Source organism: Pseudorasbora parva, chromosome 11, assembly GCF_024679245.1.
Source record: "Pseudorasbora parva isolate DD20220531a chromosome 11, ASM2467924v1, whole genome shotgun sequence".
Lineage (NCBI taxonomy): Eukaryota > Metazoa > Chordata > Actinopteri > Cypriniformes > Gobionidae > Pseudorasbora > Pseudorasbora parva.
Window position 1 is genome coordinate 39,752,354 of NC_090182.1, and position 72,089 is coordinate 39,824,442.

General features: G+C 40.0%; 1 long non-coding RNA gene across 2 annotated transcripts; it reads left to right on the forward strand.

The window, feature by feature from the left end:
- The first annotated feature begins 18,900 nt into the window (after nucleotides 1-18,900).
- LOC137093178 (uncharacterized) lies at nucleotides 18,901-48,774 on the forward strand. Of its 2 annotated transcripts, none has more exons than XR_010908407.1 (3): nucleotides 18,901-19,137; nucleotides 46,869-47,114; nucleotides 48,375-48,774. It is a non-coding gene; the product is annotated as an uncharacterized lncRNA (long non-coding RNA). The 2 variants fall into 2 exon arrangements; XR_010908408.1 differs by lacking the exon at nucleotides 18,901-19,137 and adding an exon at nucleotides 20,599-20,660.
- Nucleotides 48,775-72,089: the final 23,315 nt, after the last annotated feature.

A 72,089-nucleotide genomic window follows, 5' to 3' on the forward strand; every position in this document is an offset into this window, starting at 1 on the left:
GAAAACACTTGAGTTGAGGGAGATACATAGCTTAGCTAACATTAGCTAGCTACGATTTCAGTTCAGTACTATCAAAGATCCTTGCTCCTTCTCAATTATCTGGATTTAAGGACAAAATACAACCAATAGTACGATGGCAAAGTTAAATCTTACTTGTGAAAAGTAATCCCGCGAGCCCTACCTGCGATGGTTCGCCGATTAGAACAGGAAAATGCTGCACAGTGCTCTGGCATCTTAACTGCTGCTATGCAGCGAAACTAGGAGTACGGCCGATTCAAAATGGCCGCCGCAAATCTCGGCGCCCAGCAGCCAATAGGGCGTCTACCTATATGATGTCTATGGTCCTTTACGAACAGGTCATTGAATCTTTGATTCAACCGATTCATTCAAACCCTGAATCATTCATTACCACACTATTGCTGTGAGATGCGTTGTGGTTCTGATGTGGAAATATGATCTGATCTTGGAAATATTTTCGCTGCTGTAATAGAACAAAAGCAGTTTATATTGCACCTAAAATGTAAGTGACTAATTTTAATTAATTGTTTATGGAACTGTCATGAAATCAGTGTCACATTTTCAGTCGTGATGGTATTCAGGAAAACAGCACTCTTGGTCGTGTCATGTGATGTTTTTTAACTGTATTATATATTATAAAATATAAAAACCTTCACATTTTGAATATTTACTGCAGTATGTTACTGAGTTTCTCTGTACGAGCGGCTTTGGTTTGTTTCCATTTCTCCTCGAGAGCAGTGCCGGCCCTAGCCTCTTTGGCGCCCTAGGCAAGATTTTTTTTGGCGCCCCCTTATATTGCGATTTATATCACCAAATATTTAGACAAAATAATTTAAAACCAATAACACTTGTATAGCACTTTTCTAGATACCCAAAGTCGCTTTATGAGAAAACATGAGCCTAAATTATTTTGCCATTGACGTTTTCATTTATTTTGTAAAAGGGTTTCAAAGTCACATGTTTAAATAGTGTATATAAAAGTGCAACACTTTTGGTTAAAAACAACAACAACAACAACAACACTTTTATAAAAAAAAAAAGATAAAAAAACATTTCAGTTTAAATATTCAAAATGCAGTATTTTTTGGTAAAAATTCAAACACTGAACCAAACGCAAATCTAAATCACTAAATAACAAAATTATAATTTACCTTAAACAAAATAAAAATAAAATAACAATTAAATTATTAGGCCTTTGCTAACTGCGTTTAATGTGCCTCTGAATAATTACAGAGACATTTCAAACCAATTGGCATAGCATAAAAAACGACAATCTTGTTGGCCTTAAAAAATGCTGCTTTTCAAGCCATGTTAATGCATGTTTTTCAACACTGCAAAAAATGCATTTCTTACTTAGTATTTTTGTCTTGTTTCTAGTCTAAATATCTAAAAATTCTTACATTAAGAAACATTTACTAGACAAGTAAAAAATATTTTCTTGTTTTGCGAAAAAATAACTCTGCCAGTGGGGTAAGTAAACAAATGTTGTTTTAAGATTATTTTACGTACCCCACTGGCAGATTATTTTGTTTATTTTGAGCAAAAACTCTCTTAATTTGGAGTTATTTTTTATGTAGGCTAGATATTCATCTGTAAAGTTATGTTTAACGTGTGTTAGCTTAGTGCACACGTCACGCACAATTAATTAATTCAATTAACACAATTAAGTTTTCTTCACACAGTCTTACCTCTGGCTTGGTCGCGTTTTTCCTCATCAATTGGGGGCGGGTGTAGTAATGCCCTTATTTTGGATTTTTATATAAGACAAATTATTAATACTATTTCGAAGTTTAGTTTGCTAAAGATATTAGCAGTTTGGTAATGTTTGTAATTTTTTTACATTTAAAAAAAAAATATATATATATCCCTTGGCCTCTTTGGCGCCCCCTAGCGAGATTGCGCCCTCAGCATTTGCCTATACTGCCTATATAACGGGCCGGCTCTGCTCGAGAGGCTGCGCGATTATCAACAGCGCAACCGTCAGTTCATACATTAGCCATTATTATCCATTAATTATCCGAACAAACCTTAATCTCGAGCCCTGAAACTGATCAGAAAATGTAATTAAACGTTGTAGAAATGTAGTGGAGTAGAAAGTAAAATATTTGCTGCAAAATGTAACGAAGTAAAAGTAAAAAGTATGCACTATTGATTCTACTTAAGTAAAGTACAGATATGTGAAAAATGTACTTAAGTAAAGTAACGAAGTATTTGTACTTTGTTACATTCCACCACTGGTTTAAACCACACATAACACCTGCCTTTACATGGTAAAATGTAACTATATAGTTAATGGGAGATGGAAACACATTGTTTCCCCTGCATAATGGGGATATTCTACAACGCTTAATGTATAAAGAAAGTGACATTTTACAGCATGAGCTGAGATAGTTTTATTTTTTATCCTTAAGAATTTTTTTATATGATTGAATTTATTTAAAGGTGCACTATGCAACTTTCCGTCCACTGGAGGGCGATTATTCTAAACAAAGGCATGACGCCAAGTGCGAGCGCAGTATCCTGGGACATGTGGTCTTCACCTCACAGCCGGTGGAAAATAGGACACGGGGAGAAATCACGGTCATGGATGCGGTTATTAACGTTACTGTAGTGTGAAGCAGAGCAGGACCGAGTGTTGTGGAGCTGAGCACGGCTGCTGGAGCGATTGTTATACAAACACACTGCTCGCGAGTACCGGGACTTTTATTATGACGGGACGGGACACAGTCGCCGGGCGCGTGCACTTCCGCTTTTTCCGGTCATGATTATAAGGTAAAGCAGCTCTGTTTATCATATAAGACACATTTAAGTGTGTTTAAAATGATGTTATGACGTTACTCTGTGCGTTCGCTCAGCGGCTGCTGTGACGTTCACACTGCTAAGAGAAAAGCGCTTCTGCAGAATAAAACCGAGGGTAACGCAGATATGAAGCGATTGACATGCGACTTCCTCAGACGCTATGCTGAAACCTCCCGGTGCTTAGTTAAAATAGCAATTTTCTCACAATTTACAAATAGTTGGAAACATTTGGAATATTGTAAGTACTCAACTGAACAAAATATATAACACTGGCCTGGTGGTTTTTGGACATTTTACTGCAAAAATACTACATAGTGCACCTTTAATGACAGAGAATCTATCTAGCAAACTCTAACGTTTTTTCATGAAGAATTTCACGAAAAAAATTGTTTGGTAAGCTATTGCATTTATGTATTTATACTAAAAAGGCTACTGTTTTTTTATACAAATACCATAGAAACTGAGTGAGCATAACAGCTCATTTGTTGCACAATTTTGCATTGTCACCTCTCGTTTCTAATGCAATACTTCAAAATGCTTATAAAAACAGGCTGATAGAAAAGGTTATCTGTCACGCCACATCAAGGAGATTCAAAATGGCATTGATTTTTTTTTATTTTGTGATTAAATAGAAAGAATTTGAGAGATTTTGTAACACCCCTATTATATATGTCTGATTACAATCGCTGTGACATTTAAGGTATAGACCAAGAGCTGTCGATGACATCCAACCTCACATTCTCACCACCTCCATTGACTTGCAATGGTTTAATTAGCAGAGAGTAGTACTAGTATCTCGCTTAGTGCTGGGCCAGCGACTGGGGTTAATGTTTATCTTAGCTCACAGCTCCTCTTCTTCTCAGGCACGTTAATGATGCTCGGCACTGATCTGACCCAAAGGATAACCCAATTAATATCCATGGAGCTCAGGGGCAATGGCCTCTCCAGAAAAAAAACACCACGACTTGATCACTAGGAACACAGAAAACGTGCCTTTGTGCAAATTAATTATGTTGTTTGTTAAAAAGTTGCAGTCAAGCCTTTATTCTTTGACAGCTCTGTGTTTTCTGGCCAGACGTAGTACGTTGAGCCTTTTATCATTAGTGACTTGATTTGACTTCAGTAGCGCTAACATTAACCTCTGCAAGACGGCGATCAAGAAAGCGGTCTATGTTTGGCGGAATTACATTCTCGCTGCTCTTGCCGTTCCTTGACTGACTGAATGGAAATCAGTCAGGGTGGAATGAAGACATTTCTTGTGTGAACCTTTTGTCCTGAGGGACTGACTTCACTAAAGCCCATCTCATCTCCCTGTCCTTTGCGCTTAGTTGCCGTGGAAACCCAGAGGTAACTACTCCATGGCTCGGAAACGGGAGCGCGATATTGACTTGGTGTTGGAATGTTCTATCATCAGTCACATCACATTCCTCCAAACAAACTCAACGGGCACCATCATTCTTTCGCTCGTCAAAGCACACGGCTTTGCCTGAAAAAAGTCTCCCGCCACCATTTTTCACGTATAAAGCTCAGAGTTCTGGCACCATAATGTTTAACGTGACTGAACGAAATGGAAACCCTGAACGTTCATCCTTTCCAGGGGTTATTCTGTAGAGCTTGGTACATGTTTTATTGATTTAACACAAAAGCACACATACTTGAGTTTCATTGTAACTTGTCCTCCACCATGCCATCACAAAAAGCCTGGTGTTTATGAGCCGTCCTGAATCTTTCCCCCAGTCTCTACTGTCGGTTCCACTTCAGCGGTGCAGGCGAGGGCAGCTGAACTACCGTAATCGCTGCATCAATTACATGCATCTGCGGAGAGCGCTTGTTACTCAATATGTATGAGATTAGAGGCCTGAGTTCAATTGCCTTATTCATGTTTGTGAGGGAACAATGTCAGGAGAAATTACAGAGTGCACTACTTTTTTCTATACTTTTGTTCTCCCGCTCATGTCTGGTTTCACAATTAGACTTTCTTTTCACCTGCTGGAGAAGCTGTTGGGTCTTACTGATATGGACTGTTATGATCTTAAACGTTGCTTCATTATGTTGCATGCGGTCATTTGTCATGCAGGGGTATTATGCTGATGCCGGCTTTAAGGTTTAAAATATGCATGCATCTTTGACGTGTATTAATTATGGCATCTTACATCATGCACTCTTGTTCTGCATTTGTTATCTACATTCTTTGAACTTAATCCATGAAAAAGTAATAGGACCCACCCCCATCTTTCTTGTTGAGAAAATGCTAAAATATATGTGTTTAATGCTTAAAAAAACAAGGGACCCACTTTATAGTAGGTGGCCTTAACTACTATGTAGTAACATTTTAATTAATCATTTGATACAATGCACTTATTGTGTACATACATATTTTTACATTGTACTTACATTTTATAAAATGCCTGCATGTAATTACGTCTGTAATTAATTTCTGTGGTTACATTTGTAATCACAGTACCCTTAAACTGACCCACACCACCACACCTGTCCCTTAAGGCCCTTTCACACTGGACGCGATTTTGACGTGCGAATAATTCGCACGATGGTTTTATTTTTTGATCAGCTGTTTGTGTAATGAGCGCTTCCACACCGAACACGAATGTGCTGAGGCGAAAAAACAACATTTATTTTTTTCGTTTCGATGTCGTTTTTTTTTTTTTTTACTCTAGCGGCGACAAAAACGGCTTCAACCAATCACATACAAGGAAACAAAGGTGACAAAATGTCCAGTTGATGTCACGAGCTATTCACTCAACTTTAACCTTTGCCAATTGTGGGATTTCTCATGAGAATACAGCTGCAGCTGTGTTTGCCCACTGTGTGCTACAGCAATAACTTAACCTTTTATAAATTGTTGATTTTTTTCTAAACATTGTGTCCACGATTATGGAAAGTGAATGTGTTGCCATCAGTTCGTCTGTGGCACTGAAATGTTTCCATTGTGACTCGACTGGAAACAGCTGCTCCGGATCGATCGGTTCCTCCGTGTGTGTGGTTTGTCTCATCAGATGCGCTGCTGTCTCTGGAGGAACTCCTCAAATTCAGACTTTAGAAAGTACGTGCAGAACTGGCCATGATAAAGTTTTAGCTCCTGTGTGAGATTAGCATCCTCCCCTTCAGACTCTGTTCTTTAAAGCTACACTGTGCGATATTTTCCCCCATCTAGCGGTGAAAAGGTATATGACCATCCAGTGAATAATAGTTTCTGTTCCTCTCAATTCCGATTTCGTTTTAACTCCTATGGTGGCCGATTTAGTCCAAGATTAACACGGCAATCCCCCACTTTATATTCGACACTGTGCCATCGAGTGTTAAAACGTGAAAGGCGAAGCTTGAATTTATAGGTATGTCTCTCTTTGGCTAATGTACTTTCAAGATGGAGGGGCAACATGACGACCGGCATTCGAACCCCTCACCCATATGTATTTTCAATGGCATATTATAAACTTACGAGACTACTTTATTACTTTAAAGAAGTAAATATACATTAATGAGCATGTATATTTTTGAAAGAACTAAGTGTTTTTAACTAAGAATAAACTAAAAAAGTTACACAGTGTAGCTTTAAAGGACAACTCCGGTGAGAAATGAACCTAGGGGTAATTAACAGATGGTTACCGAGTAATCGTTCTCTGGGATGCGTTTTCATGGAAATCTATTGTAAAGAGTTTTATCTTTAAAAACAGATTAGCTTATAACACTAGTCTATGGGGCACAGGGTAGTGAAATTAAATCGCTAGTTAATACCACTAACAAGGCTAAAAATAGCCTCACACTAACACAGCAGCATAATGAGGGTCCCAACATGCAAACCGAAGCATTGAGAACTTTGTAAGAGTACAAACAGTTTAATAAGAAGATACTTTATAAACACAGTACATTACGCGTTCACGGACAGGCGCCATCTTGAAAAAACAGTCTCAACTCATCGAGCGACGAGAGCTCTGCTAAGTGATGAACTGTGACTTGGAATCTCATATGGTCCGTTGTTTCCGGAAGAAAATACTGAACACAACAGAGAAAATAAATAAATAAAAATAAAAATGTCCATGTTATTACATTTCACAAACTTAATTCCTATCGACCAGCTCACTTAGAACAGCGCTCGTAGATCGATTCATCGAGACTGTTTTTCGAGATGGTGCCTGTCCGTGAACGCGTAAGGCACTATGTTTACAACGTATCTTCTTATTAAACTGTTTGTACTCTTACAAAGTTCTCAATGCTTCGGTTTGCATGTAGGGGCCCTCATTATGCTACCGTGTTAGTGTGAGGCTATTTTGAGCCTTGCTAGTGGTATTAACTAGCGATTTAATTTTACCACCCTGTGTCTACCCTGTGCCCCATAGACAAGCGCTATAAGCTAATCTGTTTTTAGAGATAAAACTCTTTACATTCGATTTTCAAGAAAACGCATCCCAGAGAACGATCTACTCGGTAACCATCTGTTCATTACCCCTAGGTTCATTTCTCACCGGAGTTGTCCTTTAAGACTGGCTGCACCCAAAACCTTCTTCTCGGTCCTTTAAATAAAATGAAAAGCTCGTCTTCACTGGATGATGAAGTGCCTGTTTTCTCAGCTGTCGCCACAAATGTTTTGGAATGTTGGAGCTCTGAAACGTTGCAAATTCGTGTCACGGCTGATGTGAATGGTTTTTACGCTAAATATTCGCATGCGAAATATTTGTGTATTCGTTTCGTCTTTTCGTTACACGTCCAGTGTGAAAGGGCCTTAACTCTACCCGTATCCCACCTCAATATCAGCAAAAGTGCTTTGCAATACAATTTGAACACAGTAAGTACATTGTACTTATTTTTATTTTTTGATGTAAGTACATAGTACTTAAGGCCACCTAATATAAAGTGGGGCCAAAGCAAGGGTGGAAATGATTTGCAAAAAAATATCTCATGCCAATTTTCATATTTAACATCCATCCTCCATACTGCTTATGCTCTTTAAAATATGTGGCCTGTGCTGGCAAAGGCAGTTGGAATATGCACAGGATCTATTCGAGCTACAAGTGAAAAATTACGATTTTAGTCAATTTTGAGGTTTTCACACAAATTTGTTGATTAAGCGCTCGTCTAGTGATCCTAATGCTCCAAATAGCAATTAAACATCTAAAAGTAGCCTATCTTTATTTGTACGGTTTTTGGGAGGAGTACCTATCCTTCATCCATAAAAACGATTTTACTTACACTGACTGACAGATCTGACGCATGCACACAGCTTTGAACGACTCGTTTGCTTCCTACTTCTATAAAGCCCATCCCTAAAAAAAACGCAATGGTCTTAGATTGGTTAGATGGCCAAATGTAGTTTCATGTATTTTTATTGGCTGAAGTGCCATGCAAAGATTGTCCGGAAACGCCACACCCCTTACCATCATGGGCAGAAGTCACATCCGCGGTGTAAATAATGGCGTCAATATTGCCAAAACAAATTGATCCCGAATCAGACCCAGATAGCGGGGATGCAGTTCAAGCAGAACCTCTGCACGCAAGGCTTTTGATGGACGTTAGTAAATGGTAAGTATTTTCGTATTTCAAGTATTTTTGTAGTGTCACTACTGCTGTTAGTTAACTTTTCATTTTCTGGTTAAAGTTTTTCTGTACCCGAATACACGACTGAGTAGTAGCTTGTTTGTAAAGTTATTGTTTTATCTGTAGCGTGAACAACTTGTTTATATATTTTATATAAATAAACAATGTTTACGGGTGTGATTACATATAAGTTTGTTGGTGTTTGTTGGAGAAGTATCAAACAATTTAGTTAACTGCCTAGCGTAGCCATACCATGTTGGTCTTGATGCAACCAAATCCCACACATAAACTACACATTTAAAAGACATGTACTTATAGGTTTAGTCCCATAAACAGCAACGTCTGCTTTAAATGTGGGAACTGCTTCATCTTTTAGTATGTCAGTCTGTGAGTAAATCCAGCATTGAACTCGTAAAGATTCTTGAAGCTGTCTTCTGTGAAATTTACAGCACAGATGGCTAAATTTGCATTGTAATCAGCAGGACCTGAATTAAACACAAATTGTAACCATTGCTCCCAAAGTCCAGCATCCCAAGGAAGGCCGAAGACAGAAGTCGTGCACTTGGGCTGAAAATAATTGGCGCTAATTCTAAACTGAAAGTAAAATGCGCACGGATTCACTGTCATTTATTAACACTGGCACACATTTACAGCCACACTGTCATTCACGGTGTCAAGTCAAGTTAACTTTTTTATATAGCGTTTTTACAATGACGACTGTTTCAAAGTAGCTTCACATGGTTAAAGGGGTCATATAATGGTACATGAACTTTTACAAGTTGATTGTATGGAAATGTGTGTTGACAGTGCCTGTACACAACCATCCTATAATGATAAAAATCCATCCAGTGTTTTTTTTAATCTCCTTATATGTTTTCCCTTGTCTCACATCAACCCATTCGACTGTGACGTCACACGGTCGGACGCCCCTTGTCAATTGTTGATTGACAGCAGCGTTTCACCTCAGACCCGCCCTGAGCGAGCTCATCATAGTCCGCCGTTCTTGATACGCTGGAGCAGAATGGAGTCTAAGCGATTGCAGTGTTCTGTTCTTGGGTGTAATAACGAACACAGTAGTCATTTTGATGTTCCTAAATCCGAACCGCTGAAGACGCAGTGGCTCAGTTTTTTATTGCAGGGGATATTCCCCCGATCAATGTCAATGTTGTTATATCTGTGCCAATCAAATAATTTCTCACCAGTCTGCTTTATAAACGATGGTCAGTATAAAGCAGGTTTTGCTAAGCTGCTGCTCCTGAATAAAGGATCTGTACCAACTATTCGTGTTCCTGCTGCACCTCCAGAAGAAGTGAGTGTAACGTTTGAAACGCTTGTATGCGGCACGAATGCGGCTAAAGTTTACAGGGTAAGTTAAATTATGGCATGCTTTCTATGTATGACGTTCTCAATATAAATCATAATCCAACGTTTATAATGTTATAATGTTCTGCGTTCAAATTGATACGATGTGCCCTCAGAGACTCCCGTTGCCATTCTTTCTCCAAAGTATGCGCAACTGTTGTCAAGGACAACACTCAAACCGGCCCACAGAACAGAAGGGCGGGGTGAGCAAAGCTCATTATTATTTAAAGCCGACTGCAATGGCTTGGTGAAAACAGAGCTGTTTTTGTCCAGGTAAAATTAGTGTTTTCTTACAATACTGAGGAGAATTTTTAATTAAAGTATATTACAAACTTTTCATTTAGACACTAAAGAATCATATTAACGTGTACAAAAATGGCATTATATGACCCCTTTAAACAGGAAAATATCACAAACAAATTTGATTTATCTGCATGCTCTGGAAAAAATGGGGGTATGCAAGACAGAGGTATTTCATACCTAATGCAAATTAAACATGTCCAGTTGACATTCATTTGTCTTAAATAAGAGTCGATCTGGCACTGGAATGTGTTGTTTTTGAAATCATGCTGTGCTCGTTGCTGCTGTTATCAGTGGCGGACCGTTCTCTTTTGGCTTCACACAGACAAGTGCATCAATCTATCGCATCTAATGCCATTGCGGAGACTCTCTGTTGTTTCCGGTGATATCACAAAACAAAATGTACACAATCGTGTCCCTGCTCTTAATATACAGGTCCTTCTCAAAAAAATTAGCATATTGTGATAAAGTTAATTATTTTCCATAATGTAATGATAAAAATTAAACTTTCATATATTTTAGATTCATTGCACACCAACTGAAAAATTTCAGGCCTTTTATTGTTTTAATACTGATGATTTTGGCATACAGCTCATGAAAACCCAAAAATCTCGGTTTTTTTGTTTTTGTGGAAAATTCCAAAAATCTCATAAAATTAGCATATTTCATCTGACCAATAAAAGAAAAGTGATTTTAATACCAAAAAAAGTCAACCTTCAAATAATTATGTTTAGTTATGCACTCAATACTTGGTCGGGAATCCTTTTGCAGAAATGACTGCTTCAATGCGGCGTGGCATGGAGGCGATCAGCCTGTGGCACTGCTGAGGTGTTATGGAGGCCCAGGATGCTTCGATAGCGGCCTTAAGCTCATCCAGAGTGTTGGGTCTTGCGTCTCTCAACTTTCTCTTCACAATATCCCACAGATTCTCTATGGGGTTCAGGTCAGGAGAGTTGGCAGGCCAATTGAGCAAAGGAATAACATTGTCAGTAAACCATTTACCAGTGGTTTTGGCACTGTGAGCAGGTGCCAGATCGTGCTGAAAAACCAAATCTTCATCTCCATAAAGCTTTTCAGCAGATGGAAGCATGAAGTGCTCCAAAATCTCCTGATAGCTAGCTGCATTGACCCTGCCCTTGATAAAACACAGTGGACCAACACCAGCAGCTGACATGGCACCCCAGACCATCACTGACTGTGGGTACTGCATTTTGGCATTTCCTTCTCCCCAGTCTTCCTCCAGACTCTGGCACCTTGATTTCCGAATGACATGCAAAATTTGCTTTCATCTGAAAAAAGTACTTTGGACCACTGAGCAACAGTCCAGTGCTGCTTCTCTGTAGCCCAAAAGTGGCTTGACCTGGGGAATGCGGCAGCTGTAGCCCATTTCCTGAACACGCCTGTGCACGATGGCTCTGGATGTTTCTACTCCAAACTCAGTCCACTGCTTCCGCAGGCCCCCCAAGGTCTGGAATCGGTCCTTCTCCACAATCTTCCTCAGGGTCCGGTCACCTCTTCTCGCTGTGCAGCGTTTTTTGCCACACTTTTTCCTTCCCACAGACTTCCCACTGAGGTGCCTTCATACAGCACTCTGGGAACAGCCTATTCGTTCAGAAATTTCTTTCTGTGTCTTACCCTCTCGCTTGAGGGTGTCAATGATGGCCTTCTGGACAGCAGTCAGGTCGGCAGTCTTGCCCGTGATTGCGGTTTTGAGTAATGAACCAGGCTGAGAGTTTTTAAAAGCCTCAGGAATCTTTTGCAGGTGTTTAGAGTTAATTAGTTGATTCAGATGATTAGGTTAATAGCTCGTTTAGAGAACCTTTTCATGATATGCTAATATTTTGAGATTAAAACAATAAAAGACCTGAAATATTTCAGTTGAAGTGCAATGAATCTAAAATATATGAAAGTTTAATTTTTATCATTACATTATGGAAAATAATGAACTTTATCACAATATGCACATTTTTTGAGAAGGACCTGTACAATCATTGATGAACATATTTAATTTTAATGAAGGATATATACACTCACCTAAAGGATTATTAGGAACACCTGTTCAATTTCTCATTAATGCAATTATCTAATCAATCAATCACATGGCAGTTGCTTCAATGCATTTAGTGGTGTGGTCCTGGTCAAGACAATCTCCTGAACTCCAAACTGAATGTCAGAATGGGAAAGAAAGGTGATTTAAGCAATTTTGAGCATGGCAATTTTGTTGTTGGTGCCAGATGGGCCGGTCTGAGTATTTCACAATCTGCTCAGTTGCTGGGTTTTTCACGCACAATCATTTCTAGGGTTTACAAAGAATGGTGTGAAAAGGGAAAAACATCCAGTATGCAGCAGTCCTGTGGGCGAAAATGCCTTGTTGATGCTAGAGGTCAGAGGAGAATGGGCCGACTGATTCAAGCTGATAGAATAGCGACTTTGACTGAAATAACCACTCGTTACAACCGAGGTATGCAGCAAAGCATTTGTAAAGTCACAACACACACAACCTTGAGGCGGATGGGCTACAACAGCAGAAGACCCCACCGGGTACCACTCATCTCCACTACAAATAGGAAAAATAGGCTACAATTTGCACAAGCTCACCAAAATTGGACAGTTGAAGACTGGAAAAATGTTGCCTGGTCTGATGAGTCTTGATTTCTGTTAAAACATTCAGATGGTAGAGTCAGAATTTGGTGTAAACAGAATGAGAACATCGATCCATCATGCCTTGTTACCACTGTGTAGGCTGGTGGTGGTGGTGTAATGGTGTGGGGATGTTTTCTTGGCACACTTTAGGCCCCTTAGTGCCAACTGGGCATCGTTTAAATGCCACGGCCTACCTGAGCATTGTTTCTGACCATGTCCATCCCTTTATGACCACCATGTACCCATCCTCTGATGACTTCTAGCAGGATAATGCAGCATGTCACAAAGCTCTCATATATATATATATGAGAGCAGATTAGAACCTTTGACATGAATAACAAAAATTCTACCACCAGGCCATTATGGAATCCAGAATCTGAATCTGGATTATCTGACGTGAAGATTTTCAAGACTAACAAAATATTATAGTAGATGTAAGAATGCAATCACATTAAACATGAGCTCTAGGTCAATATAGTAAACTCAATGAATGTACTATTGAAATTGATTTCTAGACATTGTAATATTATTTTTGTCTACAATTGTTATTGTATTTGATATAGCATTGTATTAGCAAATAAGAAAAAGGAAATTTCAAACCCATCAAAGCCGCTGAACACCGCAACAAGCTTAAAAACAAATGGAATAGAGGAATATGCCGTCCTGCTTTTTTCTCATTGACAGTTGGTATAGCTTGTATACTAGCGCCATAAAATGCTTTTTGGTCCTAACCGGAAGCATTAAGTTTAAATAGTTTTTTTTTTTTTTGTTCATGTTAGTCCATGCAAGGTAACATAGAAAGAGGTTTTCCAGGATCAGGCTGTAAAAATAATGAAGACAATTATTCAATCAATACCCCATCCCCTAATTCCTGATGTCAAGAAGGAACAATTTCCAGAGCCTGTGTTTCACCTCTTTTACCCGATTTCCCTCATCTTCTTCAGACTTGTTTCTGTTTCAGCAAGCTTTACCTCCTGAGCTGCACATTTTGCGCTTGTTGTCAGGTTGCTGGTTGCACATGGACTCACGGGAGACGCCAGTGAGTGATCTGAGGTGACAGCCCAGCACGGCGGCAAGTGAGCGAGAATTTATGCCCCGCTCCACATATACACTTTTCTGCGACATGGCCCTGCCAGTGTCCCATAGGCTCCAGTCACTGGAGTCATGGGAGATGGTGAGACCCCAGGGTTCATAATTTAATTATATGAAAGAGAGAGAGAGAGAGAGAGAGAGAGAGAGAGAGAGAGAGAGAGAGAGAGAGAGAGAGAGAGAGAGAGAGAGAGAGAGAGAGAGAGAGAGCAGGGTCTGATAGCACAAGTCACATTACTTAAAAACAAACAGTCTTGCCCTCACCCCATCACTCACACATATAAACACACATACACACACATGGATAAACACACAGAGCTGTCCGTGGAGAGGATTGGTGGAAGGAATTACATTAACATGGCTGTGAGCTGAGAGGGGTTTGATACTCATGCAACCTGATTGCGGCAGGAGGAGCGTGAGGGATGGGATGTGCGTCGACGCTGTTGTCCTCTACCCTGCGGAGATGTTTATCCAAATGAGAGTGGAGAGAGCAGCAGCGCACTCATACTGAGGCCAAGATGCCTTCCTCAGCCACTGCATTGGCTTAGCCTTCTGGGCGAATTGTTCTCTGTCTTTCTGCTTCTGAACAATTCTTTTTCATAAGTTTCTACATGAATTGAGCTTTTCTCACTGTCTGCCATGATGAAGCTTGTGATGGTAAGAATGAAGCTGGGGATAGCAGTGGGGAAAATAGATGATGATTATGGTTATATTATGACCTGATGGAGTTTTGGTTCCTTGCCACTGTCGCCTTTGGCTTGGCTTGCTCAGTTGGGTTTTCAACTAAATATCCAAATAAAAATAATTACGAAATTAACTGTATCAACTATAATACTGATCTGCCCACACTGTTGCTATATGATAAATTGAAATAAGCTGATAACATCACCGTTTTCTCCAGACCGACTGTACAGCCGAATCAAATATTGTTGCAATATTGTCCTGTTTGACACTGTGAAGCTGCTTTGAAACAATCGTCATTGTAAAAGCGCTAGATAAATAAAGTTAACTTGATATTGGTTGTGGAATTGGAATACGGTTGTGATGGTGATGATAATTGGTGATGATGAAGCTGCTCCAAGCAGTGGGGGTTTCATGATAGTGATGAACATGATGGTGATAATAGTGGTGGTGAATATGTAAGGAATAATTGACAAAGGGCCTTTTAATTATTAGAAAAATAATGCACACCTGAGGTGGTAATATGGCCATGATGCAAATAATTCAACGGTGCGGAGTCAATTATTCCACTTATACTATGGTTACTAATTTCTTATGCATCTAATCTTAAGCCTCTTTTGATAATTCCAAAATGTAATTTTAGAGCTATAACAGAGGCTTGAGCCACTGAGAGCTGACTAATGCAGTGAGTTATTAGAAAGAGAGAGTGTATTACCTGAGTCTGTGAGTCTCTAAACAGTGTTCGGCAGCAGCGTCTCTACTAATAGCGGAAACTGTATGTTTATCCGCTCTAAAAACAGCGCTGTTATTACCTCGCTACTGAGAAATGTCATGTAGCTTTTAAGTTGTTAAACTATTTTACTGATAAAATCATCAGAGCAGCGCTGACAACACATTTCTGGGTGCATAGCCCCTTTCACACAGAGATTCCTGAAAATACACATTTACAACATGTTTCGGGATCATTCGATTTTAGTCCATTCACACTGCCAGTGATTTTCTGGAATATGTGCGCAATGTTAACACACATCCTGTAAAGATTCCCGATGAACAGCATGATGAACAGCAGTGGTGATCATAGTGACAATGTGAAAATGTTTGTGATTACAGGGGTATTGATTATGGATGCAATAACTATGGTAATTTTGATTATGACTGATAATGATCTGACAAGAGGTGGTGATGTGATGATGATGATGTGATGATGTTAATGATAACTGGTGGTGATGACTGATACGATAACACTGATGCTGATGTGACAACAGCAGTGGTGATGATGATTCTATATTAATGCTAATGTGATGATGTTGTGATAACATTAGTGGATATTATGATGTTGATAACAGTGGAAGAGATAATGATTGTGTTGATGGCGATCACAGTAGCAATGGTGATGGCAGTGAAAAAGATAACAGAAGTGGTGACAGCAGTGATGAAAAGAATAACACTTCTCAGTTCTGAAAAAGCTCCAAGATATGTTATCATGAATTGTCTTCACATTCATTTACACCACTACACACACTATAAAGTAGCTCTGGCGCTCTTTGAAGAGGAGACCTGAGAAAAAAATCCATCAAACTCCACAAATAAAACCTAGATGTCATTGGCCGTAAGGTATGAATCGACTATCCTACTACAGCTGACCCAAGGCGGTTCCACACCACTGAAAGACACATTACCACATCAGTCGCTACAGCTACAGCTGTAGTACATTATTCATTACAACGCTGTATTATACATTCTACACGACATGGACTGAGCTGTCCATATTAAACAACACCAGATCTTTAACAAGGCTTTAATACAACAGAGATGGTATAATTACCCAGTGCTTATCCAGACACAAAATACTTTTCAATAGCCCCATCCATATCCTGTCATCTGAAGCCTTGAAAAACCAGACAGCCAAAACTCACTGACACATTGCACACTGTCTATTTCTCGGGGACAGCTTGCTGCCTTCAGTCTGTGAAAGTGGTGGACAGCCACAGACAGCAGACAGAACTGGATCAAGGGAGGGCCAATATTGCAGCAGCTAATTTTAGGCCTCTCATCTATAACATCACCCCGCTTTGTTGGCATCAGAAGTATTGTATCAAAGCCTAGTCAGCTTCCAATCTTGATCGGTGCTCTATCCATCCATCCATCCATCCATCCATCCATCCATCCATCCATCCATCCATCCATCCATCCATCCTTCCATCCATCCATCCATCCATCCATCCATCCACCCATCTATCCATCTCATTCCATTTAAAAATCTGTTACAATAAAAAAACGACTTCATCTAGTATCATCTTGGAGCAGGAATCTCAGTGAGCAAAGAATAGCATTATAGTAAATCACAGATGGAACGCAGGGATTATACAAAAGGGAAGGCAGTGGAAAAAGAGAGAAAGACATAGACTAGATGTGAATCTCACATCAAAGAGAGGATACTTTCACTTTCCCAAGGCAAGCCTCCAGCTTAACCTGCTGCTTTTCTTCACTGGGAGAGTTCATTCCTCGTGCAGTGAGAAGAGGGAGAGGGAGGGAAGGTGGGAGAGAAAGAAGCAACATCACCACACTTCACTGAGTGAAAGCTTTCGTTGGTACTACAGAGTTCTTTGTTTTTCAGTGTGTTAGTGGGGAAGAAAAGAAATGTAAAGCTCACTTTTCAAATCAGAGTTACAGGAAAATTGCCTTGATGTTAAAGGGATAGTTCACTTTAAAATGAAAATGCTGTCATCCTTTACTCACCCTCAAGGTGTTTCAAACCTGTATGAATTTCTTTCTTCAGCTGAACACAAGGGAAGATATTTTGAAGAATGTCAGTAACCAAACAGTTAACGAAGCCATTGACTTCCATAGTATTTTTTTTTTCTACTATGGAAGTTAATGGCTCCAGTTAACTGTTTGGTTACTGACATTCTTCAAAATATCTTCCCTTGTGTTCAGCTGAAGAAAGAAATGCATACAGGTTTGAAACACCTTGAGGGTGAGTAAAGGATGACAGCATTTTCATTTTAAAGTGAACTATCCCTTTAATCTATAGGACTGAGTTCAAATTTGGTTGAGCAGCAGTTCTGCTATTGTTCATCTTTCTCTGGTGATGCTCATGATGTGATGGTATTGATAACAGTAATGTTGATGATGATTATGATGATGATATAAAGTGATGGTGATAATGTTCAAAGCCCTCTGCTTCCGCCACAGAATTCATTTTTTTAACTTCTGACTTTCACACAATTTTGTAAAAGTCTTTGCACAATTTTGACCTTTTAACTTGCAATTGCAACTTTATATCACACAATTTTGAGATTAAAAAAACATCAGAATTGCAAGATATAAACTCACAATTACCTTTTTATTTTATTCTGTGGCGGAAACAAGCTCCCATAACATGGTGGTGATTATGACGGTTATAAAAGTGAATATTATGATGATGATAACGATACAGGGTGATAATTGTGATAATACTGGTGATACCACAGTGGTGGTGATACTGATGATGATGATCCCCACGGAGAGAGTTCATAGCCTAGTGATTAGTCAAACATTGAGCTGTGGTGCTCATCTGATGATGTGAGTTAAAATTTAAATTCATCATTTCTGATTTCATTCCTCTTTCTATGCTCTACAGAAATAATGAATAACACTACATATATATATATATATATATATATATATATATATATATATATATATATATATATATATATATATATATATATATATATAGTGTTATTTTATATATATATATATATATATATATATATATATATATATATATATATATATATATATATATATATATATATATATTGTGTCATTATTTCTGTAGAGAGAATTGGAGAATTGGATATATAGTTGGAATCGAATACATATTGAGAATTGTATATATAGAGAATAGGATATATATATATATATATATTTATTTATTTATTCATTTATTTATTTTTTGTAGCGCAAAATTAAAGTATGAATGAATGCACATTAATAATAAAATAAAATGAAAAAACATGAAATCTAAAAGTGTTATGCTTACTTTCACATTTTTACGCTTTGAAGGCGTTATGTTTGGTGCTCAAAAGATAACAAAATAAACTTCTAATAAATATAATTACATTTGAAGGTACATTCCACCGTAAGTGAACAGTAAAGTGGCCTTCACAGGACATTCCGCCATCCTCATCGTCTGAACAGCCATGGAAGAGTTTATGAATGCATTTGAGTATTCATATTTGTCTTTATACAAACCACTAGCGTAGCTACGGATAGGCCTTGGCAGCTTGCCCATCATGTCAGATCCAGGGGATTTTTTTTATAATTAATAATACTATTTTCTAATGTTTAACAATTCTCCAATAGTTATTTTAAATGTGATTTATTTTGTCATGCATTAGAACTCTATTCTAATATTAATTTTTTTTAAATATGCTAATTCGTCTCTTCGGTTACGTCACTCCAGTAGTAATGTTGTTCTTCTTCGCGGCAATATCCGGATTCTAGCAGCGCCTTTTTTGTTATTAAAAAAATGGCTAAACTGTCATTTATGACACATTTAAAAAAGAAACACGTCTTGACAGAGATGACAGGATGCCATAACACTTTTGTCGTTTGAAAGTGAACTGACAGAAAATGATGCTTTTATCAACATCTTCAATTCAAAACCCATCCAACTCCGATTTGTTTAGAACAGACATCATCCACAAGGTAAGCTATGGGAGGTTTTTAGTCTGGCCCGCCGTGGCATGGCATGTACATGTAATATTTGTGAGCAAAGTGGTTTTCTTAAAAAAATAACCCACATGTGCTGAATAAGCAATGGCAGGTTGTCGACACAGGACTCAGACATTGTGATTTGTCTTCGTGATAAGTTTTCAGGACTCGGGTTGTATCTCCTGCTTTGCTTTTATTTTCGGTATAATTTTTTTCCACGTTGCAGCCGCACACGGAGCTTAGTTCTTGCAGTATTTAGTTTTTCTGCTAGTAGCACATAGCGTAATTTCAAAAATAAAGCAACCTTGCAAACGGTCCTTCCACACATTTCGCTCAAACATCACAAACACAGCTCGTACACGCGGGGGCTTGAGCTTGGAGAAGGCATCAAGATGTGGAAGTCTTAGTGAGTCCTCGACTACTCCTAGCATTTCATGGATTTAGGAATTAGGAGCTAGTTTTAGTGCTAAAATGTTTTGTGAAATACTTAGAGCAAAAATTTAGGAGTCCTAAAATTAGGACTGACACGCCCATTATTTTTGACACAGCCATTATTTTGAGTTTCTCCTAAATCAGCAAGTTAGGAGATACTTTCAGCCTTGTTTTGTTAATACTGCCCCTGTTGTCCCCAGACTGTGTATGTGGAGTTTTAGCTCAAAATACCCTACAGATAATTTTTTATATCATGTTAAAATTGTCACTTTTTCTGTGTCCCTTTAAATGCAAATTAACTGCTGGTTTTAGGAAGAGGGCGGAGCTTCAAGCGCTCATATTAGGGTCCTGCAACCAAGGGGGTAATCTAGCGCTCGGAAAGCGTTCCACCCCTAGGGGCGGCCATTGCTAACCAAGCCATCACCTGCTGTTAGCATCCCATTGACTCCCATTCATTTTTGAGTCACTTTGACAGTGAATAACTTTACATCTGAGACGTTTAAAGACTCCATTTGTCCATTGTTTATTTCTAAAGAAACACGACAATGTATAAAAGGCTCCATTACCGTGTATCTTACACTATCGCCCCGCAGAAGCTGTTTTTGTAAAAATAGGCTAATGATTGCGTCATAACCAACGCGACCCTGTCGTACAGTTGAGAAATTACCGTATAGACCTGAGGAGACGCTCGCAGGTAATCTTTTACTGTCTATGAGGCAGTCGGGGGGACGTGGAGACATAAAGTCTGATAAAGTCCAGGGGGAAGAATGGGGAGAAGCCCATAGTGAGCCAAAAACAACGGGAGAAAATATTTAAACAACGTGATTCAGCTTTCACTTTCCACATCTACTAGAAGACCTACAGCTGTCAGACAGGAGGCTCACGTCACATCTACGTCGTCAAGCTCAGTCTGAGCCTGCGCAGTTCGCTCAGCCATCAGGAAGTGAGTGCCCCTAGGTTGACTTCATTATTTCGCCGTAGAAGGCAATGGGGTCGCTGTGTCCATTTCTTTTACTGTCTATGCCTGCAACAGGTCGTGTACCAGCTGGTATCCGAGGGTACCCGCATAAAAGTGGCTAAAACAGGTAGATTGTGACATTTATAATTTATAATTAACTCTGTGCGGGCGGGTAAAAATATGTGCAAAATTTCTGTGGCAAGGTGGACGAGCGAGCGAGAGAGAGCGAGCGAGACCGGGGTTTGATTGTGAATGAGCGTCACCTGTGAGCCACACTGCTGAGTCCTCTGAGGGAGCTCGGAGGCATATAAGGATGAGCGACACCAAATAAAGGACGAGAGATCACAGACCTGGATTTGACGTTGAGGTGTTTCCGTTTTATTATGTGTGTGCGTGTCCGTGAGGGGCTGCCCACGTTACTTTTGTTTTGTTTAGTTAAAGTCTTTTAAATGTTCGCTGGTTCCCGCTTCCTTCTTCCCCCCTCGAACATACTGTATTACAATTTCTATGTCCAAATTACCATTACACATACACACAACACCGATATGCTATTTGACCCATCACGTCACCACCACTGCGACATTGCAACTTTTTTTGATGCCTGTCATAGCCCAGATGGAGCGAGCGTTGCAGGAGTAGCAATGGATGAAGTAAAAGTAAAGTTGGTGAGTGGAGTATATGAAATTGTTGACAACGAGTCTTTATTTTCATTTATTTTTAGTTTCATTAGCCCATTCATGACGCTGTTGATGTTGAGAGAGGTGCAAGATAAAAAAAATAAAGCAGTTTAATTTGAATGATTTTAGCGTGTGATTTATCGCAGGCACGGGTCGGGTAACGGGGCAAATATTAACGGGTGTGGGTGCGGATTTAATTTTGATATTTTCATGGGTCGGATCTGGTGCTAAACCTTTCGAGTACAGGTGGGAGCGGGTCTCCAAAAATGGATCCGTGCAGGACTCTGGCTCATATTAACAGCTCTGATCACCTCATTGATCAGCATATTCTGTCATGATAATCTATAAACTGCTCATGTGGGAACTGTTGTAAGATCCTGATTGTAAGAGAGGATATCTGCTGTATGAAAATAAAACAGGTATAGTTTAGTTTAACTTTAGCTGCGTTTCCACCGCAGGAGCTTTACCCAGGAACCAGGAACTTTGGGTGGTACTCTGTGTGTTTTGACAGCAGGAACCAGGGTCTAAATGAAGTTCTGGGTAAATATTTCCCCCTCCAAAAACGGCCCTGCTCGCGAGGTAGTACTTTTTCAAAGTTCAGGAACTTTCTAGGGCGGGACTTGGGCGCTGAACATGCTGATTGGTTGAGCTCACGCAGCATTTTATTTCAACCGGCATTTTTAAAAGTCTTTTGCGAGGTTCGGTCTGCGTTCAGTAAATATCAGTCTTGCTTTCTGTCTGATGGCGCACGTTCGTCTTAGCCATCTCACGTGCAATGTCCGTAATAGCTGATAATAATATACATTGTCATTTTAAATCTAGCTTTACAAGCTTTCTGAATATGCTGCATGCTGCTGAATCTGCATATTAGTGCTCTTTTCTGTCGTTGTTTATTACCTCTTTAGTAAACCTATACATAACCAGCAAAAGCAGCCCAGCTTGAATCTCTTCAATACTCGTTATTAATTTTTTTACGGTTTATTTTTCACCATGTAAACGACCTGACTGATTACTATAAGTGTGCGTCCTTACATGACGTGACAGCGCGCGCCGCGGTCATGTTGACAAGAGAGGAAAGTTCATTTTTCTGAAGGGTAAACTTTTTATTTCATAAGTTATGAAGATAATGTTGGAATAATGACACAGCGTATATTGTATTTTACTGTGCCTGACAGAAGATTTTTTTTTCTTTTCTGAGATGATTATTACACTTTACAACAAATAAATATCTTATATAATACTGTATTAGTCCTGGTGGCCGTTAAGAGTTGCTATGGCTACAGTTAACACATTCCAGCTGTTGGAGAGAACAGCGTTGACATTTTTAATGCGGCAGACAAACTGCATGTGACAAAATGATTGCGATTGAAAGTCATCCCATGTAAACACCAGATCGGTTTAGATAACGTCTCGTGTAAACAGTCCACTAAATCTTTCAATCGTCAACATTTTTTGTTCATTTTTGCAGTCGCGCAAAAATGATTACTGTCCGCCACTGACATGGAGGAGCAGTCACACGCAGAGGTGGTAAAAGTACTCAAAAGTTATACTCGAGTGAAAGTATATATACCTAAATAAAAAAATACTCCAGTAAAAGTAGAAAGTCCTCCATTCAAACATCACTTGAGTAAAAGTACAAAAGTATCAGATTTAAAAGGTACTCAAGTACCGAAAGTAAAAAGTAAATATTCAAATTAACTGTAAATATCAATAAGCAGATAAAATCTTTTGGGACTGATATGCAATGCTTTAATTGAACAAATGTTAAGATTAGATACTGCAAATACGAATTTGTTAGATTTGCAATTAATAGGAGACAATGAAGCACCTTAACGCAGTATAGGGGTTAAAATTAAAATAGACATGCTCCATAACATTAGCTCCATCAAACAGATGAGGAGCAAGATACTATTAACTAATTCAAAATTAATTCAAAAGCCATAACCACAATGACATATTACGTAACAATTAGTTAATAGTCATGTGCCTCAACAAAAAAGTTATGATATAATTTTGCCAATTGTTATGATTAATGATTAATTAAACAGACAACTGAGAGTTGGAATGCATGGCTTTGAATACATGAATTTACATTATTAGTTCATGTAATATGTTATTAGGGAATTAATGATGTCATATTTAATTAATAGCAATTCATATATTACTTAATCTATTAATCATAGAGAATGTTCAATAGTTGCTGATGCAGTAATCATTAATAAATGGTTTAGTTCTTCATTAGTAATACATTAACTCATGATTATCTGTGCATTAGTTAGGCATGAATTATAATAGTGCACCTGTATTGTAAAATGTTACCGATGTTTTCATAGTAAATTGTGTGCCGCAAAATAAAAAAGTTGGGGAAACACTGAGCTAAAGTTAGTGTGGCAAACCTGACTTGTCAGCTTTTCCAAGTCTATACCCGACTGGATCATCAATGACCGACCTGACCGGTTTGGAAATCAAGTGTAATAAATACTTAATACTTGGAGCGGGCATGGGGAAATGTATTGGAGTAAAAAGTACACTTTGCCTTTAATATTGTAGTGGAGTAAGAGTAAAAGTAGATGCAAATAAAATATACTCAAGTAAAGTACAGATCCCCGAAAAAAATACTTAAGTAAAGTATCAAAGTATTTTTACTTGAGTACTTACCACCCCTGGTCACACGCAGTCCTAAATCACCGGACTAATTTGCCTAATCTTCACAGAACTTTAGATCGCGGTGGAAATGCAGATAGTTGCAGGTTTGGGTGGGAGAAAAGTTCCTGTAAAAAAGTTCCTGGTACAAATTGTTCCGGGTAATTTTGGTGGAAACGGGGCTTATGGTTATAACCTATGTTGTCATGATTTTATGACAGAATGCGACAGCTTGAGCAGACTGCTAAATGTGCTCAACTACAACATTGCTTTGTCTTCTCATCATAGCCTTTATTGTGTGTTACCGGGGGCGGGTTTATGTAAATTTTAGGGATAGTGATGCCACTAACCCATGAATAAGCTCGTCGTTCCTACCAGTCGTTTACTGTAGTCCTTAAAAAGCTATTTCTTTAAAATAAAATATTTCACTTTGCTTTGAACTTTGAGCGTCGTAGATTTGCAGATGTTGTTTATGCTCAAACAGCAAAATGTATTTTCATATTGAATGAAAAGTACAGCTTCAAATGTTAATAGTCAATTAATAGCTTCAATAGTCAATTAAATGTACAAGTAGTCTGTGAAATAAACATGTTTTAATTATATTTGTAAATTATATTTTTTCAAATTTGAAAGTAAAGTAAATTACAATATTTATGTTCTATCATGTAGGTTGATGAGTGATTACTGTCAGCAAAGTCCACTTCAGCAGATATCCCGTGCTCAGGGAGTAGGGAGCAGTGAACGATGCGTAGGGACCCTGTCATTGAAACAGCCTACAGTCTTTCTCTTCCTCTTCGCTCTATCAGCCATTTCCTCTGCACTGCAGTCTGAGCTAGTATACCTGATCCACACCATTACTGACACTCAAAGGCAATTACTGTGTGTCCAGCCTGCCTGTGCTATGGGATCTCTCTTCCCCTTTCTCTATCGCGCTTTCTCCAACTAAACCTGTTGTTTCTTTTATTGGACCTTGTCAAACAGTTTCCACTCTTCCTGTTGACAGGTCGGAAGCATGGGAGTTTGCAGGGCATTGCATGTATAGATGTTGGCGTTTGCATATGTGTGGGTTTGTGTGTGGACAGGGAATGTGGTCTACTGACTATTTAGGCAGCTACTTTCCAAGAAGGCATCCAAACTGTCAAGTGACTGATTTGGAGTGCTGTACATAAGCAACAACTCCATCCTTCTCACAAACAGATTCAATTCACAACGGATTATGTTTCTATATTCATTAGTTTTATAATGTGCCGTATTCCTGAAGCTTGATGAATCCAGGACTATGATCCAACTTTACTGACCTTAAACCTTTATTTCAATACTATTCTCCACGTGGCCTTGTCCTCTATTAAAGCTTTAAGAATCTGAGCATGCTAAGCAGACACCTCTCTAAAGAGTGAACATCAGCGCTTTAAATGTGCACACTATCTATAAATTCATCCCTTGCCAATTAGCCTCACTATATAATTTTAATTACAAATTTGAATAAGCACAAACAGTAAGAGCCAGTGAGTAAGAACTAGCATCGCTTGTAAGATCTTAATTAAGAGAGGGTTTTGATTAATCTATTTTCAGCTAAAGCATTGATCAGACACTCAGAATGAAAGACTTGCATGATTTTCTAACATGAAGGATGACTTTCTGTCATTATTTATGCTCCACAGGCTTTGAATATAGTTGTTTTATTTTATTTTTTTGCAACAATAATATTATTGCTCATACTTAAATCCTAAAGTAGTACTATTAAAGGGTTAGTTCACCCAAAAATGTAATTGATGTCATTAACTCCTCACCCTAATGTCGTTCCTCACCCGTAAGACCTCCGTTCATTTTCAGAACACAGTTTAAGATATTTTATATTTAGTCAGAGAGCGTATCTAAGTGTATGCACACTATACTGTTAGTGGTGGAGGAAGTACTGAATCGCAGTACTGCAGTAAAAGTACAAGTAACCAGAAATATATTTACTTTTGTAAAAGTAGAAGTACTACAACGACAACCCTACTTAAGTAAAAAGTAAAAAGTACCTGATTTTAAATGTACTTTAAGTATTAAAAGTAAAAGTACTTGCATAAAAATGTATTCTCTTGATGTCTATATTCTAATAATTAAAAAGAAGAAAACAGTATGAGCGGTGGTATTTTAATTGAGTTAGTTTTGGGTTAATGTAATTGTTTTTACCATCTGTTGCCTAGTTTACATTCTGACTTACAATTATGGTTATCTGCAAAGTTAAATGTCATTTTTCTGAAGCAACATTCTCATCAGCTTTGATGTATTTAAATCTTCATATTTATGATATTTTTACCTTTTATAAAGGACATTTTCCCCTAATCTTATTAAATAGGCTTTGCTTCAGCTTTCCCTTTATATTCTTACATTTTTATTAATAAATTAAATTAGAATAAGATACAATAGGGTTGTTACCAATCAAATTAAATAATTAACACTGAAAAATTACAACTGCACTAAATAATGCTATGAGATTGTTTTAACTAAAAAAAGTGAACTAAACCACCAGTAGATGGCGGCAGGTGAATCCTTATGAGAGAGTCATTGAGTCGATTCGTTCAAACGGCTGATTCGTTCATAAATGAGGCAGTCGTTTATGAATAGGGCATTGAATCTTTGATTCAGTAACGCGCTGTTGCTGTGCAATACGTTATGGTTCGGATGTGGAAATCTGATCTTGGAAATATTTTCGCTGCTGAAATAGAACAAAAGCAATAAAGCAATTAATAAAATGTAAGTGACTTGATGTTAATTAATTGTTTATGGAACGTGATGGTATTCAGGAAAACTACACTCGTTGGTAGTGTCATGTGATGTTTTTTTAACTGTTATAAAATATAAAAACTAAACATTTTGAATTTTTAATGCAGTATGTTACTGAGTTTCTTTGTGTGAGCGGGGCTGATTTGTTTCCATTTCTCCTCGAGAGGCTGCGTGAGCCTCAACAGAGCAACCATTAATTCATTAGCCTGTAACGTACTTTATATATTATTATCCGGGCAAGCCTTAATCTCGAGCCCTGAAACTGATCAGAAAATGTAACGAAACGTTGTAGAAGTGTAGTGGAGTAGAAAGTATAATAATTGCTGCAAAATGTAACGAAGTAAAAGTAAAAAGTATGCACTATTGATTCTACTTAAGTAAAGTACAGATATGTGAAAAATGTACTTAAGTAAAGTAACGAAGTATTTGTACTTCGTTACATTCCACCACTGTATACTGTCCATGTCCAGAAAGGGAATAAAAACATCATCAAAGTAGTCCATATGTGACATCAGTTAGTTAGTTAGTTAGAATCTCTTGAAGCATCAAACATTTTGGTCCAAAAATATCAAAAACTACAAATTATTTATTCAGCATTGTCTTTTCTTCCGCGTTTGTTTTCAAACCTCAAATAGAGATTTGTTTTTTCCACCGTATTGATTCGTGATTCGGATCGCTTGTCAAACTGCCAAACTGCTGAAATTGCGTGACATTGGTGATCCGAATCATGAATCAATACGCTGATTCATAACCGTTTGAATCTTTATTTGAGGTTTGAAAACAAACGCGGAAGAGAAGACAACGCTGAATAAAGTCATAGTTTTTGCTATTTTTGGACCAAAATGTATTTTCGATGCTTCATACATATATATATATATATATATATATATATATATATATATATATATATATATATATATATATATATATATATATATATATATATATATATATATATATATATATATTAGGCTGTCAATAGATTACATTTTTTACATCTATTTACATTACATCTATGGAGAGTCCCCACAAAGATAGTGTGTGTGTGTGTGTGTGTGTGTGTGTGCGTGCGTGCATGCATGTGTGCAAGAGAGTGAGAGAGAAATGCATTAAAATCAGACTTTTCATATTCCACGTCAATTTTATGAGACATCTGTATTGTTTTCTAAATTACAATGAGTCATCTTTAATTTAGGCTGTTATGGACGGGACAGCAAGATGTGTAGTTTATTTATTTATTTATTTATTAATTGTGAACATTAAGAATCAAACTACTGGCAAAATCATTTATTAAAATGTCATTTTCAGGTTCATAAAAGTAGTGGCAATAAGATTATGAAATCAGTTAAAAATGGTTTAAAATTAGGATAGTAATATAGTAATATTACTGCTATAATATTATCAGTAAATCATTACCCGAGTCATTCCAACATACAGTCGAATGAATATAAACCAGAATGTGTATAATATCACAACAATAGATGAGAGATTTGCAATCAGCCACAGGATTTAATCAGGCGAGATAATGGAGCGATCTATTTTTGATTGCTATAGTTATCCCTTCACAGCAAGAGGTTAGCATTACGAGAAAATTCCCCTACGTCACAGTATTCCCTAGTCATCCACAGAGAACCAGAAATAGAGCGGGGGTTAAGCGTACCATCTGGGAGTAATTAATACTTAATTAGTGTGTGAGGTGTTGAATACTCGTTAGGGGGGACATTTGGGAGCACCTACCCTCTCCTAAAATATCCTGCTTTCTGCCAAAATGGACTACGCGCAAACAGCCTCGGAGCCTCTCACTGACATTTAAACGTGAAGAGTCCACAAGAAAATTGATTCATACTTTTCAGCACCTCAGATGTGATTCAACTTCATCAAACAAACTTTATTACAAAGCTTTCATAATCACAACTGAAGCATCTCCTTATTGCCCAATTTTACATGTGCAAAGCACCCGATGAGTCAAATAAAATTTCACACGTTCAGAATCGACAGAGGCATCACAGATGAGTCACGGCACATTTGAAAATGTTAAGGAATTGGAATGACACATTTGTGAAGATTTTTATTTTGATGGGATATCCAGAAATAACATTACTTCTGCTTCTATAGAGAATTCTCCATATTAAAGTGTCTTTAAAAACTTTAAAAGCTCTTTCGCAATCACGTCCCCGGTCTCACTCGCTCCTCCCATGTCTCTCGCTCGTTTACCTCGCCACATTACCATTGGTGACCATTCTGTGATGAGTAGCTTATCACATTTTTTGTTGTGTGTTGATGTAATAAAATTCTCACATGGTGAGAAACAGATGTCATGACAATATCAGACTTTTTCAAAGCCCTCATCTCTATCGAGCAACAGTGCTGATGGCTGTGCCAGCATGAGAAATCGAAAGCGACGGAGACGTGCCAAAGAATGAACATCCAAGTAGGCTACTGTAAAAGTGCATGATGACGTGTCAGGTAAATAAATGTGAATAAACCACAACAGACAAACATGTCAGCTGTGTAGATGCCGTTTTTAATTGATACTGATGAGGATTCTTATTCTCAATATATTGACTTTGCTGTTTTCTGTTACTGCCTGAACTCAGCTAGGACTTGCAAAATCGCTAGCCCAATGTCCCAGGGCTATATGGCTTCTTCCAGCTGGCCAACCATAACGTATCACCGCCCTGCCCGACGGAATATATTAAATAGTCAATACAATTCCTTTGGCCATGAAATGAGGGTGTGCATGTGACGTCCGGAGTGACAATGGTTATGATCGAAATACTAAAAAAGTGGCAAAAAGACGTGATTCGGTGTGAATGCTGTGAAAAACACTCAAAACACACCTAAAAACGGTATGCTTTGAGATTGACTCTACAAATAGATTTGAAAGTAAATCAGGTATATTTTTACAGACTGACGAAAGATACATAAAGGAGAAGCAAATTATTTTGACCAACCTATATTGTATTCAAGGCTTTACATGAACTTTTTTTGTTTACCAGCCACTGTGGTTTTTCGAAGTTACTAGTAGCCACTTAGCATTTTCACTGGCCACAAATTTAACCGATACCATGGGAAAAAATTGTCATAGTTATTTTTAATATCTCATAATTTGGCAGCAGATATATTAGGCGGCTGTTACTTTAAGACCTGACACATGGATCACTTACACTGTTAGTACTGAGGCGGCTTTATGTGCACGCACTTTGAGTGTGAGTACAAAATCTGAGGGAATGAGTAAAATTACAGACAATCTAGCCAGAGGCATTTCTAAGATTATAATATTAGGGAGCTCAGCCCCCAGTGAGGGTATGATAAAAATAAAAAACATGGTTTAGATTATGCCAGGATTAGGCCTTAGTCAAATTAGGACACTTTTAAAAATGTGCCTTAGGAAAAAACATTACTTGTGTGTATCTTGAGACAAAACAATGGCACAGGGATATATAAAGATATGTCAGAGCAAGTTGCATTCAGTTCAAACAGCTCAAGCATGCATTTTAGTCTGGGACTAGCTTAAGCCTTGTCTGTGAAACTGAGCATTAATATATATTGTTGAATACTAAAATAAGTAATAACATATAAAGTATAGATTCTACACAATCAAGTCAATCCCTGAATAAAGATTTCATTTTAAATCATTTTAACTAACCAGATCATATAAATTCATATTTGTTTAGAATATAGACAAGACAAGAATCATTTGTCTAGCCTGACAAGCCAGAGCCACATCAAGATGTTTGGTCTGGAAACTCACCATAGACAGCTCAATCCGAGGGGCGGGATAAACGGTTGTCTTTCAAACTCCCTCTGCACGCGATAGGATAGCGCTACACCAACCAGAGCAACGAAGGTGAAACAGAGCTTGTTGATAGATTAAACTTTGTCCGTTTCCGGTCGGAAAAACTCAGAACACATCTTCCCTTTTTAAGAATGACTTCAGTGCCGTTCTTTGTTCTTTTCTCAGAGAAAAGCTTAACTCCAAGTCTTCCAGAGTCGCGGTCAGAGCTGATTCGAAAGACCGCCGTTCGCCAGCTTCTGTGTTTACTAGAAGCACGCAAACGCAACTCAGCCGTCGTCATTATGGCCCCGCCCACTGACTCTATACACGATGTGATTGGCCCGGCAAGAGTTAGGGGAATACAGCTCAGAAGGGTATTGAGAGTTGCTAGATGACACCAAGCCTGCAGTCTCCCTCTCATTTACTGAAGCTTTCGCGCCTCGATCGCCCCCCGGTGACCGGTCCCAGTATAGCCGCCCCTCTGTGTTTTCTAATGGACGCGAGGCAAACTAAACAATAAAATTACACTTCAAATATTTTTTCCCCAAAGTTAGTTTATGTCATTGAAGGCAGTTATCATCACGATGATTTCATTTCAAGTGTTCGTTTTTAAAATAAGTTAAGTTTGAGTTAGTTATTTGATGCTTTAAAAACGGGGGGTGTGACGTCATGATTGACAGCTGAGATCAGTGTCTTCTCTGAGTGAAGTTGTCACTGAGGCACTAACAGACTTTTTTTTCGGGATTTTTGGGATCAGATTGGAGCTTTAGCTTTCATTTCTACATTTCCATAACTGTTTTTTTCACACCAACATAATTAATTGTTCTGCATCTGCGAGAGTGTGGGCGGCCTTTTGATATCGCAGCTGTACTTCCTGCTCTACTGCGCAACTCCGGTCCCGAAATCGCTACTGCGCAGACTCTGTCCCAAGATGTCAGCGCCATGCAGGCCGCCTGAAAGCTTCAAATATGGCAAGCGGAAACGGATGATGTCGAGTCGTCCATATTTTTTTACGGTCTATGGATGACACTCGTGGACAGATTAAATTTGCTGCCGCTAGGGTGCGTCTAGATTTCTAGGCGATCATTTGTGTGCAAAAAAAAATAAAAAATGTAGGTGGCCTAGGGAGAAATTTAGGGTGCCTGAACACTTATGACAAAAATATATTTATTATATGTAAATTTCATGACGCCAAGATGGCTAGTTGGAGTGACTGCATTACATGCCACTGCTGAAATCTACCCGCATAAGGCTGGTTGGCGGGTGTTAATGTTAAGTCTTGATTGTATTCATATAAAACATTCACAGGCAAATTTGCATTGTATTGACATCGAAATCAGGCTCATATAAATGACAGGAAACACAATTCAATATCCATGAATCACTGAATCTTTGGTAAGTTGTAAAAAACACTATATACTAGGGATGCCACAATACTCTATAATATTGAACTGGTTTTGCATTTAATTCATTATTTCTTTTTCTCTTCGTTTTAAATATTTCTCAAAGTTTATTTTGGCTCTGTTTGAGTGTGCCTGTGTGTCTATGCGCTGATATGAGCAAATATCCACTCATATCAAGTTAGGGTTTTAGCTGTGTTTTAAAGCCTTGCCGGTTAAACATTTAATTCGTGTTTGACATGCGCTGAGCTCGCGCGCCTGTCAGACACGTGATTACTGGACTAAGTAGTCTTACTGCGCTAATACTATCACACACAACTTATATGAACACAGTCGGTTATGTCTAAAGGGAAAGTAAAATCATGTGTGTCTGAGATGCGAGCAGGTCTTAGCAGCGCAGACTAGTGATTGTGAACGCTTGTCCTTAAAGGGACAGTTCACCTCTAAAATTATAGGTATTAAAATAGACAAAGAAAAAAATGAAGTAATAATTGCTTTTGAATAAAGTAATAATACAGTAGCTTTCAATCAATATATATTGTATATTGAAGATGTAGTTTTAATTTAGCCTACATTCATTCAACTTCATACTTAAATGCTACTGTACATCTCTGAGCTGCCACTGTAAATCTTTATATATATTTATTTTATATAATACAATACACTGGGAATGTGTACAAGGTTTTTTTAAAGTAAAGTTTTAAGTTTAAATAAAGAAGTCTTTTAAGTAAAATAAAGAAAAGAGTATTACAATAAAAACATTTTCTTCTTAAGGGGGGGGGGGGGGGGGTGAAACACTCAGTTTCAGTCAGTGTCATGTCAATCTTGAGTACCTACAGAGTAGCATTGCATCCTGCATATCTCCGAAAAGTCTTTATTTTTTTTATAATTATATAAGAAAGATGCGCTGTTCCGAGTCTTTCCGAAAAAAGCCGAGCGGGTGGGGGCGTATCGTGTGAGCGGAGCTAAATAATGACATGTGCGCGCCGCTGCTATTGTGTTGAGTCGAGTGCGTCGTAAAGCTGTGTCATCCCTAACAGCGGGAAAAAAACTTTATTCAAAATAAATAAAAATATGGCTTTTAATCAGATACAGCCATACATCTATGATCCGGAATCAGACCCAGAGGCTGAAGTTGAACAGGAGCAGCAGCAAAAACGACTAGAGCAGGACGTCTCTATGTGGTACAAGTTATACACTAACTATATAATATGCTTAGCGGCTTGTGTTATTTACATATTTATACTTGAATTATATCGTCGTATTTTGTCTTTGAAGGTGTACATGTGGGAAGTGCAGTTGTGCACGTGTGTGTTTACGCGTGGTTTGTGTAGACAATTGTAACGTTAGTAAGCGGACTGGTTTTGCACGGCAGGCTAAGTTAGTGTTTACATAGAAAGACACGGAATAGTAGCGCATTTGAATGAAGAAGCACGCTTATTTAGTTCAACATATTTCCCCACTCTTTGTGTATTGTTGTTTGGAGTGCTTTTACAATACACAAACATAAAGTTACACATATAGTGGCCAGCTAAACAAATGTACACGCACTACACATCGCATGCTCCATTGATCAATTTCTATATATAGTAATATATATAGTAACTATACGTGATCATGTTTGGGCTACTTGATGAACATAGGCAAAAACACAGACATTTGAAGCAGTCTTACTCACAGCCTGCGGTTCTAACGTTGGGACCTTTATCGTTGGGACTGCTCCATCCTTCAGCATTAGGCGATCGGAAAATCCGGCGTCGAGCTGGGCCTTGTTTATGAAACAGTCGGCACTTAAATGCAGCGAACAGATATAAACATTCGCGCAACTCAGTTGCTGATCCGGAAAAGCAAATTCCATCCACTGTTGCCTTACCGCAGGGTTTTTGGGGAATCTGTGCAGGACTGTCTTGGTCTGGCAACCAAAAACGCACTTTTTGGTGACATTGTTATGTGCACATCACCTGTGCAGCGCATCCTACAAGCCAGCGCTTTGATGGGCGTAGCCTGTTGCTTTCGCTCTCTCTCTCACGCTCTTCCGGTAGAATTGTCCGTAAGGCCCATACAAGGAAATCCCGCCCCCATTAACGTCAAGGGGACGCATGATCGCAAAAAACTTGCCGAAACTTATGACTAACTGGAAGTAGTATTTTTGACAAAGAAATACTCCCATCAAACGTCCACCTTAACTTTTGAAACTTTGTCCATGTTTAGTAGGGGATTACATGTCTTTAACAGTGTAAAAAGATCAGTATGCATGAAATAGCATTTCACCCCCCCTTTTAACCTCTTTCTGTTCCTGTCGCCTAAGAATAGAATAGGAAAAAACGAACCGAACCGAACCGAAAACCGTGGTTAAAAACCGAGGTATGTATTGAACCGTGGACTAACTGTATTGTTGCATCTCTACTATATAAAGTCCAAACTTTACGAACCTGATTCCAAAAAAGTTGGGACACTATACAAATTGTTAATAAAAAAGGAACACAAAAATGTACAAATCTCATAAATATATTTTATTCACAATAAAATATAGATAACATATCAAATGTTGAAAGTGAGACATTTTGAAATGTCTTGCCAAATATTGGCTCATTTTGGATTTCATGAGAGCTACACATTCCAAAAAAGTTTTTAAAAAGTTAAATGTATATAATAGGAACAGCTGGAGGACCAATTTGCTACTTATTAGCTCAAATGGCGACATGATTGTGTACAAAAAGAGCCTTTCAGAGTGGCAGTGTCTCTCAGAAGTCAAGATGGGAAGAGGATCACCAATTCCACCAATGCTGCGGCGAAAAATAGGGGAGCAATATCAGAAAGGAGTTTCTGTAGAAGTTATCATCATCTACAGTGCATAATATCCAAAGATCCTGAGAGTCTGGAACAATCTCTGTGCGTAAGGGTCAAGACCGGAACACCATATTGGGTGCCCGTGAACTTCGTGATTCAGGTACATTTTGAACGCGTAACTCAAACTCTTCCCTAAACCTACCCATTTGTGTATTATAAAAAAACAGGATATAACAGGCAGATATGACTGCAGGCACAATTCATTTAGAAAGTACAAATATTCTCCATCTGCCAAAGATTAATAATACATTTCAAATATTGCTGCCGGAAGAAACGTCAGGTCAGCTTTGACAGCATTGGCTGTCGTATACCTCGTGACCAATTGCGTCATTACGTCAGCTTTGATTGTAAAATGCCATTGGTTCTCGTGTGTCTCGTGACCGATTGCGTCATTCTGAAGAGTCGTGTGTATCATTTGAATGAGAAATGAGTTCTGTTCACAAAGGGGTGCGATTATCATTTCAATGACTAAAACATTAAGATCAACCCAGTTCTTCATATGAAGATATCGTATGACTTCAGAAGACTTGGATTGCAACATGAGTTAATACTTTTATACTGTTTTTTTGGTCAGTTTTTGCAATAAATACATGTGACTGTCCATTTATTTGCCTGTTACGTGTTTTATATTGTTGAGAGTGGGTAGGTTTAGGTATAGGGTGGGCGATATCTCGATATTTAAAATATATCGAGATATTTTTTAAACTCAATATGGATTTTGACATATCGTATATATCGATATATTGTTTATATTGCATTCTGATTCCGCCACTTTGCTTGTTTTGCCTTCTCTGTGCTGTGCTCGACCCCGCTCGCGCGCCTTTCGCCTCTTGCTTTTGTTCCCCCGCCCCTCGTTTCACCCATAGTCAGGTGATTGACACTATTGGTGCGAAACGCTCTCGCAGTCACAATCATGTCAGTTTATGATTTGTTTCTAACTGATCGCATAGTTTTTGGTTAAAATGTCAAAATCATCGCATATTATTTGAAAACATTTACAAATGATTGCAATATCGTTATTTTTATTTTGTCAGCTTTATCACAGGATTATGATGAATAGGTCTATTCATGTTTTAACCAAGAGGGAAATATGAGACATCCCGGGTGTCCTATGAGACACAGTGCTCTTCTGTAAGTTGTACTGTAGCCATCATATTATAGCCTTCTGACATTCATATTTCGTTCTGTAACTGGAAAAGAATATCGGCCGTGAATATCGGCTCATGTGTACATGATCCGCATGAGGAGGCGCTCAGTCACGCTTTAGTAAAGAGCGACATGATCTAGCCTACTGTTTGAATTTTGGTACAAATTTAACAGGAAGTGGTGTTATGACAAAATGAGTTTATTAATATTAACTGTCATTCCCACATCTTTCTGCAAAATGCTTACTGTTTAAGTGTAAAAAAGGTTTTTGATTCGTCTTTTGAAAGCATGAAATGAATGAAAAGATGGCTATATGTAGGCCTATTATTTCTTTTATTTTACATTTAAATTATTATTATTTATGTTATCAGGGAGTTTTTTTTTATGTCACAAAAGCACCTTGTTCCTTCATGACTACCTCTTTGCACTTCAATAAAAAAAAAAAAGAAAATTGTGGTATTTGGCATATTTGTTTTTGCTGTAGTTTTTAGGGGGTTATTTTTCCTGTAAAGATTTTGAGATATACATCGTATATCGAAATAAAGCAAGCTATATCGAGATATATTTATTGCTTCATATCGTCCAGCCCTAGGTTTAGGGTAGGAGTGGAGTTAGTTGCTCCAAAATATAAAATTAGGCTATAAATATTCATTCTGTGAGATTAGGTTGGCGGAATCACTTGGCGTAGACATACACGCAGAGATGTTGGTTCGTTTCGGCGTAGACATACACGCGGAATCACACGGCGTAGACATACACGTGGATAGCTCAAAATGCGTACAGATAACACGGCACTTTGCTTTGGAAAGTGCCGTGTATTTACACAAAGTCATGATGTCTTGTTGCTGCATCAATTACAACAACATGGCTGCGTAGAAGAAGGATCTGGGTACATCTTTTACCCATAGAAAACATTTGGCGCATCATAAAGAGGAAAATGCAACAAAGAACCACATTGAACCAGCGATATGGAAATTGAATGGAGGATTCAGCTACGCAGAAAATCATTCGGCAAAACCTTCACAGTGCATTATGGGTATTCTCCAGCCATTGAGCATACATCAGCAAAAACTTTATGGTGATATTTGAAACATAGAACCGAAAATTAAATTACAGAAAGTTGGGAAGGAATTACATTTTTTTTACATTTTGCACCATTAGTTCCTTTTGGTAACATATTTGTAATTATTTTAGTTAAAGTGTGTTGACACCACAGTAACTCAGTGCATTAAAAGACAGGTCACATGAGAGCATACACAGTCAATGTCACGATGATCGGCGCTCAAATCGCTTCATAACAAAAGCAAAGACGTTCTGCACTTCCATCAGTTTCTCAGGCCTTTGCATAAGTCCCTCAGATCATCTCGCAGTTCAAAGAGGAAAAAAGGCAAACGGCTCAAGACAGCTTTAAGCCTCTCTGTTTCAACAGCTGTGTGCCTCTGCATCTGTTGGGATGCACGTTTCTGGGTTTTTATGGCGCTCTTTTGGTTTTCCTTTCTTTCCCTGCCATGAGTCAAAATCCCTTTCATAAGAGCCGCAGGCGAGCAACTACCTCCACTGGTGAGAGACACTTAGTAAAACAATACAAGACAACCTTTTATTATCACAGTACCTCATTACTTTTTAACAAGTATAATCCTAACATGCTACTACTCATGAATAATTTAAGGAGGAGAGCTCACCCTGGAGTGACAGGAGAACAGGAGGGAAAGTTACAAAGAGCGAGTTTATGACTTCAGCTGCAGCACTTATAATTAAGATCGCTTCATGAAAAGTACCTTTTAATTGCACCATCATTGATCCGCGGGAAAGGTGAGGCAAAAGCCTTTGATAACTAGTTAATAACACAGTGACATGAACACTGGTATCGTCAGCCACGGCTCGTGCCCTTTATAGTGCTCTTTGAATTGGCGGTGAAATGGAAATGCACACTGATAACTCTCTCCTTTAGTCGTCTGTCATAAGAGACGGTTACGGCGCACAGAGGTGTCTGGATTCACCTCGCACTCATTAAAATCCAATACAAAACAATTACTGTTTCACCGACTAGATTTAGCTGTAAATTACATTGTAAATGGATGAGATTATGAAGGTAAAGGTCTGGAGGGGAAAATGTTTGTTTATCGACTGCATTGCCACCATCTCAGAAGGAACACGGGGCCTAAAAATGATTTTGTGATGATTTTGGGGTGCTGTATATGAGACCTTTGCAACCATAAATACAGAAGATGTTGTTTTCATAAATGACTTAAAGTCCCGATGGCTCTGAAATCAATGAGTCATCAGGTAAGCTGAGATACTGGGGTGAATGTATTACATGAGGACATGAGGATGAAAGTAGACATTAGTGCTGTGTTGAGTGTGGAAAGCCTCAGGCTGGATGCTGTGTTTGGAAGAACTACTTCCCGCTGCTGCTTTGGACACATTATCTAGCGTTCCAGCCGCATCTGAGAACGACATTTTTCTTTCTAAAGCTGTCCGCACACTGCAAAGGTGGTACAGAAGCTGCATCTTAAATGGCTGGTACACACTTGTTTACACACTTGTTTAGTGGGTCACAAAAGCATTTCAGGAAACAATACATCACATGCTGATTGTTATGACAACTACCAAGATGTTACACTTTATTTTGATGGTCCCTGTAACGAGGTTCGTTGATGGAAGGAAGGAGGCGGGAACCGGTGAACGTTTAACAAACTTTAATTCAAAATAAATAAACAAAACGAAAGTAAACCGCGGCAGCCCCTCATGGACGACTGCCCGCACATACACACACATAATAAAACGCGGGCAGCCCCTCATGGACGACTGCCCGCACACACACAACAGAACGTAAACAAAACATAACATAAATTCCAGGCCTGGTCCTCTCTCGTCTCCTTTTATGCTCCCGTCACTTGGCCGCGAGATGAGCCGGTGTGTCGCGCAGCTGGTACTCAATACCACTCGTCACCGGCCTGCTCTCGCCACCGCTGCTTGCCACATACCCCTGGTCTGGCTCCCAGACACACTGCCGTTCGGCCCTCCGCCCGCCAAGAGGCTCTTCCTGGCGGTGCTGTGCTAAGGTACTGTACGCTTGGTGGACAGCTCGATCCTCCTCCGCCCCCTGGCGGCCGGCGGTGACTCCTCCTACTGAGGGACCCGGCAGCGAGCCCCGCTCTCCCTGCTCCTCCCCTAACTAGGGCCCTATAAAATCCGTTTTATTTTTTCCCAAATTCCGTTTTATTTTTTCCCAAATTCCGTTTTTTCCGTTTTAATTTTTGCAAATTCCGTTTTTTCCGTTTTAATTTTTGCAGATTCCTTTTTTTTCCGTTAAAATGTTTGGCAATTCAGTTTTTTTTTACCCTTTACTGTTATTTTGGTGAAAAAAGAGTTTGCTTTTAATGTTAATATAATAGAACATAAAACAAAAAATAGGAATGACCTTAAATTTATTGAGGTAGCAAACATCACATTTACTTTTTAGGACAAATATGATATTTGACATAACACTGCACTTCAAGTACTTCAAATATTAATGGTTATTAGCTTTAAACTTTACGGTAAAATAAATTATAATAGTTTATATAAGTTAAAATGAAAGTGCTCCAGTAGCTTTTTCTTTCAAGCAATTTTTTTTTTAAAAGAACTAAAAAAATAATAATCATAAGAATCATCTTTTACATACAGTACTATTAAGTAAAACATTTAAAGCTGAAAATTAACATTAAAAAATAACACATTTCACCATGAAATCATGTAGTGAATTGTTCTGTGTGTTTAACAATCACTATAATGATATCCAGAGCTGTGAAAAATAAAAATACACGAAAACACAACACTGCCTGAAGTTTTTTCCCCCAACTTCAAAGGCCCCTTTAAATTATTAAAACTAGATGCTTAATTCTAACTTTAAGGTTACTTATCATGTAAACTAGCCATATACAGCATGTTAAATGCATGTTTGGAACAGAGGGGAAAACGGTCGCATTTGCAGCAGATATGCATTGCTGCCTAATGTGCACATTATAAATCAAAGCACGAGATGACAGGGGTCGAGCAGAACACCGGAAAATCTGACAGAATGGACAATATTTGTCTGTCTGTGCAATACACGAGCCGCGGTTCAGGTGCGCGCGCGACCAATGCCGCCTGAGCACAACGAGCGCGCGCGGCTCCCGCTCTCCATATGCAAAGCTTCTGCGGCGCCTGCGCGTGCAGTGTGAAACCGCCGTTAGCGTCGAAAGCCGAAAGCAGAGCCGTGGAGACCAACTTCGCCATACTTTCATTGTTTTGAAGGGCGAGCTGAAATGACGGGAGGGGTTGTGTCGCGGAGATTTGCTTCCCCCCGTCTGCACTTTCCTCAGACATACGTTCTTAACCCACACGACACAGAATTTCATTACAAATATTTAAAATTCCGCGTTTATATGCAGATTCCGCGTTAATATGCCAATTCCGCGATTCCGTGATCGCGGAAATTATAGGGCCCTACCTAACCGGCGGACGGCAGCAGGCCGGTGGGCTAAACCGATTCATAGGATTTGATGAATCGATATTGAATTGAGAAACAAATAATTGCAATGCATTGATGAATCGATATTTTTAATGATGTAAAACATGTTTGAAATTATGCCAACTAGGAAAAGGGATATATTTAAGTTGATTTAAACTGTTTTTAAACCAGTTGTCCTAACAAAAGTCAAGGCTGGACGGTCGCCCCATATGATGTTTTGGCACTTCGCATAGCAAAAAAATGATAAAAAACTTAAAAATTTGGAGAAGTTAGAGTGGTTTAGTAGGTGAAGAAGGTATAACAAGTAGATGAGAAATTTTTATGTATTTTTTTTTTTCTTTTCTGCAAAATAAAATTAACCCGGACAGAAAAAGGGGGCGTCACGTCATTGACCCACATAGAGGGTATGTGACTTATTTAAGGGCAAGATGATCCAGATACGGTTTTACAGGTCCATTTACAACCCTAGAAACTGTCCCTAGAATAAAATTGTTTGTGTTTGCCTTATTTGGAAAGCTCATGAATAATAATGTTGAGCTCTGCTCTGATTGGCTCATTTCAGTAGCTCACACAAGTGCAGTTTTTCATCAAACACAATCGCAAATAGCATAAGCGGCTCGTGAGTCGTGACAGAACATGCACAGACCGACTGAATGACACTTTAAGCAGAACATCTCAAATGGAGATTGCTGAAATACAGCTTACTTGTTTATGAAAAATTTTCAGCATATTTTCGTTAACGAAATGGACACTAGTCAGAGCAAACTAACAACTTTGAATTCAATTGGTGCTGTATCCGGTTATAGATAAACATCAACCATGCCTGTTGACAGTTCTGTTCTGTGGGAAGGCTGTGAAAAGTGCTCACATCCCCTACACAGCCTAGAACATAAGTTTTCACTATAGTGTCCTCATCTTCACAATACCTGCAGAATTTCTGTCAATTTAGTGCAAGTTCACGTTTATACTGCCTGCCCTTGAACATGGGCTGGTTATATACAAATTTGGGGAGGTGTAAATATCAATTATCCCGACTGTTGCGTCACAGTCGGGGTTATGTTGGGATTCTCCCGTTTTTCAGTGGTCTTTTTCAAACACAAGATTTACATATAAAGGAGGAAAGAATGGTGTTTGAGGCTCATGGTATGTCATTTCCATGTACAGAACTCTTATTATTCAACTATGCCAATGTAAATGCAGTTCCCTTTCGGGGAACTCGAGCTGCGTCGAAACGCTGTGAGAACGCCTCTGCGTTAATGCGTCGTGAAGCGCCTGTAGAACCATTCCATCGGAAAAAAGATCGATCGTCGGCGTGATGACGTCATCGACCGGAAGCTATAAAACGTCCGTGAAAACAAACAGGAACTAGCTTCTGAGCCTTCAGCAAGCGATCTGTGTGAACCTGTCTGTCTATTTGGTGTTTTTGTCTGTCTATTATCAGAGATTTTCCACCCTTTTTGTTAAATATTCCATATATTAACAGAAAAAAGAGAAAATAAAATAGATAGAAATGGCGAGTGAAAGCAGCAATTTCAGAAAGTGTGTTCCTCCCTGCCCACGCTACATCACGGGCGGGGACACACATCTTCTCTGTGTTGCATGCTTGGGAGCGCAGCATGCCCAGGCAGCCCTCGAGGGGGCTGCTTGCGAGCACTGTGAGCGTATGCCACTGAGAACGCTGCGCTCCCGCCGGGCACTCTTCGAGGAGGGTGCCTCGGCTCGTGTTCCCCGCGGCTCTGGTCCCGCTGCCGCCGAGGCGGAGCGGAGGCTGCAGTCGTGGGGATCACAATTGGATGTTGCAGAGGGGTTAGAGACGGGCGCTGCCTTATCTCTGCCCTCACCTGCTCCATCCAGCGGCTCTTCTCGGGGCATGGAAGCACGCATGGCGGTTTCTTCCCCCCCGAGAGAGCCGCCGGTACTTCATCTGTCCAGCTCTGAGGAGGTAGACGTTGAAAGTATCGACACTGAAGATTCGCCACTTCAGTCCCCTGCTAGTGAGGAGCTAGTTGAGGTTTTGACGCGAGCAGTGGCCAGATTAAACATCGACTGGCCCACTGAAAGATCTGAGGCAGGAAGAAAACGTCATAGTAAGCTAGACGAACGCTTCCTGCCGTCTCGCGCTTCAGAACCTCAGCGACGGGGCCTGCCGTTCTTCCACGATTTGCACACCGAGGTGGCAAGATCGTGGAAGAGACCGGCTTCATATCGTGTCTTCAGCCCGCAGACTTCGGTCTACAGCAACATTTGCGGGCTGAGACAGTATGGTTATGGGGCGATGCCAAAGGTTGAAGAGACGCTTGCGAGCCATCTCTCGCCTTCCTCGGCATCGTCCCTGAAGGCCCCGACTTTACCCACCAGACCTCTAAAAACAACGTCGGCGATGGTGGGTAAAGCGTACTCGGCGGCGGGTCAAGCGGCTGCATGCCTGCACACGATGGCTATCGTGCAGGCATACCAGGCTGACCTGCTAAGGGATTTGGACGGTAGTGATGCTGTGGGGGGTGATATTATCGCTGAACTAAGATCATCAGCCGATTTAGCTCTCCGGGCCACCAAGGAGACGGCCAGATGTGTTGGCCGCTCCATGGCAGCATTGGTGGCTACGGAGAGGCATTTATGGTTAAACCCCACAGACATCAAGGAGAGGGAGAAAGCCTTTCTGCTTGATGCGCCGCTTTCTCCTGGAGGCCTCTTCGGTGACGCAGTTCACACTGTCACCGAGAGGTTCCAGGAGTCGAAAAAGCAAGCTGCGGCGCTCAAGCAGTTCCTCCCTCTCCGGGTCCAGGTCCCTGGGGCTGCTGCTGATACCACCAAGCAGCCCAGGCCGAGTACGAGCTCCTCATACAGGGCTCAACAGAAACAGAGCGTCGCTGCCCGAGCTCCCCCTCAGCGTGGGGACGAGGGGCGGCGCTCTCAGACGAGGCCTTCGAGGGGCAGGGCTGATCTGCGGACAGTCCTGATCGCCAAGAAGGCCTCGTCGAAGCGTTCCTGACGCCAGAAGCGTCAGGACGCTGAGGGTGGTTCCCCCCGTAGGGAAACGGTGCTTACCCCTGCCTACGGTACCCGTTTCCCTACGGCACCCTCGGGGGGCCGCGCTGCCAACCCCGCCGCAATGCCGGGGCGCAGTCGGTCTCCGCGGGCCACCCGAGGGTGGTCCGCACCCCCTTCGGGGGGTCCCCGAGCAGTCAAGTCAGTTGTTCCCTGCCGGTCCGCCGCTTCAGGGCACTGCGCTTGTTGCTCAAAGTACACCAGAGGCCAGCCTCGAGAGGCTGGTTCCCTTAGTAGATTTTCTAGACGAGTGGAAACGTCTACCAAATATATCTCGTTGGGTCCTGCAGATAATAGAAAAGGGGTACGCCATTCAATTCAGAAGTCGGCCACCTCCTTTCTGCGGTGTCCTACCTACAGAGGTGGGCCCGGAGCAGGCTCTGGTAATGGCACAGGAAGTAGAGACACTCCTGCAAAAAGGGGCTATAGAGAGGGTTCCCCCTCCCAGCAGGGAGTCTGGCTTTTACAGCCGTTACTTCATCGTGCCGAAGAAGGATGGGGGCTTACGCCCGATATTAGATCTGCGGCTATTGAATCGCTCGGTGGCCAAGCTAAAATTCAAGATGCTTACACTCAGACAGATTGTAGCGCAGGTCAAATCGGAGGATTGGTTTGTCACCATAGACCTCAAAGATGCGTATTTTCATGTCTCCATCCTTCCACATCACAGGAAGTTCCTGAGGTTTGCCTTCGGGGGAGAGGCATACCAATATCGTGTACTTCCCTTCGGTCTAGCACTGTCACCCCGCACGTTCACCAAGTGTGTGGATGCAGCTCTGGCGCCGCTGCGTCTACAGGGCATCCGCATACTGAACTATATCGACGACTGGCTGATTCTAGCAAATACAGAGCAGATGGCGGTTCAGCATCGAGATGCTGTTCTCGCCCATATGTCGAAGCTGGGGTTGAGGCTGAACGCCAAGAAGAGTGTGCTTTCTCCGGCTCAGAGAACCACTTTTCTAGGTGTGAACTGGGACTCGGTAATTATGCGGGCGCAATTATCGCCAACACGCATAGCATCGATCCTGGCAGCCGCCAAAGAACAGAAGCTAGGCCGAGCCGTCACTGTGAAACAGTTCCAGAAACTGTTAGGTCTCATGGCAGCAGCGTCCAACGTGATACCTTTTGGCCTACTGTACATGAGGCCACTGCAGTGGTGGCTCAAGACAAAAGGGTTCTCCCCGAGGGGAAATCCGCTCCGCACGATCAAAGTCACGCGGCGATGCCTACGTGCTCTGGTCATGTGGAAAAACCCGGGGTTTTTATCTCAGGGTCCCGTGTTGGGGGCTCATGTTCGTCGCGTAACGCTAACGACAGATGCCTCTCTCACGGGCTGGGGGGCGACCATGAGTGGTCGCTCGTCCCAGGGTCTATGGCAGGAACATCAGCGGCACTGGCACATAAATCGGCTAGAGATGCTCGCAGTGTTTCTTGCATTGAAACAGTTCCTGCCCGACCTCAGGGGCCACCATGTACTAGTCAGAACAGACAACACGTCCGTGGTGGCCTATATAAACCACCAGGGGGGTCTGAAGTCTCGTCCGTTGGACAAATTGGCACACCGGATCCTCCTGTGGGCCCAAGGGAAATTGCTGTCAATCAGGGCAGTATATATCCCGGGGGCCCTGAATCAGGAAGCAGACAGCCTGTCGAGACAGGGGCCGAGGCCCGGGGAATGGAGACTCCACCCAGAGGTGGTGGAGCTCCTTTGGAAGGTTTATGGGAAGGCAGAGATAGACCTGTTCGCTTCGGCGGAGAATTCTCACTGCCCGCAGTGGTTTTCTCTGACCCATCCGGCCCCGCTGGGGCTGGATGCCATGGTACAGGAGTGGCCGAGGCTGCCTCTGTACGCCTTCCCCCCGATTGTCCTGCTTCCAGGAGTTCTGGAGAGGGTACGCCGGGACGGGGCCCAGGTACTTCTAGTGGCTCCGAACTGGCCGACCCGAGTGTGGTTTTCGGACCTGATATCTCTCCTGGAAGGCTCTCCGATGGAGATTCCGACCAGGAGGGATCTACTCTCTCAGGCGGGCGGGAGATTCCTGCACCCACGCCCAGAGATGTGGAAACTGTGGGCCTGGCCTCTGAGGGGGCTAGGCTCATAGAGGAGGGTCTCTCGGCCGAGGTCGTAGAGACCATCCTACACTCCAGAGCTCCGTCCACAAGGAAGCTGTACGCTTTGAAATGGAGACTTTTCTCAGCATGGTGCAGAGAACGCCAGTGGGATCCAGTTAACTGCCCGGTTGGTACAGTGCTGGAGTTCCTGCAGGAGAGGTTCTCTGCAGGGTTGACCCCCTCCACACTTAAGGTGTACGTGGCGGCCTTGGGTGCTGTCCACGTCCCTTGCAGTGGAGTGTCTTTGGGAAGACACCCTCTAATTACACGCTTCCTTCGTGGCACATTAAGGTTGAGGCCAGTTATGCACTCGAGGGTTCCGGCATGGGACTTGGCCATTGTTCTGAGGGGCTTGTCCGGACCTCCGTTCGAACCTCTGGAGGAGGTTTCGGATAAGTTCCTCACCCTAAAAACCATCTTCCTTTTGGCCATCTCATCTCTTAAAAGGATAGGAGATATTCAGTCTCTGTCGGTAGAGCCCTCATGTCTAGAGTTTGCGCCAGGGATGGTGAAAGCATTTCTGCATCCCAGGCCGGGTTATGTCCCCAAGGTTCCTACGAGCCCACGGGGCCCCATCACTCTACAAGCCTTCTGTCCTCCTCCATTTATGACGTCAGACCAGGAAAGATTAAATCTGCTGTGTCCTGTGAGGGCACTGGATACTTATGTCCACAGAGCTGCCCTGTGGAGAAAAACTGAACAATTGTTTGTTTGCTTTGGACCCCCTAAGAAGGGGGCCCCAGTATCCAAGCAGAGGATGAGCAAGTGGGTGGTCGAGGCCATCTCACTTGCTTATGAAGCTACCGGGCAGCCATCTCCACTGGCTGTCCGGGCGCACTCAACCAGGGGTATGGCTGCTTCTAAAGCACTTTTGTCGGGGGCTTCCCTCCACGATATATGTAACGCGGCCGGATGGTCGTCTCCTTCTACCTTCGTCAGGTTCTACGAACTAGACCTGGCATCTACAGTAGGGGCACAGGTACTCTCGTAACCGTGTGCGCTTCGGCTTCACACATACGAGACACTTGGTCCTATGGCGATGTGGGTATAAGCGTTCTCACAGCGTTTCGACGCAGCTCGAGTTCCCCGAAAGGGAACGTCTCAGGTTACGTATGTAACCCTAGTTCCCTGAGGGAACGAGACGCTGCGTCGCTTTGCCATACTCCCGGCGTGTCCGTGATCACTTACTTCAGGCTTTATCAGAAGTTAGTTCCTGTTTGTTTTCACGGACGTTTTATAGCTTCCGGTCGATGACGTCATCACGCCGACGATCGATCTTTTTTCCGATGGAATGGTTCTACAGGCGCTTCACGACGCATTAACGCAGAGGCGTTCTCACAGTGTTTCGACGCAGCGTCTCGTTCCCTCAGGGAACTAGGGTTACATACGTAACCTGAGACGTTTTCCATTCTAGGGCACCTTTAAAGCTCAATTTGCAAGTCAACAAGCTCACTGACCGGTCGGGCTGTGAGCGGGGGAAATCAGCGGGTGATCAGCATTCTCCAGTCTTTGTGTGAACTACTCAACAATGCATCAAAGCGGCTCGCCAACGCCTCACATACGCCAAACTAGCATGATAAATATCCTGTGGTGTCAAGTATCGCAATGAGCTACAGCCAATGAAAGAGCAAGGAATGGGTTGCCAAACCACAACGAGCAGGTAGCGGCTTTTTCATTATAAACATGTTTTAATTCTCTCTGTAGCACAGACAATCCCTGCTGTCCGCATGTGCTGATCCATTCTTTGACACATTTCACCTTGTTTTTTAGTTTTCTGGGTTTTATATCGTGCAAACAATTTGCAGCCATTTTGAACGTCCATTTTGAAATGAACAACTCCTATTTCGAACATTGTTTCGCGTTCCACTTCTTACATGTGTTTTCGTGACAAAACGTGGTTTGGGGACCGGATAGAGTTGTTAGGGGATAGAGTTGTTGTCAGCTTGTGTAGTGCGTGACTCCCAAGCGAGTCCTGAAAAGTAAAGCCAAAGCGCCTCAATCTCCCCTAGGTGGCCGGTCCTAGTATAGCTCTAAACTCTGACCTCTCCATGTAATTTAATGAGACATAAACAAACTAAACAATTAAATTACACTCCAAAGATGGTTTCTGTCATTTTAGGCAGTTTTTATCACACTGATGTTCAAGTGTTCATTCTTTAAATAAGTTTGTTTTTTGTTAGTTATTTGATGCTATAAAAAACAGGGCAGTGACCTTATGATTGACAGCTGAGATTGACAGCTTCTCTAAATGAATTAGTCACTGAGGCACCAATGGGCATTTTTGAGAACTTTGGAAGGAGATTGGAGCTTTAAATGATGTTTTATTAACAAAGTTAGTGAGGAGCACATTAAAATGATCTAGCCAAAACAACTTGTCATCAGCAATTACTGCATCTATCCTAACATCATGAGTATAGACACAAAGTCGACCCACCAATATTCCTTAACAGTTTCCAGCATCTCTTCACCACCCTGACTCCTCACTCTTGACTTGTTCCTACCACAGCCAGGACAGGGGAGTACACTGAGTTTAGGCCAAATACCGAGTTTAGAGTGATGACTCTGTGAATATGTTTCCTCATCATTTGATGATCATATTGACCCAAACGCAACAGGTGTAAACAGGGCCTTAGTTTAGTATTAGTTATGATAGCAAAATAAGCTGACATGCATTGACATAGTTACTACTAATATACTAATACTCTACTAGTACTATAATGAGAGTTTGTTAACATGTTGTAGGTGCAATGTTATTTACAACAGAATGTCTAAAGGAGACCATCAAAATAAATGTTATCCTAAAGTTTAGGTCGAGAGAACGTTTTGGAAAAGGTTGTGTGGTTGAAAAGATATGGTCTAATTCATTGCCCAAGCCAGCAAAACAGCAGTCATATTTGATTCTGAACCTCTTACCCCACAGGTCAAACAGAAGTCAAACATCTGTGGGAAGGCAAAGACAACCACGTCTTTCTGTCTGTACAGTTTCAAACAACTGGAGGAGGAGAAAGGTCAAATCAGGAGACACATTGCCCACTTTCAAGTAGAGCTACCTTGCAAAAGTGAAGTGTGTTAGTTGTTTGGATCAAATTCATGTTCGCACATCCTCATTAACCTCTCTCTGAGGAACAGAGTCCAACCACACAGCAATTTCCTCCTGGACTTATTATTCATGCCTTACTAATTTAGTTTAAATTTAATAATATACTGTAATATAGGGTCAGCATAACTGGACACATGATTATTTTATTTGTTTTGCATTATTACAATTTTAGGTGATCAAACTAACAGAGACAGTACTGTACTGCATGTTCACACTGTCTAATAATTATCCTGGGATGCTTTTAAACAGTGTCTGTTTTATTTTAGTATCATGGATATATATATATATATATATATATATATATATATATATATATATATATATATATATATATATATATATATATATATATATATATATATATATAAATATATTATTATTATTATTATTATTTATTTTTTTATTTTTTTATTATTTTATTTTTTTGGGGGTTGTTTTCATTTTAAATTGAATTAAAGTTTTAGTCATATCGTTGTATGTTTTTGTTATTTTTAGTTTCTTTTTAATAGATTTATATTTTTATTTTAGATTTAGTTTTTTAATACTCCAAGTTAAACTCAATTAAAAAATAAATATTGCCCTGAATACAAGCTGAAATAATAACAACTAAAAATATCAACAACATAAAAGGCATTAAATATTACATTACATCAGGGTTTCCCAGACTAAAATAATTGTAAAATAAAAACAATCAAAATAAAACATTTACTAAGAAAAGGTTTAAAAATATTGTGTTTACCTGCATGTCATGTGACATAATTTTACAATATAATATAATACTTTTTATTATTGACCTAACATATTCATTTAAAATATCAGGGGTACTTCAAATATATTGGGTCAAAAAGCTGACTGATATCTGATAGACTGAGTCTATGATAATTCAAATCATCAATATTCTGTTTGTCAGGAGCTGATTAGATATGAAATGTTGCAATGTTGAGAAAGCATTTGTTGTGACACTCATTGATCAATTGCTGTTTGGCTCTCAGTTTTGGGTAATAGTCACATGACTAGTGGCAATTCCAAAAACCTTCTGAATGTATAAAAGCATTAGACTTGTATACAGTGTAAAAAAATATTGTTGGTTTAACTTAATAACTTAAAGTAAGTAATCTCGTTTTCCTAACATTTTGAGTTTTTTGAAATAAATAATTTGAGTTGATACAATAAAGGAAATTAGTTTAATAAATAGGAACTCAAAATATTATTGTGTCTGAACCACATAATGTTTTTTTATAAACATGAAAATAGATAAATTTGGCATGTTTCACTGCGTCTTCGCAAATAAAACACACAATTACCCAATATGCTTACACATTTTTGTAATATTTGAATAAAGTTTGTGGATTCTCAAAAAATGTTCATTGTATTAACTCAATTTTTTTATTTCAATGAACTCAACATTTTAAGGCAACCAGGTAACTTATTTTTGAAAAAAGTTTTTTACAGTGTAGAAAAGAATTAAAAACTACTTAAACAAATCATGATTTGCCATCAATATCTCCATTTTACCCATTAAAATAAAATTAAAAAAAAGTAATTAAAGTCTTAGTTTTGTAAGATTCTCATACAGGAGGGATGATTTATGTTTGTCTACAAAGGAAATGTTAAGGTAAAGTCTGTCTAAGATCATGAGAAATATGAATTCATACAACATAAGAAGTTATCATCCTTTTGGCACTTGAATTATAAGACACCGAAATGCAAGATGACAAAGTGTTTTCATGCCAATATATTAAATTAACTTAAATGTGTTATTATAAGTTACTTTGGGAAGGGGTACAATAAGGCAACGTCCACAAAGAGCCACTCATCACCATCTAGCACACGACTATCTTTGGCCTGATAAAACATTTGAGCGACTCGTTGGAGCGTGACTTTCCCTCGGGGCGCCAAGAGTCCCCAGTGTGGAATGAGATCATTAAAATAATCAAATTACGGCCACTACGGAAAAAAGCACCAATGCCTAAAGTTGTTTAAGAGTATTATAAATAATGGCACTAATGCTGCTGAGAATGAGAGTGATTTAGAGAGCTTAAACAGACCTTGAGCGGTCCACACTTCACAATAATAGACGCGATTCAATCGCTCCGATACTAAGCGCACCGTCATAAAAGATTGCGGCACATTGCAAAGACAAATGTACAAAGTCACATTACCAAGGTCAGTCCTTGCCTGTTTTCACATTCAACGCTGATTGCAAGCTTTAAAACGATTCTCTTTTCAGCCAACGAAATAAATATCCAGCAAATTAAAATGGCTTGATCATACAAGTTTTGTTCATACAAAATAAACACTAATTATGAATGGTTTAATTTCCCTTTCCTTCGGTGCCTATAAAAAATATCCCCTTTGAGGCGGTGTGTTATGAAAATGCCGTTTAATTTAAAGGAGAATTAAAACTGCAGTAATTACTTTATCCTCTCATCTAATGATCTTTATTGTTGGCTAAAAAAACAATATTTCATTTCTCAAGGGTGTCTGAAAATAAGAGTGCCTCCTCATCAACTTTGCGCCAGCATCATGAACACGAGCGGAAAGTGTTCTCATTTGAACCAATAATCTCCTTGTCAATGCCACTTATCAAAAAGCTTCCAAATTAATTACGGCAAATGCAAGTTTTGTATTGGATCTGTGAAACTGCAAGCGTGCCATCAGTTAGGAACGGCTCTGCGGTGATTACAGTTGATTTTCTTTTCTTTAATGAATCTAATGTTGCTTTTTTCTTTCCATTCTTTTGGTTAATTGGATTATAATGTCTGTCTGCTTTAATGTTCGGGAAGAATGAAAAAAGGAAAGAAGTCTTTGCGCTCATATCTATCAAGTTTTCTCTTGGTCCCCGAAGGTTAAACTAACTCCGTTATTTGTTGAAAATCTCACTCTTGACACTGAATGATAGGAAATAAAAGGGTGACAAGTGATTACTGAAGCACACATTCTTTTGTTCTGCAAAGTCTGCAGAAATAATGAGGACAGGGTGGGGGAGCAAAAAGTAAAGACATAAAAAAAAAATACAGACTCATTTTGAGATCTTGTCCAAAATGATCAGTCTGCCCTAAATATAGAGGGATGTGAGAAGAATGCAATGGAAATGGCGAGAACATGTTCAATGCTCAACACATGTTCAACACATCTGCGCCTGCCATCGATGTATAGAATAATGTCGTATTGGACAGCTGAGTAACTGTGAATGAAAGGCTTGTTAACGTTGTTCTTTTATAGTAACTTCTTGAGACAAACTTTTTGAGAACCCACAAGCATGACGATATAAAATCACAAACCAAGCAGTTGTCCAAACATTCCAGTACCCATTGTGAAGACATTGCTTTGGTGTAATCCCGGCTAACAGAGGACGTTCTGGCAAGGTTCTCTTAAAGTTATAAAAAAAAAAAAACGTTCTTTCAGTAATGCTAACATTTAATAAAAACATCAGCAAAAACGTTTTCAAAGGAACAGAGCTTGAGTTCGATCTCGAACATCACCTAATATACTAAAACATGCCAGTTACGTTTAGTCGAGTGTTACTTGGCTGTTAAGATGAATGTTCATGAAGAGATAAGAATCATTGAATTTGCCAGATTTTGCAAGGCAAACGTTTTTAGTAGTGTTGTAGTACTTGAGATCAATCTTGGTCTTGAGGCCAGTTTTTGAAAGTCTTGGTCTTGTCTTGGTCTAGAACACATTTGTACTCAGTCTTGTCTCGCTCTCCGACTAATGTTGGATACACACAAAAAGATTTTTAAACTCTTATAAGAGTTTCGAAATGTGAGAGCCCACAAACACAACAATAAGACAAGATGACAAGTGCCGTGATGTGACCATGAAACCACACAATACACAAACAGACTCCATTCACAAACAACACGGGACACAGGACATCTGGCAAAATCTCTCGCATCAAAACATCTCAAATGTGACTTTGTGATTGGGTATTCGTTTCACATGATAATCTCCAAAGCGCATGTGCTTGTGTCCTCAGGGTTTTCCCCACGTTAGGATTTCTGATCGTAAATATTCGACATGTTGAATATTTATGATTCAAGATCGGGGCGGCTCCGACGTTCTTCCGATCAGGCTCAGTCACTCTTAACACACATCACACCAAAGGAAAATCTGATAAAATAATCTGTACAACCATCTAGATAATCGGGACTTGATTATGAATGGTGCTTTACCAAGGATTGTTGAAAAGGGAGAAATTGACCCAAAATCACAGATTTTCCTTTCTTGTGTACCCAGCATGGTAACCCAGCATAAGTTGTAAGGAACACTATTAAGTCCAACCTTTAGTTTAAACTGATAAACGTTTGTTTTACTCATGTTTTCCCTATTAACTCCAGTCATGCAGCGGCTTTTCTACCACTCAGTCCGGCTGCCTGGTTCTGCCCTCCTCAGTATTTGTGCTCAATTTTAATTTACTCCATCTGGGATTGCGGTGGTTTTCTCCGGTCAAATTTTAACCATCCCAATCAGGGAACAGAGGGAGTGGCTGAGAACGATTACGTTGATGTTGTGCGCTAGTTTGAGATGACATACGTCACAGCCTATAATTGGGACGGCAGTGGCTCAGTGGTTCATGTAGGTTGTCTACAAACCGGAAAGTTGGTGGTTCAATCCCCGGCTCCACCTGACCAAGTGTCGAGGTGTTCATGAGCAAGACACCTAACCCCAGCTGCTCCCGACGAGCTGGATGGTGCTGACACCGCCGTCAGTGTATGAATGGGTGAATGTGAGGCAAAATGTAAAGCGCTTTGTATGGCCATAGGGTCTGTTGAAAGCACTATATAAATGCAGTCCATTTACCATTTACGTTAGCATTTGGTTATGGCAGATCCAGTTTTAAACTTCAACAGAGTACCCGCCTTCAAGGAAGTTAACACTTGTCAACGGAGAGTGACCAGAGTCTTTGTACAAATGAAATTTGTTGTAAGACCAGGCTAGAATATGACATCATAAAATGTTGACTAGATTTAGAGGATCTTTGAGGCAAAGGCTATGTAAACAAAAAACTGTAAACACGAGAACTGTTATACAAACATGCAACTGTTTGTAAGATCATGCTAGTCTGCTGTATCTTCTACAACCTAGCAAAACAAGCACTATTCAAATAAAACTCGACTCGACTTGAATGTGGACCAGACTTAATGCTGATAGACTGTGCGGCACTGCTTTAGGAATACTCGTCATTGTCAAAGTGATTCTTCTTTGTCAACTTCCTTAAGTGAGGAAGTGAGCTCTTCTAGTTATTCAAAAGTACTTTGGGCTTCACGTCAGACGTGCTGGAAGCGTCTTACCTGATGAAAGCGAAGGAAAGAAAGGAGATACACACAGTCTAAAACATGTTTCCTGTGTGAGACATCCCAAGGACAAGAAAGAGAGGAAGTTTGCATTTAGTCTAACTAGACAACGGCAATGAGAGACAAACCTCTTCCATTTTTCACTGTCAAAAAGACCTGATTCAGGCCGTACAGACAAAAGAGAAAGCGGCGCTGTAAGGTTCTAACGGAGTATTGTGTTAAACCGAGAGAATCAGAGAAGTGACACTGTGTGCGCGCGAGTATGTGAAGCTGGTTTGAAGCACCAGGAGGTATTTCATAATGAGCAGAGCGGCTGAGCAAACCGCTGCGTCTTGTGAAGGAATTAGGTGCGCGAGGCATCAGAGCGCCGCAGTACTGTCATTAACGCAGTTCCAAAATCACCATTTTCACTGTATTAGTACCCTTTAGTTACACACACATATTTTCTTTTTCTTTCCAACATCGCCGACAATACGAATACAAGAGCAAGGAGCGCACAACTTGTCATTTCCACTGCAATTTCAGAACCATTTCAAGAGAAATTATGCTAATAGGGTATGGCCGCTAGCAAACGTATAACTATTCCATCTGAACCCAGTATGAAATAAATGACATCCTCACAAAGGGCCTACTGAAGAACGAAACACCAGTCGGTGAAATCAAGGCCCGGTTTGAAATAACGAAGCCCATTTGCGTTTCATCTTACTGTCCCCTGCTGCTTCCCACCAGGCAAATTTGATAATTTGGTGGGAAATAACATTAGTTTTTATTTATTATTTCTTTGCGCTGACCACTTGTTAACATAGATGTGTACTGATGCTGCTGATTGCATGCTTTCACACACATAAAACACCTGTTTATAAATTGTGCTTTTAGCTCCTGCGTCTTTAAAGGTGTGCAGAGGTACATCCACACACACACACACACACCGCTGAGATGACTGTGGGAAAAGGGGAGGGAGCCCTTGTGCTCCGTTAAGTGGAAAACTCGATCTTCTTACCTCAGCAGCTTCATACAGGGGAGAGCAGAGGACATATGTGGCAGAGAGAGGTCTTATGTTGTTGATTAGAAGTATGCATGATAAAAGCCAGCACTTCTCTTAATAAAACATCAAGCTCTCACTGAAACTGGTGCACGGCCAGATTTCACTGGGAACGTTTATATGGTCAGTGAATCCACTATGAATCACACTTTGGTCCTGCTGGATTTAATGACAAAGACTTGGGTCTTTATTTATTTTACACTTTCAGCTTTGAGGATGTTATTTTACTTGATAGTGTATTCAAAACTAATGGGTTTAAAAGCAGAATAAACGAATATCTTATTAAAAAAATAAAAAACTGCGAACTAAGGGGGAAATTGAAATATAAAAAGATTGTGTTTTTTGTAATGTGATCATTTTGGATGAGTGAAATTGCAAAAAAAATATCGTCATTCATGCATGAGGGCGAAATTATGACTGAATACGTTAATTGCGTTAAATATTTTTAATGCACCATTAAACTGAAAAAATGTATTGCATGCCTTAACACATTCATTTTGACAGCACTAAAATAAGCACATGCAGATTCATATGATGTAAAACATACACTGCTCAGCCAAAAAAAAAAAAAAAAAAAAAAAAGGGATTTAAATAAGCAAATGCTTAAGAGTAAATGATTGGAAATGAATGTTATTTCAATGAGGTGCGTCAATGTTTGGTCCAGTTCTTGTATTGCCAATGCAGCACTCTATGAAGTCTCCTCCAGCACATCCAAAAGACTTTCAATGAATTTAAAGTCTGGACTCAGAAGAGCAAATTCATGTGTGGAAATGATTCTTTCCCAATCATTGAGTCTGATGAATCTTGACGTTGTCATCATAAAATATGGCCATAATGTGTCTTCCTACATGGTTGTTTAAGAGATGAAAAGCTACACTCTCTGTCAATGAGTTAGAATAACTGTTGCCAAACATACAGCATGTTAGAAACATAATAATCACTGCAATAATGATCCAATCATTCACTCTTAAGCATTTGACTATTAAAATCCAAACAGCAATTTATTTATTTTTTGTGGCTGGGCAGTGTAAAGATATCACAGCACTGTGCATGTGTGCAAGGTGCAATTATTAATCTGACAGAGAAAATGGTCTGAGTAAAGTGTTTACAGTCTTATTTTTTCCCCTCTTGACTGGACTATTTCAGGTCTACACCGCCCCTTTCTATTTGATCGAAGTTCCAGGCTGATCAAGCTCAATCAGATTGATTGCAATGTTTACACACATGTTTTTCAGTCTAATTGAGCCATCAATTTGATTACTAACATATTATTTGTGTGCATTTAAACATAACTACTGACGCCAAAACTGATGTTCATCATCACCATTTTTAAAAGCTCATTTTCACCAGTGCCCATTCAGTTTCATTGTATGAAAAAGAGCGACAGGGATGTTCTGAAAAATAACTAAATTTTGTGTTTCAGAAAGAAAACCATACAGGTTCGGGGCGACACGAGAGTAAATAATGACGGAGTAACAGTCATTGGAAAGTCATGGTGATTTTGTCTTGGCCGTGTTCCATCTACATCATTTCAACCTTCTCCAAAAGTCAAGACCAGTCATCATAGAAATCACGCTCCTCTTTCCTCTCCATCTGACCTTTACGTTCCTCTCCCTGTCCATTTCCCTGTTCTTTCGTTTCAACACTGTCTTTGTCTGGCCAACTCAAGTTTAGTAGTCTAGGAATCCCTCATAGTCATGTCATCTGGCAGTCATCCTCATGTACATCCGTTTTTCTCTCTGTCTCAGCGTTTGCGTGTGTGACTCATTCAGGGACTCCGGATGCAGGTATGAAAATGTTTATGCAGCACAATAACTTTCCTCTTAATTGCATTGAGTGTTCTTCAACACCTGAGATCCATAAACCTCCATCGTCATCACCCATTACCCACCACTCTCATAGATTCTTAAAGCTGAAGTGTGGATTTTATACGGTGTTAAAATACCTTCTCCTATCCCAGTTTAATATGCAGAGATTACTATAAATGAGCCATTCATAAGCCCCATTAGGACGGGGCGAGTTTTCTAAAGTCTTATCACCAAGCTTCTGTGATTTTTGTGTTCCATTTCAGACAGGACTAACAGTGAGTATGTGTTTTCTAGATGTAGACGCTACAGAAGGTCATGTGCTGTGGTTGCGTGCATCACGTATGATATATATATATATGTCTTTTAATGGATTATTTGATATTTCAATTTAATATAAAAACATTATTACTATCATGACAACCCTTGAAAATAGTTGTAAACAGCATTTTATTGATAAGAATGGAATGTAGGTAGGCTTTGTCTTCGACTGGACTAGATTGTCTTGACTAGATCTGCTACTCTTCTGCTGCTGGCATGAGTGAAGGCTGCTGCCGAAACATGCACTGTGAATATGATACAAGCTGCTGCAAGGAAAATAAATAGTTTACATAGATAGAACAAACAGATTGATTGGCCAAAGCAGCTGGCTTTACAGTGCCCCTATTATGCTTTTTCAGATATGACCTTTTGTGCAATGTAATATAGCTGTTTATGAATGTAAAAGCAAAAAAACTAATTCTCTTTGTAAACACTTCCAAAGGATGTGGATGTAAAGAGTTAGAGGTTACAAAAACACAGCGATATAACAGTTATCGGTTGATTAACAGATATTAACAGTTATACATTTTTGATGATTGCTTCTCAAATCTCTGTGAGGTCTAAACAGGATTTAAAAAACTATGGACCCACTTTATTTTAGGTGGCCTTAACTACTATGTACTAACATCGTAATTAATCATTTGATACAACGCACTTATTGTGTACATACATGTTTTTACATTGTACTTACATTTGAAAAATAACCTGCATGTAATTACGTCTGTAATTCATTTCTGTAGTTACATTTGTAATTACACAGTTGGCACTTTCCTTACACCTAACCCTACCCTTAAACTGACCCATATCACCACACCTGTCCCTAACTCTACCCGTATCCCACCTCAATATCAGCAAGTGTGTTTTGCAATACAATTTGAACACAGTAAGTACATTGTACTTATTTTTTGGTGTAAGTACATAGTACTTAAGGCCACCTAATATAAAGTGGGGCCAAACTATTATATTGTATTAGATTGAAGATGGGTCAGAATCCAGTTAATTTGGACCAGCTTTCTCCTTAGAATCACAACCTGTAAGTATGAATATTTGTATATATTTTCTGCCGGGTGTTCAAAATATGTAGTTTTGTGTACATTTCTGGCTAACTCAAGTTATTACTGTCTTACTGAAATAGTTCTGCTTATCAGCTGGGCCACTATTACCTAAAACTGTGTCTATTAATTCTGGTTGTCTGTCGTTCTTACTACTTTGAGTAATGATAAAGGGAGGAGCAACATTTGTCTTGTAAACTTTAATGTTACATCAGTCATTCACGTTAGTGCTCGGCTAATGCATGCGCTTTTATTGATACAGTTTCTCCATATGCACGACAATTAATAAAAAAAAAATACCCATGGGTTTGTTTATGGACACTCTAATGCTGATGGTGAGGAATTACTGTTGAAACATCTCATAATGTACCTCAAAAGGAGTAGCATATCACTGAGAAACGTCCTGCTCAAGTGGTCCTTGCGATGGAGGTCCGGGTTGAAAAACTAGTTCTTCCAATGTTTCATAATCGGACTCGTGCTCGGATTGATATGGTAAAATCAATGTCATCGTTTCTGTCGTTACAGAGTGTACAATCACTGAGCTTTTAGGAAGCCTCTGGAGCTGAGGTTATGGTAATAGGTGTTTTGTTTTCGACGAAAGAAAAAGTGGTTGACCAATCACAACAGACTGGGCCGTGTGACCAATCAGAGCAGAGTAGACTCTCGGAAAGGAGGGATTTAGAGAGACTGATACATCCGTCGAGTTGTTGAGAATCATTGAAAAATGTGCTGATGTGCAATGTATATAAAGAGACTTTTAAAGGTGTTTTTTAAACTTTGATGCATGTAAACCTGTTAAAGAAGACCTTCAAAACAAAATTAGGAGCTTTAAAATAGCATAATATGGGCACTTTAAGAGAACCAGTCAGCTGCTCAGAAGAATTTCATCACTGAACTATGCATTTAAATATACTTTATATGAGTTTATAGAAATGGAAGCTTACAATAAATCCACATAACTGTATCTTACCTGATGCTCATATTAAAATAGCTAGTCTTCGAAGTTTCTGTGATTCCTTAATTCATTTTATTATATTACTTTTTTGTTAGATGTAGTCCATATTGAAAGGTACAGCAAGATTAATGTGCAAACGGTAGCTCGGGTTAGTCAAAAAACACATGAGTAGAAACACTGTGATAATATAATATCAGCCATCAGAGATATTCGCATACATACAGTATTAGATTTTTCTCAAAGGACCATTGAGTTATCCGAAAAACAGCAGGTAATCTGCTCTGACATTTGTACAGAGGTCGTGTGTGAAAAACACAGACTTGGCAGACTCAAATCGCAAAGGATGTTTGTTAAAACACAAATGGATCTAAACTAGCCATATCCCAATAGGGCTATAGACTGATTTCCAGAAAAAACTGCAAATGCTGTTGTGCTTTCAAAAACCATCTCTGATATTTTGAGCGGCCTTACAAGTCTCCCAGGTCATTGGTTTGATTCCCAAGGACTAGATAAACTAAACTAAATATATTTAGCTTGCAATAAGGGACTAAAGCCATATGTAGAGACCAGAATATCAAGATTAATAATTTGCCTTAACCAATAACTTTTGATCAGGTGTTAAAAGTAAAAAACTATGAATATATGAAACCAAATTACCTTCTGCCTATTAGTTAAAGAGCTGGTAACTGAAAGGTTGTAGGTTCAAATCTTTTCATGATGATCTATCACCAATGTGGCCTCAAGCAAGACAATTAACCCCAGGCTGCCCTTGTGATAAGTCTACCATAACACATTTGGGATAAACGCGTCAAGTATCTACCACACATGAGGATTGATGTTGTGCTTCACAACAATGTTAAGTCAGTCATCAGCCTTCAACATCTTATGTCAAGTTCATGACCATGACTAATTAACATTTTCTAGGACTTATTAAGGACTCTTCAAATAAGTGTTGCCTTGGAAACAATGACATCATGGGCCTGCCATGCCTTTATACTAGCTGAGACTATGTGATTATGAGTGTCAGGCTCCTCTATACAATGGGTGGATCAGTTCCACACTCCGACAATCAGAATTATTACAGCAGAATGACAAGTCACAGTACTGCCATTCAGCATTGTCGAAAGTACTTATTTTGCCTTGAACCCCTTGTGAGCAAGTTTATATATAGTACCGCACATATGCGACATGTTACAGAAGTGGAGCAGTAATTAGTGAACAATGAATGGCTGTCTCGTTCACTGGTCAGATGACAAGTGCTGCTTAGCGAGACAGACCGAGGGGTACGGATGCCTGAGGAGTGACGGGGATGGGACTTGTTGTCACATGGAGCAGATAAGACGGAAGATGACATGGAGGTGGCTGACAGCAGTCTCTCGTACTTTTTTTGCACTAAGATTTCTGGTGCTGATTTTGAGCCAGAGCCTAGTTTCAAATCGGTTCTTTGTTTTTCCACGCCTAAGCACCAGCTCTGAACCAGGAAAAGTGGTTCTTAAGTAGCTCCAAAACATTGCTGGTCTAGAAGTAAGAACCGTTTGCGTCATGGGCTGGGGGCGGGGTTACCGTGACCAACAAGATGAACACACAAACATGTAACCGTCATTTTTGAAATAGTAGCTAATTGAGCTAATAGCTGCTTGATTGTAATCTCAGTCTATACAAATTATGGTGAGTAATGTGACGTTCGCAGTTGTTGATGGAAGGCTTGTTCGAGATGCATCGGTGCCGTGCAGACCAATCGCCATAATGACGTCAAAGTACAGCGAGAGCATGTCAAGGCTCGAACAAGCCTGGTGTGTATTTGTGTTTTCCGCTCCCTGGCTTGCATTGCTGAAAAAGATGAGACATATCCAGTGACGTAAGACCTGGCTCTGTGGTGGCTCTCTAGCATATGGAAAAGCAAACCGGTTTTACGAAGGTTCGTTAGTCGAACCAACTCCGAACTGGCACTAGCACTAGCTCTGAACTAGGTCCTGGTTCATTCTGTTGGAAAGGGTAATGGGTATGCTTAAGAACAAACTCACTAAATAGACCTGAAAATTTGTACTTCAGTGTAAAAAATGTACTCATTGTTGTCAGCATAAATGTAATTAAAGCTTTGAATAGTTTACGCCTTATTCACAAAACCCTTGCAATTAATGTTGCGCCATTAGGACTGTAAACAGAATTGTATTATATATTATAAGTCACTTAATGGCCGACATGAAAATTCAGTACTATTTTGTCTGAATTAATTAAAATAAAACACAAAAGATTGACGGTTTTAACTCTTTCCCCACCATTGACAAGATTTTCATTGACCATCATTTAGGATGCTTTTATCCATGGTTTTGACTAAATTTTCTAGCAATCCTTATTTTCATTGTTATATGGTAGGGGCACTATTATGGATAAGAGAATCTCCAGATCCAAAAAACAAGTGAATAAGAAGCAGAAACAAGGGATAGAAGCATTGCTTATGCACTAGGGGTTGCACCGACTCAGTCATGAAGCTTTAAGCTTGACGTCGACTAGTCGCAGAATAAGCAATTTCCTGACACGCAGGCTCTGTTTTCCACAGTTAAAAATGACAAATAAATGCATACTCTGAGAGCTCTTCACAATACATGTTTGGTTATACCATCTGGAATCTCAAAATTGATCGGGAGAATGCACGCTTATTGTACACGTTAATCATCACGCTAAACTAATGCATGCTGTATTACAACACACACATAACCGATCACGCGGAGATAGCGCGCGCCTCACAAACCATTCAGTAGCGCAGAAATATATTGTCAACACTGTTCTGTGATTTATCAGTAAAATAGTTTCGAAACTGAAAGGTTCTAGCATATATTTTTTGAAAAACTAAAACTCAGAGCTTCACTATTAGTAGAGAGACGCTGGCAGGTCGAATTAATTCACACGCAATCACTCACTAATGCATTCATATACAAATAATCTTCATTGTGCTACTTTATCTGTATCGTATTCAGAACGAGCAGAAATCTGTGAGAAATATAATGACCATAAGACAAAAGAACTGATACAAAAGCTGTTATGTAGAATTACTAACCTTATGGGCAGTGCTATGTCATGTGCCATAATTGTTCTGTGCACAAGAAGACCCGAGTTCGCGTCTCAGCTCGAGGCTCAGGTTTATTTGTTCATTAATGACGTCATCAGCGACTAGTCGACGTCGACTCTACTTTCATCACATAAATGTCAACTTTAAAAAATCGGAAGTCGTTCAACCCCTATTTTCCACATGCAAAATTACACGATCATCTGACCCATTTTATATTAGGTGGCCTTAACTACTGTGTACTAACATTTAAATTACTAATTTGAAGCAATGCACTTATTGTGCACACACATGTTTTTACATTTGTACTTGTATTTTTAAAAATACCTGCATGTAATTACATCTGTAATTAATTTCTGTAGTAATTACACTATTCACACTTCCCTTACAACTAACCCTACCCTTAAACTTACCCATACCAACACACCTGACCCTAACTTTACCCTTAAACTTACCCACACCACCACACCTGACCCTAACTTTACCCTTAAACTTACCCACACCACCATACCTGTCCTTAACTTTACCCTTAAACTTACCCACACCTGTCTCTAACTTTACCCTTAAACTTACCCACACCACCACACCTGACCTTAACTTTACCCTTAAACTTACCCACACCACCATACCTGTCCTTAACTTTACCCTTAAACTTACCCACACCACCACACCTGACCTTAACTTTACCCTTAAACTTACCCACACCACCATACCTGTCCTTAACTTTACCCTTAAACTTACCCACACCTGTCTCTAACTTTACCCTTAAACTTACCCACACCACCACACCTGACCTTAACTTTAGCCTTAAACTTACCCATACCACCACACCTCTCCCTAACTTTACCCTTAAACTTACCCACACCACCACACCTGACCTTAACTTTACCCTTAAACTTACCCATACCACCACACCTCTCCCTAACTTTACCCTTAAACTTACCCACACCACCACACCTGACCTTAACTTTAGCCTTAAACTTACCCATACCTCCACACCTCTCCCTAACTTTACCCTTAAACTTACCCACACCACCACACCTGACCCTGACTTTACCCTTAAACTTACCCACACCACCACACCTGACCCTAACTTTACCTTAAACTTACCCATACCACCACACCTGTCCCTAACTTTACCCTTAAACTTACCCACACCACCACACCTGACCCTATTTACCCTTAAACTTACCCACACCTGTCCCTAACTTTACCCTTAAACTTACCCACACCACCACACCTGACCCTAACTTTACCCTTAAACTTACCCACACCACCACACCTGTCCCTAACTTTACCCTTAAACTTACCCACACCACCACACCTGACCCTAACTTTACCGTTAAACTTACCCACACCACCACACCTGTCCCTAACTTTACCCTTAAACTTACCCACACCACCACACCTGTCCCTAACTTTACCCTTAAACTTACCCACACCACCACACCTGACCCTAACTTTACCCTTAAACTTACCCACACCACCACACCTGTCCCTAACTTTACCCTTAAACTTACCCACAGCACCACACCTGACCCTAACTTTACCCTTAAACTTACCCACACCACCACACCTGTCCCTAACTTTACCCTTAAACTTACCCACACCAACACACCTGTCCCTAACTTTACCCTTAAACTTACCCACACCTGACCCTAACTTTACCCTTAAACTTACCCACACCACCACACCTGTCCCTAACTTTACCCTTAAACTTACCCACACCTGACCCTAACTTTACCCTTAAACTTACCCACACCACCACACCTGTCCCTAACTTTACCCTTAAACTTACCCACACCACCACACCTGACCCTAACTTTACCGTTAAACTTACCCACACCACCACACCTGACCCTAACTTTACCCTTAAACTTACCCATACCACCACACCTGTCCCTAACTTTACCCTTAAACTTACCCATACCACCACACCTGTCCCTAACTTTACCCTTAAACTTACCCATACCACCACACCTGACCCTAACTTTACCCTTAAACTTACCCACACCACCACACCTGACCCTAACTTTACATTTAAACTTACCCACACCACCACACCTGACCCTAACTTTACCCTTAAACTTACCCACACCACCACACCTGACCCTAACTTTACCCTTAAACTTACCCACACCACCACACCTGTCCCTAACTTTACCCTTAAACTTACCCACACCACCACACCTGACCCTAACTTTACCCCTAAACTTACCCACACCACCACACCTGTCCCTAACTTTACCCTTAAACTTACCCACAGCACCACACCTGACCCTAACTTTACCCTTAAACTTACCCACACCACCACACCTGTCCCTAACTTTACCCTTAAACTTACCCACACACCACACCTGACCCTAACTTTACCCTTAAACTTACCCACACCACCACACCTGTCCCTAACTTTACCCTTAAACTTACCCACACCAACACACCTGTCCCTAACTTTACCCTTAAACTTACCCACACCACCACACCTGTCCCTAACTTTACCCTTAAACTTACCCACACCAACACACCTGACCCTAACTTTACCGTTAAACTTACCCACACCACCACACCTGTCCCTAACTTTACCCTTAAACTTACCCACACCACCACACCTGTCCCTAACTTTACCCTTAAACTTACCCACACCACCACACCTGACCCTAACTTTACCCTTAAACTTACCCACACCACCACACCTGTCCCTAACTTTACCCTTAAACTTACCCACAGCACCACACCTGACCCTAACTTTACCCTTAAACTTACCCACACCACCACACCTGTCCCTAACTTTACCCTTAAACTTACCCACACCAACACACCTGTCCCTAACTTTACCCTTAAACTTACCCACACCTGACCCTAACTTTACCCTTAAACTTACCCACACCAACACACCTGTCCCTAACTTTACCCTTAAACTTACCCACACCTGACCCTAACTTTACCCTTAAACTTACCCACACCACCACACCTGTCCCTAACTTTACCCTTAAACTTACCCACACCACCACACCTGACCCTAACTTTACCGTTAAACTTACCCACACCACCACACCTGACCCTAACTTTACCCTTAAACTTACCCACACCACCACACCTGTCCCTAACTTCACCCTTAAACTTACCCACACCACCACACCTGACCCTAACTTTACCGTTAAACTTACCCACACCACCACACCTGACCCTAACTTTACCGTTAAACTTACCCACACCACCACACCTGTCCCTAACTTTACCCTTAAACTTACCCATACCACCACACCTGTCCCTAACTTTACCCTTAAACTTACCCATACCACCACACCTGACCCTAACTTTACCCTTAAACTTACCCACACCACCACACCTGACCCTAACTTTACATTTAAACTTACCCACACCACCACACCTGACCCTAACTTTACCCTTAAACTTACCCACACCACCACACCTGACCCTAACTTTACCCTTAAACTTACCCACACCACCACACCTGTCCCTAACTTTACCCTTAAACTTACCCACACCACCACACCTGACCCTAACTTACCCACACCACCACACCTGTCCCTAACTTTACCCTTAAACTTACCCACACCACCACACCTGACCCTAACTTTACCCTTAAACTTACCCACACCACCACACCTGTCCCTAACTTTACCCTTAAACTTACCCACACCACCACACCTGACCCTAACTTTACCCTTAAACTTACCCACACCACCACACCTGTCCCTAACTTTACCCTTAAACTTACCCACACCACCACACCTGTCCCTAACTTTACCCTTAAACTTACCCACACCACCACACCTGACCCTAACTTTACCCTTAAACTTACCCACACCACCACACCTGTCCCTAACTTTACCCTTAAACTTACCCACAGCACCACACCTGACCCTAACTTTACCCTTAAACTTACCCACACCACCACACCTGTCCCTAACTTTACCCTTAAACTTACCCACACCAACACACCTGTCCCTAACTTTACCCTTAAACTTACCCACACCTGACCCTAACTTTACCCTTAAACTTACCCACACCAACACACCTGTCCCTAACTTTACCCTTAAACTTACCCACACCTGACCCTAACTTTACCCTTAAACTTACCCACACCACCACACCTGTCCCTAACTTTACCCTTAAACTTACCCACACCAACACACCTGTCCCTAACTTTACCCTTAAACTTACCCACACCTGACCCTAACTTTACCCTTAAACTTACCCACACCAACACACCTGTCCCTAACTTTACCCTTAAACTTACCCACACCTGACCCTAACTTTACCCTTAAACTTACCCACACCACCACACCTGTCCCTAACTTTACCCTTAAACTTACCCACACCACCACACCTGACCCTAACTTTACCGTTAAACTTACCCACACCACCACACCTGACCCTAACTTTACCCTTAAACTTACCCATACCACCACACCTGTCCCTAACTTTACCCTTAAACTTACCCATACCACCACACCTGTCCCTAACTTTACCCTTAAACTTACCCACACCACCACACCTGACCCTAACTTTACCCTTAAACTTACCCACACCACCACACCTGACCCTAACTTTACATTTAAACTTACCCACACCACCACACCTGACCCTAACTTTACCCTTAAACTTACCCACACCACCACACCTGACCCTAACTTTACCCTTAAACTTACCCACACCACCACACCTGTCCCTAACTTTACCCTTAAACTTACCCACACCACCACACCTGACCCTAACTTTACCCCTAAACTTACCCACACCACCACACCTGTCCCTAACTTTACCCTTAAACTTACCCACAGCACCACACCTGACCCTAACTTTACCCTTAAACTTACCCACACCACCACACCTGTCCCTAACTTTACCCTTAAACTTACCCACACACCACACCTGACCCTAACTTTACCCTTAAACTTACCCACACCACCACACCTGTCCCTAACTTTACCCTTAAACTTACCCACACCAACACACCTGTCCCTAACTTTACCCTTAAACTTACCCACACCACCACACCTGTCCCTAACTTTACCCTTGAACTTACCCACACCAACACACCTGACCCTAACTTTACCGTTAAACTTACCCACACCACCACACCTGTCCCTAACTTTACCCTTAAACTTACCCACACCACCACACCTGTCCCTAACTTTACCCTTAAACTTACCCACACCACCACACCTGACCCTAACTTTACCCTTAAACTTACCCACACCACCACACCTGTCCCTAACTTTACCCTTAAACTTACCCACAGCACCACACCTGACCCTAACTTTACCCTTAAACTTACCCACACCACCACACCTGTCCCTAACTTTACCCTTAAACTTACCCACACCAACACACCTGTCCCTAACTTTACCCTTAAACTTACCCACACCTGACCCTAACTTTACCCTTAAACTTACCCACACCAACACACCTGTCCCTAACTTTACCCTTAAACTTACCCACACCTGACCCTAACTTTACCCTTAAACTTACCCACACCACCACACCTGTCCCTAACTTTACCCTTAAACTTACCCACACCACCACACCTGACCCTAACTTTACCGTTAAACTTACCCACACCACCACACCTGACCCTAACTTTACCCTTAAACTTACCCACACCACCACACCTGTCCCTAACTTCACCCTTAAACTTACCCACACCACCACACCTGACCCTAACTTTACCGTTAAACTTACCCACACCACCACACCTGACCCTAACTTTACCGTTAAACTTACCCACACCACCACACCTGTCCCTAACTTTACCCTTAAACTTACCCATACCACCACACCTGTCCCTAACTTTACCCTTAAACTTACCCATACCACCACACCTGACCCTAACTTTACCCTTAAACTTACCCACACCACCACACCTGACCCTAACTTTACATTTAAACTTACCCACACCACCACACCTGACCCTAACTTTACCCTTAAACTTACCCACACCACCACACCTGACCCTAACTTTACCCTTAAACTTACCCACACCACCACACCTGTCCCTAACTTTACCCTTAAACTTACCCACACCACCACACCTGACCCTAACTTACCCACACCACCACACCTGTCCCTAACTTTACCCTTAAACTTACCCACACCACCACACCTGACCCTAACTTTACCCTTAAACTTACCCACACCACCACACCTGTCCCTAACTTTACCCTTAAACTTACCCACACCACCACACCTGACCCTAACTTTACCCTTAAACTTACCCACACCACCACACCTGTCCCTAACTTTACCCTTAAACTTACCCACACCAACACACCTGTCCCTAACTTTACCCTTAAACTTACCCACACCTGACCCTAACTTTACGCTTAAACTTACCCATACCACCACACCTGTCCCTAACTTTACCCTTAAACTTACCCACACCTGTCTCTAACTTTACCCGTATCCCACCTCATTGCAAACGTGTATTGCAATACAATATGAACACAATAAGTGTGGTGTACTTATATTTTGATATAAGTATATAGTAGTTAATACCACCTAATATAAAGTGGGACCTGATCATCAAACAATAAACAGCTTATAAATCAATACTGCTTAATGTTACTGAATGAAATGACGATTGATGTATTTTTTTTTACAGGAAAATACTGTAAAATTGCTACAGTAAAAACCTGTTAATTGGCTTACTGTAAGTTTCTCTACATTAAACATTCCTGAACAAGTTTAAATGGTTTAACAGCACATTGTATGTAATTTGACTGAAAAAAGTCAAATATATGGTTGTTGCAGGTAAAAACTACAAATTATAACGAATTAAGTGAAAAACAGTAAAAGGGCATTCCCAGAAAAAAACTATTTTATAGATATAGTTGTGTTCCTTATTTTTGTTATCAGTTACACATTAGGTTGTTTTTTATTTTCTGTTATTTAGTTATTTTAATGCCATTCATGCAACCCTGATGTTTTTATTTTTATTTTGTGTGTCTATATATAATTATATAATACCCTTAATTAATTATAACTTAAAGGGGTGATGAATTGAGGAATCAACTTTTCCTTGAGCTTTTGATATATATGGTCATGGTAATATAAGAATATCCTGTAAGTTTCAGAGCTGAAAACTTCCTTGTTATCAAAGGAAAGATTTTTTATAGACACCAGGCTCAGCAAACAGTCCTGTGCTTCATACTGACGTCACTGCGCGACGAAACACACACCTCTACAGCGCGTCTAATCCAGTAGCCCCGTCCACCAACTCATGGAGGGCTCGTGCTAACTGGTCAACAACAATAAATATGCAGAGGAAGATTAAGATATTGCGCTATTCCTGGTTGTGGAAGAACACAGTCGCTGCATAAGCTTCTTTCTGATCCTACTATTAGGAATGAGTGGTTGAACTTTATTTTTAATGAAGTTTCAGCTCACGTGGGGAAGACAGGGGTGTTCACTTCAGTTCACTGCCGGATTGTTTGTAAACAAATCTCCAGTCGATGCTTGGTTTGGATCCGACAGGAATGGTGCAACACACTTATGTGAGTAAAACTTACATGTTTCCAGGTTATAGCTAAAGAAACATTTATTTGTAATATTTTAAGGTTTTAGTTATTTTCTGTAGATTTTTTTCTGTTAGAACATGTCATTTTAATATATTCGTATTTACATAATGCAATTTAGAATTGATCCAACCTAGCTATCGGTAAAATCCACTATCGGTCGACCTCTAGTAAAAACCAAACAAACATCATTAGTTGACCTCAGACAACAGTAAAAAAATTATAAAAAAACCTCTGTTCATGACACCTTTAATAACTTATAAATTATTGGCCCATGTTTTATGGGACATACCACTTATCATCAGGTACATACCACTTATCATTCATCATGTGATTTTTCTATTGTTTACTTGTATATACTATGGTGGTTATAATTACATTTTAAGAAATATACCACTTATATTAAAGGAACTGTATGTAAAAATGTATTTCCATAAATCATAAAATGGCCCTTATATATCACTAGACATTAAGAAATCAATTTCCAGTGTTGGGGAGGCTACTCTGAAACTGTAGCTTTACAAGCTACTTGTAAGTTAAAGTAGTTGTTACATTCAAGCTACCATTTTGTTAAACTACAAGTTACGATCAAAAAGAAGCTAGCTACAATGAAACAACTTTTTTTTTTTTTTTTTTTTTTTTTTTTTTTTTACAATGACAAATAACTTTGAATAATTAATGGATAGTGTGTTACTATTTGGGGTGTCAAGCAATATAATGCAATGTGATTGATTTCAAAGAGTATAGTGGGCATTCAGGTTGATTGGGACACTTTTTTCCCCCAGTCATTTCAAAGGCAAAAACTGTCAGAATCATTTGAATAATTGATAAAATAAACACAATAATCTAATATAGCCTATATCTCAAACTGGCTGTCAAAGTCCAACATGGCTAAAAATGTAACATCAGTGCAAGAACAAACTGTATGCTACTTAAATTAAATATTCAGGAGTCAGGATTAGGTTTACCACCATCAAACAAACCAAATGTGGGACGATTACTAAGTTTGTGTGGGACAATGTGAGAAATATTACCAACACTAAAACATAACCTGAAACTGTTATATAATGTCTAAGTTAATAAAAACATTTGTATTCTGCCTTTCAGCTGATAAAAATATTTTGTTCTTTAGTCCCTACCAGAAAAATACCATTACATCACAATGTAACATAACATGTCTTTATTTTACATGTAATTTAAATTCAACATCACTGAGCCCAAAGGCAGCAGGCATCATGCAGATAATCTGTTTTTGAAAGAGTTCTGACCAAGTCCAACTAAAACCCAACAAAATAAATAATGAACAATTAAAATATAAATCAACATGAAATTAGTTAATTGACAGTCTTATATATTCATTTATATTATCCATTAACAATATAACCAAAATATAACGTCTGCTTAGAGCGGATTACTGCGTTGAGTCCATCACATTGCTCCTTACGGGCTCGTTCTTGTCGGTCGTCAGATTCAGAACCCAAAAACATAATGTAGCTTTTGGTTGCGCTACTCCGCTTCTTGCTGTATAATGTAGTTAGCTACTGGAAAAGCTACACTGTTTTAAAAGTAACTGAGCTACTGACAAACTACTAAAACATGTAGTTAAGCTAGTAGCGTCGAAATTAACACTGTTAATTTCAAATACTTATATCATTGACAAAAGTAGTCCGGCCAGAAAGTTGTTGTTGCAGCCCTCAACTGATGTTGATGTTGACATGTTGTGTTTTGGCCTGAAGCTCCACCCTCCACCTATCGACCAATCACAAAGTCAGTAGTGCTTGGGCATTAGGGTTGCCAGATCTGCTCAAGTTACCACAGCTGCAGCTACAAACGTTCCTGCTGATCCTGCAGCCTATCTGGCATCCTCGAGTCAGGGAGAGGGGGAGAGGGGATACACCGCTCTACAGTCATTTGAAAGTGATTGCAGTACCAGTTTTGGCCACAATCTTACATACGTCCTTTAAGTTGTACATTATACAAGCACCAATGCAAGCCATCCTGTAATATACCTGAAACATTGTCACTGTGTTTTAGTTTTTTTTTTTTCAGGGTGAATTTAGCTGGATATTTTTACAGTGTTGATAATAGAAACATCAAATGATCAAATAGAAAAAGTGACTCAACAGTTGCAATTGATTCTTTACATGTGTGTGGTCATTGCAAACTATGAGGACAAAATGTCCCCACAAAGATGGCAATATCCGAAATTCTTGTAATTTGGAGAAATGTTCTGGTCCCCATGAGGAAAACAGCTTATAAATCATACTTAGTGATGTTTTTTTGTAAAAATGCAGAAAGTTTTCTTTGATAGGATTTTTTGTTAGTGAAAGGGGATAGTATATACAGTTTTTAAAATATACATATCAGTATATCTATGGAAAGTCCCCATGAAACGTGACAATTTGTGTGTGTGTGTGTGTGTGTGTGTGTGTGTGTGTGTGTGTGTGTGTGT